Source organism: Quercus robur, chromosome 9 (assembly GCF_932294415.1).
Source record: "Quercus robur chromosome 9, dhQueRobu3.1, whole genome shotgun sequence".
Lineage (NCBI taxonomy): Eukaryota > Viridiplantae > Streptophyta > Magnoliopsida > Fagales > Fagaceae > Quercus > Quercus robur.
The window spans coordinates 34,399,456-34,470,968 of NC_065542.1; the positions used below are offsets into that span (position 1 = coordinate 34,399,456).

The window sequence follows — 71,513 nt, forward strand, 5'->3', positions numbered from 1 at the left end:
ACCGAAATGTAAAGGGGAGGGAATTCAGCGCCGAGGAGCTAGTACTAAGGAAGGTTGTGGGAAACATGCGAGATATAGCTGCAGGGAAGCTTGCTCAAACCTGGGAGGGACCATACAGAGTTACAGCCATTGCGGGTGCAGGGGCCTACTACTTGGAAGACCTCGAAGAGAGGCCGCTTCCCCGGCCATGGAACGCCAACAACTTAAAGAAATTCTACGCATAATTACCCGTGTAAGCCACAACTTGTATTTCGTTAAAATCAAGATTATGATGAACTTATTTGTATATGCCGTTTTCGCAACTATGTTCCAAGAGAATTGCAAATAATATCTCTAAGGACAGAAACCTGACCCTCGGCTCGATAAAATTCGCCGAGCAGGTGGAAACCTTACAAATAAGTCTCTAAGGACAGAAACCTGACCCTCGGCTTGATCATATTCGCCGAGCAGGTGGAAACCTTACAAATAAATCTCTAAGGACAGAAACCTGACCCTCGGCTCGATCATATTCGCCGAGCAGGTGAAAACCTTACAAATAAATCTCTAAGGACAGAAACCTGACCCTCGGCTCGATCATATTCGCCGAGCAGGTGAAAACCTTACAAATAAATCTCTAAGGACAGAAACCTGACCCTCGGCTCGATCATATTTGCCGAGCAGGTGGAAACCTTACAAATAAATCTCTAAGGACAGAAACTTGACCCTCGGCTCGATCATAGTCACCGAGCAGGTGGAAACCTTACAAATAAATCTCTAAGGTCAGAAGCCTGACACTAGACTCGGTCAAAGTCACCGAGCAGGTGGAAACCTTATAGCTAAAAATCTTTAAAGACAAAAACCTGGTACTTGGCTCGATTAGAACCAACGAACGGGTCTAGACCTTATAACTAAAAACACAAAGGACAAAAGCATGACTCCCGGTTAAGCTAAATGACCCAAAGCACTGGCATAATTCCCGCGAAACAAACCAATTGACAAAAATTCATGCAACTGATTAAAATAAAAGTCAAACGGAAAGCATGTTACTCGTCAAATAGATAAAAGTAACTGTTCATGCACCACATCCCGGTGCCTTAGGCAAATAAACCTTTGAAATTCGAAAATTGATAAAAACAAAGTAATAATACAAAAAGGCTATAAAGGAAATCAATTGGAAGGTCGGGCAGGATCAGTCACTTCTGCTTGGACGGTCAGGGGGAAAGGCGGGTCTTCACCAAGAAGCTCCTGCACAGTCGGGATGCTGGTGACTTCCACTTCCTCGGGCTCAGCGTGCGCATCAATTTGTTCAACCAGCTCCCTCATACTGGCCGTTTCCTCCTCGTCAATAGCGGTCGGGGCTTCCTGGACGGCAGGGACAGGGCTCGGAAACGGAATTTGGCCGGGGTCCCTCAGATGCGAATCTTCAGGAGCTCCCATTGCTTGGAGAGCGGCGAACCACCCGGCATCAAAACCCATATGCCGAGCCCGAGCCACTACTGGCTCTGCTGAATTTTCGGCATCAGCGAAGCCCTCGTTGTACCACTTTTGCTCCGCGGCCTCCAAGGCTGCCCTGAGGTCGGCTATCTCATCGGCGTTGGCGGTATTAAGGCTGATGGCTTCGGCTAACTTGACCTCCGTCTCGTTCTGCTTCGCCAGGATCTCCGCACACCTCTTCTTGGCCAATGCCCGATTCTTCTCTGCAGCAACAGCCTTCTTCTCGGCAGACTCGGCAGCTTTAAGCTTTTCCTTCGCCGTTTTGGCTGCCGACTCCCGCGCACTCTTCTCGCGCTCTACTTCCTCGGCCAGATCCCGTGTCCGACTGGCTACTATGTGAGCCAGTTGAGCAGCCTGGCAAACCCAAAAATTAATAAAGAGGCAGAAAAAGATGCATGGAAAGAAAATGAAGAAGCTAAGTAATTACCGCAATGGCGTGCCACTCTAACCGGCGCCCCACAGACTCCTCGGATCCCTCCTCAAAGGTATGCACGTCCTTGGGAAGAAGGAGACCTTCGGCCAAAGTTTGGGCAATACGGCCGCCCTCTCCCTTCTCCCACATCCGAACACAGGCGGTTGAGGGCAGTGGTTTGCCGTCCAACATAAACTTTGGCTTCCATGCTGGAGCCACCTGAGAGGAGGACGCAACCCCCGTGCCAGCTTGGGTCGGTGGCTCACGGATAACAATTCCTCCTGTTGGTTGGGGAGGAGTCTGGACTGCGGCATCCCCCGGGCCCGTGGAAGGTTGATCGGTCACTTTCTGCTTCTTACAGGCCCGTCCGGACTGCGAAGGGGGTGGAGGCTGAGACACTTGACCCCGACCCTGAGTAGGCGGGGGCTGATTGGGCTGCCGGGCACCGGGCACAAACCGGTCGATGGTCATAACTCTCCTAGACACCATCCTTGCACCGGGTTGGATAGCTTCAGCTAGCAAGGCAGCCGCTTCTATCACTTGCTGTTGAGGCTCGGCGGGTGGATTCTTGGGATTGGGCTGCTCTTGGGCTTGGTTTCCTTGCTGTATGGCTTCGTGGGCTATCTCTCTAAGGCGCTGAAATACCCGTTCCGCGGACTCGTCTCGCAAGGGAGCTAGCTCGTCTGAGGCAGTAAACCGCCGACCAAATTCTCTTGCCTCCCCGGTTGTAAGTTTCGGAGGCAAAAAGTTTACGTACCGGACGTCTATATATGATAGCAGGGGGCTGTCAACTAATAGTGCCTGCTTGAAGGTCTGCCAAGTAGAGTAAACTGGCTCTACTCCGAGGATCAAATGCGAGGCCCGGAGTTGTTCGTCCCAATGCACATATATCTCGGAACGGAGGACGAAGTTCAGATCCTTGACGTGGACGGGTCTGAGGTCTGGAACGAACACCTTGCCGTCTGCAAAAGAGCAAGTATCGCATTAGTATGTAACAATAAGAAGAAAAAGAGAAGCAGAGGAAAGCAATTATATCAAGGGAATAGTACGAACCCACTTCACACCGTGAAAGGGGGCAAGGGACGTCCCCGGCAAACCAATTGCCGCGCACCCTAACAAACTCCCTGGCGGAGTTCCTGTTCGAGTCAGGTAGGCATGATATCAGCCGTACCCGATTATCTCTTGTCTTTAAGTAATAGTTGGTGGATTTGTTCCCACAGAGGCTATACATATGGTTAATGTCATGGTGGTTTAACTGTAAGTTAAAGGTATGGTTCAACTTACTGACGCAGCTAACTACCCGGTAAAAGTTGGGGGGAAGCTGGTCAGGACACAGCCCGTAGTACGTGAGTGCGTTTATCAAGAGGGGATCCACGGGGAACCTAACCCCTCCTTCTAAAATTGACATCAAAGGGAAAAAGGCTGTGCCCCGCCCTCGGTGGAGTTCAATATCACTCTCATGGCAGTAGGCCACATCCACGTCATCGGGAACATTAAATTTACTCCTAAAGGTGGCTAAAGCAGCCGGGGATTCTAGAAGGTAAGAGTAACCCATCTATAGTGACTAAAACTACAAAAGGGGAACTTGAAGAAATAAAGCTGAAGGAACTGGAAGGGGAAGAAAAACTTACTTTGGGTTCTAAGGAGGAAAGGAGCACTGGGCAAGCGAGTAAGCGCACAGTGATTTGGTCGGCAGAGAGTAAGCGCAAGAAATCAGAGGTGAAGGAAAAATGAAATGATGTTCAGAGGGGGACTATTTATAGAGCTAAAAGGAAAGGCGGGAGAAGAAACGTTTAATCAAGCAATAAATGGGCACGATTTACGAGCGGCCCATCAAATGCCAAACGTAAGTGATTCGCGCGCCGCTTCGGTTCACGAACCGACAGGCAATAATTGCGTTTGCATCTGGCGCTGCGAAACGGCGCATCTTTTGAGATGAATATTAATGAGAAGCCGTAGTCACGAGTCCCAGGCTATAAGATTCCCGAGGTTAAAAGTCCCAGACGACTCCTTGATTCTTCTCGGTGACCGAGTACGAATCAAGGGGTGGCTAATGTACGGCACCGAGACCCCAAAGCCCATACCGGCATTAAGCCCAAGCCCATACAGGTCCTGGGCCCAGGCCCTTACAAGTTTTGGATGTAGGCCCAGCGGAAAGGTCCAGTTACCCTACGCCCTTCTTGACACTGCCTTAACGTGAAAACAAGTTTTGGGGTCTGAGTTCCAACAGACGATCGGTTTAACTTTCCCGGGCAAGCGAATTGGCCGTGTTCGGGAAAGTCATGATATGCATGGGAAACTGAGTTGCCGAACATAATCCATCAAGCAGGAACCAAGTTCCAAGGTCATAAATGCTGCACCGCCCTCTCACCTAAACATCCACTTTGACCAGATAATATTGGACCTTTAGTAGCACTAACGGTGGCTGTAATCATAATCTCCCCACTAACCTTGGCTATAAATAGAAGAAATTGGGGAGAAGAAGGGGTTCAGAAAAATTGAGAGAAAACCATCAAGTGAGAAAGAATAAACTGAGTGTTGCTTTGAGTCTCTCTGCCGAGAACGACCCAAAGTAGGAAATCCTCAAACCCACTACAAATAAATTGTGAGCCTAAGTAATTTAAGGCCCAGAAGTCCCGTACTTGGTTCTTACATCACTGATTTTGTGAACTTTGCAACTAAATTCAAGTCAGCGTTCAAGAAGACCCCAACATTTGTAACTGTTACATCTATTGGTTTTTTGTTTTTGGTGTGATGATCGAGAAGTAGTATTTTGGGTTCTTCAACACATCGAGAATGGTGCATGTAAGCAAGGTGTGGATCATTAATGATATTGCGCCATTATTGAGAGACGGACCTGAATTTGAGAAGTGACTTGATGGGTAGTCGTGAAAAGATTTCAAAGAGGACATCTGAGGGAAACTTCACCATGCTTTTTTACCATGCAGTTGGTGTAGAAGCCTAGAAATAACAACCCTAAAGTTCCTAAAAAGAAAAGAAAAGAAATAACAACCTTAACATCCATAACAGTCAAGAAAACAATTATGAAGACTACTTTGTGGTTTGGTGTGGCGACTGTGGTATATGAGGAGTGAGAGTGAGTCTATCGTGTGGTAGTATTCAATTTAATTCTTAATAAACCCTAATAGTGATGTAGTGACCAGAGAATTAGAGAAAGAGATAAGGAAGAGTCCAAAACAAAATAGAAAACGGTATGAGAAAGGAGGTGTTTGCGTTTGAATTCATCTTAAAAGTCCTAAACCAAATTAAAAAATATAAATAAAAAATGCTAATGTGGAAAATTGTGGGAGTTTCAAAAGTTTCGGTTTTATATATATACTAGTGAAAGTCCCATGCGTTGCACGGTTTTAGTCATGAATTTTGTATATTTGTCTGTATATATAATATATCTAATTACAAATTAGAATGATCAATAAAAACTTTTCAATTTTTTTAAAATAATTCCTTATTTATTTATGAAGAGAGGGATTATCCTAGATGAATTAATTTCAAATTTATGATTAAAAAATCAATTGTACTCGTACACCTAAAAGAAATTTAATTTTTATGTCTTATTTTGATATTTATATTATCTGTTTTAGTGTTGACTTTATTCAAATGGTTATAACTTACTAATAAATAAATATAACACTCTAACTTAAATTAATGTCTGTAATTGTATTGTGCTTTACCCTTTAAAAACAGATATATTAATATTACACAGGAAAAAGTTAATGAATTAATAATTAAAACATTTGAAAACAAAATTAAGCTAAAATCCCAATTTATTATTGAAAAACAATCCAATAAACTTTTTTATAAATAAAAAAAGAAGAAGAAAATGGAGTTAAGTAAATATAAACTTACATAGGAATTTGGACTGATAGATATAATAACAATTTTAAATCCTTCTTTTTCCCTTGTATCCAATTTCATGTTGACAGCAAATTTTGCTTTTAAAAAAGATAGATTACATGGATCAAAGTACCAAACAAAAACTACAACAAATTAAATCCAAAACAAATTAAACCCACAATCAAATATTGATGTCAACAACAATTAATAATCATGTGATGAGAAAATAAATGGTACAATATATTGCTTGCTATATTGACATCTAAAAAAAACACTAAAAGGTGCGATGACTATGAGATTAAGAAAGACAGAAGTTTATATTTTCAGCATAATCCGTAATAAAAACATAGAATTTCAGCATATCAATAAAACTTGTTGATAAAAATCATATAGTATATAATAAAAAGGCAACAAATACACAAAATATATTCAATTTTTTATAATAAAAAAATACCTGCAAGGTTGTAGGTATGGTAGAGAGAAGGGAAGAATATAGCAAATAATTGTAAGGTAGGTAGAAGAAAAAATAATACTCCAAAAAACTATGTGTATATATAGAGAGAATTTTAAGTTGTGAAGAAGATGATATGAACAAAAAGAATGAGTTTAGGTGAAAATCAAATACTTTTTTTTTTTTTAACTTTATTATTAGGATAAAGTTGACATAAGATGCAAATGCATCTAAAATAAATAAATAAATAAACATAGTTCAATTCTATCTTTAATTAATATATATATATATATATATATATTATTTTCTTTTACGTATTTTTTTCCTCTTTTTTTTTTAATTTAAATTCTATCCTATTGATTTCAGGATTTGTTGATAACATTTTAGATAGACACAAATGTAGTTGTAGTTGTAAATCAAATACTTTTTTTATTACTTGATTATTAGGAAAAAGATGACATAAGATGTATATTAAAAAAAAAAAAAAACAACAACAACAACAATAACGTACTAAAAAAATTAACAAAAATGTAGGTTGATGCACAATAGTATTCAATTCTATCTTCTTCTTTTTTCTTTTCTTTTTTTTTTAAAAAATTCTATCTCATTTGCTTTTACGTTTTTTTTTTTATTGAAATTCTATCATTTTTTTTATAGGTAATTCTATCCTTTTTATTGTTGAAATTCTATCTTTCTCTTTTTTTTTTTTTTTTTTTTTGCTTTTACGTTTTTTTTTTATAGGTAATTCTATCCAATTGATTTTAGGCTTTGTTGATAATATTTTAGATAGACACAATTGTAAGTTGTTGACTTGTAGTTGTATGTTACCAACTAACTAAGTTTAATCTCTTTTTGAAATTTTAGATAACACTTATTGTGGATTGCATATTTTAATAAAATACTTATTGTTATTTTATCTAAAAAATAATAAGAACAAATAAAATTTTATTTTAATCTAAAAATTACTATAATTTGGTGCAATCACTTGGCACAATCATAGCTTTTAAGCCTAACTTTTATTATATAGTACAAGATATGATATAAATGATTTTTCAGCAAACTCTTGATAATTTCTCAATCATATTTAAATATTATTTTTTATCACTATAATTTTTTTTTAGTGCATCTTTACAAATTTTCTAAGTCAACAAATTGTTTTGTTCATCTACAGTACTCTTCGCAAAAAGAGAGTGACTGTACATAAGCAAAAAACAAAAAGATTTGCTATTTTGCGGATACTGTTGTACAGTTGTACATGATTTTCAAGGCCTCATTTCCTATTTTGCCAATGATTTTGGTTATGGCTCTTCCATTGGAGATGCTCTAATAAAGATGCCATTTTGCAAGTTCGAACTACAAACTTCGAGACTCGTGGATCAGAAGATTCAGAACCCACACCTCTTACATTGAGACCCGTGCATCCACAGGGACGTGAGATGAGTAGCTCCGAACAAACTCTCCCGAATCCGATAACCCATCAAGAAGAAGATGAAGAAGAAGTGGGAAAATTGGCGGTCCGGTTAGCAAACGCGGTGATTCTTCCGATGGTTCTGAAGTCAGCCTTGGAGCTCAACATCATTGAAATAATCTCAGACGCGGGCGCCGGCGCGTTCCTCTCACCTTCGGAGGTTGCGGCTAAGCTGCCCACCAAGAACCAGGAAGCGCCGGTTCTGCTGGACCGGATGCTTCGGCTCTTGGCTAGCTATTCCATCCTCAAGTGCACGCTCCGAACCAGAGGAACAGACGGAGAGACTGAAAGATTGTATGGTGTGGGACCCATTTGCAAGTTCCTCCTTAAGAACACAGATGAAGGCTCTGTTGCTCCTCTCTTCTTGTTGCATCACGATAAGGTCTTCATGGAAAGCTGGTAATTATTGATTAATCCCATGTTTTCTCATCCTGGTTAGTAGTTTTTATCATATTTATAAACTCTGTCAATTATGCTTTTCAGGATTTTTTTTTTATTTTTTTATTTTTTTTATTTTAAAGTTGGTTCTTTAGTAGTTTAGTTCAAAATGTTATATTGCACATGTTAAAATAAACATGAAAAAAAAAAGTAAAAGTGATCATTTGGGCTATGTGGTATATATGGTTGATGCATAACTGAAATGACCTATACAAAGTGATCACTGTATATAGTGATTATAAATGAATTTATAACTCATACTATTGACGTCGATTTCTTTTTTTCTTTTCTTTTTTGGTGTGGTACTAATGGGTTCTTAAAATGTGTCAATTATGCTTTTCAGGGGTAGTTTCTTTAGTAGTTTCGTTGAAAATGTTATATTGCACATGTTAAAAAAATGTAAGTGATTTGAGCCATGTGGTATTAATTATACTTGGTTGATACTTGATACATAACTGAAATGACCTATACAAAGTGTTCGTTGTATATAGTGAGTGTAAATGAATTTATAACTAACACTATTATACTCAAATTCTATTGATATATATATATATATATATATATATATTTTTGGTCTACTCCTGTATACTCTGCAGGTGTACTCCTCGAAGAACTTTGAATTATTAAGAATTCGAATGTCTAATCTAATGTGTTTTAACTTATTAAATGTTATGGTAGGCTTATTGAAGAGTCATGAATTTACGCAGGTACCACTTGAATGATGCCATACTAGAAGGAGGGATTCCCTTTAACAGGGCCTATGGGATGACAGCATTTGAATACCCTGGAACGGATCAAAGGTTCAACAGGGTATTCAACCAGGCAATGTCGAACCACACTACCATGATGATGAAGAAGATACTTGATGTGTACAAAGGGTTTGAAGGCCTTAAAGTGTTGGTTGATGTCGGTGGTGGAATTGGAGTTACCCTTAACATCATCACTTCAAAATATCCTCAGATTAAGGGCATCAATTTTGATCTGCCGCATGTTGTATCTGATGCACCTTCTTATCCAGGTAGTGTATTGGTTCTTTCTTTGACTTGGGTGTTAATGATACTTTAAGGTGTAAACAAAAATAAATATTAGGTTCTGTCATTCTTTGTTCATGTGTTTGATGATTGTCCCCTGACTCGATATCTGTTGCTATTAATGTCGTCGTTAAGATAATAGTTATCCCATGACTCACTCAATGTATTTGGCTAAATATTCTCATGCTTATAAGTCAAATATGCCATTGATGGGGGTTTGCTGATTCAGTTTTGAAGTAGGGAGAAGCTTGAGTTCTGTTGCGAACTTGGTTTTCTGATTTAGTTCTAAGTGGTACTAGTCTGGCTTGTAAACTCAATGCTAGTTATGTTTGTGTTGTGGTTGTTTCTAAGCTTGTTTCCCTTTGCTTAGTTGAGGTACTCTCTGGGCTTGTCTTGGGGGTTGTAGCTTTTTTTTTTTTTTTTTTTTTTTTTTTTTTTTCTCTGATGTATTTCAGACCTTAGGTCTGGTGGGATGCTGTTGTTGTTGCTGGTTTCCAGCTTGTGCTTTAAAAATAATTTCTTTATTATCAACCGAAAAAAAATGCCATTGATGTCTTTATTTTAGAAATAAAGCTGTCCCATGACTCATATGCGTTGCCAAACAACCGTGATGGCCCTTTATTTTTCACTTCTTGACCAGTCATAAATGCGAACTTCTGGTTTGATCAAATGTTTGCTGCTCTAACTTTTTCAAAAGCATGTCATGGTGTAGGTGTGGAGCATGTTGGGGGAGATATGTTCGAAAGCATTCCAAAAGGAGATGCCATTTTCATGAAGGTAAGTCTTTATGATTCTGTCAATTCTTTTCACTGAGCTTTGTAGATTTAATTTGTTGTTCAAACCAAATAACCATCTCATTAATGTTATAAAAGCTAAAATAAAATTTAAAGACCAACATTACATTATGATTCTAGGATAAGGATTACTAACATAGTAGGTTGGCATGTGGAGTCATAAAAAGACTATTGTATGAAACCTATCAACCCCATACCATGCCATAACCATGGCCTTGATTGTGGGGAGTTTTCCTTGCTTGAGCATGAGAGAGAGACATTCCCCCATAGATGGTTCTCTCTCTCACTCTCATCATTTTGATGTTGTATTTTGAGAAAATATACAATTATATATGCAGTAATTTTGGCACCAATGCAACCATGCCTGCAAAAAAAAAAAAAAAAAAACTTTGTTCTCCAATATCTTAGAACTTGAAATTTGCAGTGGATACTCCATGACTGGAGTGATGAGCATTGCTTGAAACTTCTCAAAAATTGCTGGAAAGCTCTTCCAAACTCTGGGAAGGTGATCCTTGTGGAATACATTCTTCCTGTGGTTCCTGAGAATAATGTTTCATCCAATATTGTCTTCGAGATAGATTTGTTCATGTTAGCTCAAAACCCAGGAGGAAAAGAAAGGTCTCAAAAAGATTTTGAGGAACTAGCTGTAAAATCTGGATTTTCAGGCTGTGAGGTCATATGCTGTGCTTACAACGGTTGGGTTATGGAGTTCCACAAGACAGCAGATCTATAATTTGCTAGTGTAACTTTTTCTTTTGTTTTGCTATTGCTATTTGTAGCTTATTTTAATGTCCAGCACCTTTGGTCTCAATAAATTGACTGTTGCTCCCTTTTCAACTATGTTAAGCTTTTCAGTTGTAACTTGTAAGTGATACTTTTTTTTTTTTTTTTTTTTTTTTTTTTGGTAAAAAAAAAAAAAAAAAAAAAAAAAAAAAAAATATGGGGGCCTTTATGGCTATATTTTACCCCCGGACAGGGCGCCGATCTGACATAGGCTCAAGCCGTTCTAGCCAAATCGTGCAGGGGGTTAACCCCACTAAGGATGCCCACCAACAATTGGCTGTGGAGGTGACTCGAACCCAAGCCTGACAAGCAGGGCCACAAGCTCCTTACCACTGAACCAACCAACGTGTTGGCACTTGTAAGTGATACTTAGTTTGTCATTTGTTGCTGTTGTTTTTGTTGGTAGAATAATTGAAGTGACTTATAGTAGGTATAATAATCTCATGTAAAAGCACAAATGCACAATGTGGAGGGTTTTTCTTTTTTTGAAGATAAGAGAAATGATTCCCATTTGCTCTGTGTCAAGTCCGGTTTATCCTTGTTTTCGCAATATAATCTGCGCCCCCACCCCCCCCCCCCCCCCCCCCCCAAAAAAAAAAAAAAAGTGGCATCTAAAATTTAAAAAGATGCATAAATGTGCCTTTACATGGAGATACAACGTTATCATTCAAGGAAAATAAAGTAATCTTCTATAATCCTATGTTTTTGTTCCTTTTGCACTGCAAATGTTAATATTTCTGTAGCACATTTTAGCTGCAAAATTTGATTCTTTGTCTCAACAAAATTCTCCATGTGATATAATGTGAAACCAGTGAACTTTTAGAGTTAAGCAGTGATATGAAGGAATAAATTGCTAAACAATCAATAATATGACCTTGAATTAATCCTGATTTTTAAACATTATAATTAGTACTAGAATCTAGAGGCTAAAATGCTCGATTTTGGATTATAAATCGAGTCTTTGAGGGTCAGTTTTCATGTTCTGATTGGATCCGAGGTGGCAGTTTGTCCACTTGGAAATCGAGTCTTAGAAACTTGATTTATATATTGACGCTCAAAGACTCAATTTGTTTTTTAAATCATTTAGATTGAAAAGATGAAATTTCATAAAATTTCAACAAGTGTTGGAGTACAAAACACAAACACAGATCAGCCAGTACAAAACATCCAACCAAATCTACCCCCAACAACCACCTAAAATCCAGATTAAAATTTATAAAAAAAAAAAAAAAAAAAAAAAAAAAAAACCATCAGATTAGAGAGAGAAAGAACCCATCAAATCAGAGAGAGAAAGAACCCATTAGATCAAAGAGAGAAAGACCCAGATCGCGCAGCCTGGGTCGCACTGCCTGGGTCGCACGTTCTGGGTGGTGCGGCCTGGTTGTTGCGGCTTGGGTCTTGCGCTGCCTGGCTGGATCGGGTTTCGGGTTGCTTGGCGTGGAGTGGACCTACGAGTGCCGGTGATCTTCATCTTTGAAAGCTAGTAGATTTGCCCATTTAGAGAGAGAGAGAGAGAGAGAGAGAGAGAGAAGGTGTTTGAGTTTGCGTGTGTGAAAGTGAAAGTGAACTGAATGGGTTAGCTTATAAATCGAGTCTTAGAGACTCGATTTCCAGGTGGTCGCCACGTGGAAAAAATGCCACATCAGATGTGATCAGACCATGGAAATTGAGTCTATAGCCCCTAAATCGAGTCTCTTAGACTCGAAATGCTAGTAAAAAATATAGTTTAAAAATAGTGACTACTAATTATATTGTTTGGCAAATAGTGCTAATTTCCTATTTTGGCCCGACTTTGTGTTGGTTGTAGGCTTAGAGTGCCTCACCAAGAGGAAATTACCTAGGAAGCATGAGTGCGGATTCGAGTTCAGATATGGGTGCGGTGTAGTTACACATCAATTTTTGAAAAAATAGGACACGAGTGCAGCGAAATACATTAATTAATTAATTATTGAATATATTTTTATTTATATTTTCTATATATAATTAAGATTTTTTTTCATATAATGTTAAAAAATATATATCAATTTAAGAGCAATAATGGATAATAAAGTGAATATATAACTATTAAATGATAAATCTATAATAATTATAAATCTATATTTCCTCCAATATATCAAATTAAGTATTTCCTCTCTTATTTTTCTTTTTTTAATAAATATTTCCACCCATATCAGGTCCTATTTCGAACCATTTTGAACCGAATCAGACCGAATTAGGTAACATTGAAAAAAAAAAATTGTCGGTGGATGCGCATCCATGCAAATCTAACTTAGGTGCGCCAACCAAATCGACACACCTGGGCTTCCTTGGAAATTACCAAGTCGTGAGATGATTGTAACATGTGAAATCAGAAGCCTTAATGTTAAGATCAGCTTTGATCTACTTTAACTACATTGATCGTTGCTAAACATAGAATTTAAATAAAATATATTCAAGACTAAACAAAGAACAACTATGCGACTTTGATGCAATACTTAACTTCAAGGAAATAGATTCGATGCTAAGTTAAGCTAGTTTGTAAAAAATTATTAATTTATGGAGGGAAACTTCACCACCGTTCATGGATTTTTTTTTTTTTTTTTTTTTTTTTTTTTTTTTGTGAAGCTTGAAATTTTATCAAGCACTAGCAAAATGAATTACATTGTGTACAGGAGCTACCTCAATCATACATGGGTAGTCTTCTATCCAAGTTTCATAACTTAAAATGTCTTTAGCGTATTGAGCTAAGATATGTGCTGGTCTACTTCCTTGTCGCTTGATACGAGAAAATACACCGATCAGAAACAATGTAGTTGAACTGCAATACCGTAGATAACAAAGGAGATCGCTGAGCACTAGTTGTATCTGACAAGGAATTTTTGTATACTATCAACAAGTCACACTAAGATAATGTCCCTAATTCCCACATCCCAAGCAAAATGAACCCCTTCTTCCATAGTCTTCACCTTTAACTCTAGAGTGCCCATTGGTACAGAAATCTTTTTCTCAACGTTGCTATCACACAAATTTTATGATCCTAAATTACCACACTAGTTCCATTTTCCTTGAATTGTTCAAACACATCTGCATCAACATTAACCTTATACCATGGTGGTTTTGGAGGTTGCCAACAGACCTCCTCCTCCATTGTTACATCTTGCAACCGGAAGTTGGCCACTTGAAACTCTTCCAAGTAAGCCTTTGCATGACCTAAGCGTGATTAGCTACCTATCATTAATTGATGTTATTGCCAACTGAGGACTAAGAGAGCAGGTAGTTTCCGCTAATAAAAAAAATATCTGTGAACTGTTGACAAAGGTTCATAGATTTTTATATTTTGTGGGAAGGTACTACCGTGTTAGGCACCCTACAATATAACGGTTACCAGTTACCTCATTGCTACTTGGGTAGTATCAATATTTTTTATCATGTGTTGGTATTTTGGATTTGTTTGAGGCCAAGGTTTGTAATGGTTACCCAATTTTGCCACTTCATGTATTGTAAAAGAAAGTTTTAGAATTTGGTGTTTGTAAATTGTTGATATATATGAACCATGAAGTAAAGCACTGAAATGCAATAAAGAACAACACTCAATTTGCTTACAGCCTTACACATGGGGAGTGAAAGCTGACACTGGACAGGCGTAATTGCCCCCTTGGCCGGCCAACAAATTAATAGCCACTATTTGCCCTTGTCCCCTCCCCCAAAAACTGCTAATACTAAAAAAACTTACACAACTCGCCATGCATGGACGGATGTAATTGGCCCCTTGGCCGGCCAACAAATTAACAGCCACTATAATCAATACCTTTTGTATCTTTTTATATACACTATTATCTCCTTTTATATATCAAATTAATATAGATATAGATATTTCCTACTTTATTAATGTCTTGAAAGATTCAAAACTTACGTAAAGAAATAAAAATAGAGGAAAATATCAAAGTTAAGTTTTAAGTAACAAAAAAGCAATCGAATGTGGGAGAGTTTTTTTTTTTTTTTTTTAATGAGAAGAATGTGGGAGAGCAGGACCGGCTCAACCTAGGATGCAACTAAGGCTGTTGTCTAAGGCCCCAAGTGAGAGAAGGCTCCAACTATGAGTGAAAGAATGCCCACGTATTGCTTAAAAATCCAAAATACTAACCCAAAAAAAAAAAAAAAATATATATATATATATATATATATTAATATACGAATTCTTTCAAAAAAATCCCAAAAATAAAATTTAGAAGAAAAATTTACACTAATAATTATCTTCTTTACGTATTAAATTAAACACCAAAATTTAGCCAATGCATGAAAATCTCTCCCTCTTTTTCTCTCTGTGTGTAGCCATGCACTTTGTCTTTGTTTGACTCTTTCTTTCTGATGCTTGGAATTCCTTTCTATGCCTATGAATTTAGACTAGTCCCGCACACACTAAAAATTAAAAGATAGAACAATCTCATGACTCTCTCCAAAACTCCAAAATTAAAATTTATTACCTGAAATATTCTCTCTCAATCAACCAAAGTTGTTATTAGCTCTATCCTTTCATCTCTCCCTGAATCGGTTGGTAGTTAGAGCTATTCAGGTCCCCTCCCCTTCAAACTCGGCAGTCTCTTGAACATGTGAAATAAAAGTCTTTACTTTTTCAAAATTCTTCTATCTTTCTTGGGCAGCTTGGCCTTCTTTTTTTAAGTTTCTAATTTTCTCTATACTGGTGAGTTTAAGTACTTTTTTTTGCTAAACTGTGAGTTTAAGTACTTGGTAACTGGGTCTGGGCAGGGGCAGCCAGGAATACATACTTGAGGGGGCTGGGTTGTAACGCAAGGTAGACAATATAACGCATCCATTGAAGGTGAGAATTCCAACCAATCCTTATGTGAAACAAACCATGAAGGTTGAAATCGACGACGATGAGTATCATCATTGTATGGATAGACTATATTTTTAGGTTGTTATAGACCTTCTATGAGATAAGCTCGTCGGATTTCATCTTGTTTGTTGATAGGAAATTCACATATTTGTTTACGTGTTCCTGGATCACGATCTATCTCACATATTTGTTCATCAGGCATCGAAGTATTAACATTTGTTTCTACAACTACATGTGTCCTAATTTCTGAATTGCTAACATCTTTTTTCTTAAAGAATGCATCAATTGTTTTTCGTTTGCTCATAATTCTTTTAGCTTTAAGAATATGACTCAAAAATTAACCTGAAAAGAATTTTAAAAAATAAAATATTAATTAGAAATTTTTATTTAGTTATATGAATATTATTCATACTCAAGAAAAAAACAAAATTTCCACTATAATTTAAACAGTCAACCCATTTTTAATACAACTTTAATTAATAATAACCCCTCAAACAAAAACAAAAATAATTTAATTAATTTGTCTTTTATAATGTATTGGTTAATTTAATTATATAGCTTTAATTATTGTTGTTTAGCGTAACAATAAACTATATTACTTTAATTTATTTATCATTAATTATACTGTTTTAATTTGTTATATTGTTTAGCCCCTTGTACATATTACATTAAAAGAGCCAAACATTATACATTCCATGTGTAGCACAATAATTAAAGTAGTGTAATGTGTTGCACATTATATTGCTTTAATTATTGTTTACCCGGCCCCATGAGCCCATCTACCCCCCTCCCCACCCCACTCAACAGACAACAGACAAGCACAACATGCGCCCCCATCACAATAGCTAGCTGCAATCAGAAAATTTTGCAATGCCAATCACAAATCACAACACAATAAACACACGTTACACTAAAGACCAACACACTGACTTTTAGCAGGAAAAAAAAGACCAACACACTGACCAACAAAAAGGGAAAAGATAAAGCCAAATTAAAAAAAGACAAAAACAGGAAAAAAAAAAAAAAAGTAAAAGCTAGCCAATAAGAGGCCGTTCAAAAGAGAGAGAGAGACTTGCTGAGATGCGAGATCAGATAGCTATTAAAGTTAAAGAATAAAGAGAGAAACGTTCATAAATTACATTTGATTTTTTCATTCAATATTTCAGTGAGAGAGAGAGAGAGTTAGAGAGAAAAAACCTTGAGGGAGGGCCGGACTGCCGGAGGGAGCAACCGGCAACGAGCACCGCTGCACCGGAGCAGAGGCAGAGCCGATCTCCGATGACGATCTACGGTCTGCGGCCGTCTGCGAAAATTTCATATCATATTCTCATTTTTTCATTTCAGTGAGAGAAAAAGAGATAAATACCTTGAGGGAGGGCCGGAGGGAGAGCACCGAGCACCGAGCACCGGAGCAGAGGCAGAGGCGCAGAGCAATCTCCGATTTGCGATGAGGGGCGAGCGGCGATGAGCTGCGGCGTCGCGGTGACGTGACCGTGGGTTTCTAGGTTTGGTTTGCTGGGGTTTGGTTTGGTTTTGGTTTGTGTATTGGGGATTTTTTTTTTTTTTTTTAGATAAACACCTCTGTCACTCTGTGAGTTTGTGTTTGGTTTTGCTTTGCTGGAGTTTGATTTAGTTTTGCTGACTTGCTTTGTATAGGCAGTAATATTGGGGTTTGATTTCTCTGGCAGGGACGTGACCAGCGATGTGATGTGTATTTTCTGATTCTCTGTATTGATTTTTTTTTTTTTTTTGAGAATCCGTGGGCTTGCCATAAGCGAGCCACCTCTGTCATCTATTGGGCTCACCATGGGCTTTGCTTGTCGTGGGCTGGGCTCTGTCATTTTTTTTTTTTTTTTTTTTCAGATTTTAGTTCAAATTTTTTTTGGGCTTTTTTTTTTTTTTTTTGCTTGAAAGTAGAACAGATAATTTTTTTTTTTTTTTTTTTTTAAATTTGAGGTGTTCCTAATTTTTGGTTGAGGGCTGGGAGAATGGGTGAGAAATGGGTAGGGGGGCTGGCTGTCTAATGTTGGGGGGGCCGGCTATCTAATGTTGGGGGGCCCGATTTATTTTTTCTTCATAGGCTAATGGGAAATTTTTTTTTTTTTTTTTTTTTTTTTTTTTTTTTTGCAGGGGACACGGCCCCCCCAAGCCACTTCGCCCTTGGGTCTGGGTAGTTTGATATTTGATAAAGGAGATGAATGAAAAGGCTTTGCATTTTCTATGGTGTCGTACTGTACAACACATCCCAGATTTATCTTGTCTTCTTTTCTTTTCTTTTTTTTTTTTTTTTTTTTTTTTTTTAACCTGTGTACACTTATTATTTGCTTTTATTTAGATTTTTTTAATTGTATTTCACCGCAAACTTCTTTGCTTTAGTTTACCTTTTCTTAATTGTTTTTCATTTTACATTTTCTTAGAAGTGCTCTTTTTTTTTTTCTTTTCTTTTTTTGGTAAAATAGAAGTGCTCATTTTATTTGTTTGATTAGAACTAATTATCATTTTTTTTGCAGGTTGAGAGCATTAGATGATCTATTGATAAGTGTCGGGAGCGAAAAAGTTTCCTTTCCGACAAATAAGATTTATGTTGGGTTGGGGGGTCTAAACCGAAACTCGACGATGGGCTTAATGCACGATCCAAAGGCTATTAGTGAAAATCCAAGGAATCCACTATATTTTATGCCTTGGGCCTAGATTGGGACTAACAAGAGTAGCCCACAAGCAATCCCTATAGCGGACACGTCAGCACGGTTAAAAAACATACTGTAAGAAATAACCCAACAGTAAAGTGTTCCTGTAGAAAATGACCCAGTAGTAAAGTATTCTTGTAGAAAATGGCCCAGCAGTAAATGGTCCAGCGGTAAAAGAGATAAAACAGGATAAACCTCTAGTTGTTAGCTATTTCACAGATTAAGGGAAATATCTACACTTTCAGACTCATCATCCATTAGCTCTAGAGAAGAGTCTTCTAATACAACAATATGAGAGAAGAATTCTATAATAACAGTTACATCATAACCATTAATCGTAAATGAATAAGTAAATATCATGGGTTCCATTATGATAAATAATGAGGAAAATTTAGTGTGAGATGAAGGGAGAGAGAGAGATCCCAACTAGCACAGCAAGATTATTATGGTGTCAAGGCATACTCATGAATATATAGTGAGTAATGAGTAGAGAAAGTCATTTGTGTGTAGTATGAGTAATAAGTGAGAGTGTATAGTAAGGTTGCTGGAGCTTTCTGCTGGGGGTAGATGAGTGTATATGAATAGAGTTATGAGAAGTGTTTTTGAGGTAGGAACTGGGGATTTAGTTTCTAGGCTTGAAACTAAGAACTTAGTAACTTTTTTTAGAACTTAGAGGAGGCTCAAGCAGAGAGGTTAAAGAAAAGTCCTCCCTTGTGTATGTTTTAGTGTATCTTGGTCTCCTTAGTGTGTTGTTTTAGCATTAATGGAGAGTTCCATTTATATTTGGGTTTTTAGGGGATGATTTGATCTTTGCAAAATTTTTCCCAATCCTCAAAAAATTCTTAGAGAATCATTCCTGGGATTTTAGCTAATAGTGGTAAGCTCAGCTTTTAGAAGGTTGTTGCTGTTTTGGGTAATAACAGCTGGGATTTTGACTTAGTATTGAATGCTGATTGGCCTTGACTGATGGGATTAGAGCATGCTTAAGGCTAATGATCTTGGTTATGTTGCAACTAGAATCAGAGCTCCCTAGGGTAGATTAGATCACCCCAAACTAGGTGTCAACCTTGGAGCCCTTGTTAGGAACTCTGCTGGGATCCCCTTGGTGCCCTCCAAACCACATTTCCCTAAATTTCCCCATTTGGGGTTCATGTGCTTGGTTCATGAACCAGAGAATACACATTTTTAATATGAAAATGAGCTAATTTCATGTTGCTTTAGGAGCTTTAATGGCCTAATCATGGTTGCTCTTGATTTTTGACCAGCTAGGTTGGAGAAGAAAGAAGGGACAGCTAGTTGAAGCTTCCCAACTTTCTGTCACATCTATCTTAGCTTTATGTCATATGAGAAATGATGGGATTTCAGCTTGTGAAGAAATGATTCAACCCTTGAGGGACACGTGTCCTCTTCTGATCTGATTTAGACAAGTTGGGACTTGATAGGAAAAGACTCTAGTTGTTTAATTGTGTTGGATTTTGGCTGGTTAGTTCACGTGACCTTTTGCTGTTGGCATTTGTGTGTGAGCTGGGCTAGTCCAGCTAGGCTTTGTAGTTAAACCTCCCTAGGCTTGGTTGTCTCTATAAAATGAATAGTTTTGCCATGGGTGATATTCATGGGCTTTTATAAATCTTGTAAGAGAGGTATTTCTTGAGGGATGAATATTTATATTTCCCATGAGTGTGGGATTTTGTATGTGTAAAACAAGTGTCAAAATAATATTTATATTTTGTAAATATGTGCCAAAATAGTATTTGGGCTTTGAGTGTAAAGTAATTGTTTTTGCCAAAATAGTGTTTTGGGCTTTGTGAAATAGTTGCCAAAATAGACTTGGGCCTTTGTAGGCAAAATAGATTTGGGCTTTTGTAGGAATAGTTGCCAAATTATTATTTGGGCTTTATGAAAATAGTGCCAAATTATTATTTGGGCTTTTAGAGATAGTTGCCAAATTAGTATTTGGGTTTTGCAAGATAAGTGCCAAATTAATATTTGGGCTTTGTAAAATAAGTGCCAAATTAGCATTTGGGCTTCATGAGTAGTTGCCAAAAATAATATTTGGGCTTTTGTAAATAGGTGCCAAATTAGTATTTGGGTTTTTGTAAATAGTTTGAGATTTTGTAAAAATATTGCCATGTAACAACGAACTTAGAAAGGGTGCCATGTAGCAATGGGCTTTAGGGCGCTGTGTAGCAACGGGCTTTGTACGAGTGCCGTATAGCAACGGGTTTTGTAAGAGTGTTGTGTAGCAATGGGTTTTAGGGTGCCGTGTAGCAATGGGCTTTGTAATAGTGCCGCATAGAAACGGGTTTTAGGGTGCCGCGTAGCAACGGGTTTTAAGGTGCCGTGTAGCAACGAGCTTTGTAAGAGTGCAGTGTAGTAACGGGTTTTGTAAGATTGCCATGTAGCAACAGGCTTTAGGGTGCCATGTAGTAACAGACTTTTTTTGGATTTTCCCACAAGGTAAATGCTTTTGGGCTTTTTATAGAGATTGTGTAATTTTGTGGCCCAATATGGTGAGTATTTTTGTGAAAACCCAAGTTGGATAATATGTGGGTTATAATGGGTAATATTTGTGAGAGGGCCCAAGGTAATTTATGGGCTTTGTGTATGGATTATTTGTAAAGGCCCAATAACATGGAGAATACTTGGGCAATATATATGGGGAATATTTATGTGGGTTTTAAAATAATGTGTGGGCTTATGTGGGTACTTTGTGAGTGGGCTAATGAAATTAAGGTTCGAAAATTTGTACCTCAACAATAATTAAAGCTTCAATAGTGTCTTTTTATAAATTAGGTTTTACTGTTCTACTCTGTAAATATTATTTTATCCTTTTCTATCTTTTAATAAAAAAATATTTTTTTTTTATTTTATGTATTATTTTTAAATATTTATTTGTATTTGAAAATTTATAAAAATAAAACATAAAAAACTTAATTAAATGTCAAAAGGATCTCTAGATAAATTTGTTATTAGATAAACAATGCATGAAAATCTTACAAATGATTTAAAAAATTAATAGATAAGATCCCATTTAAAATTGTCGCTTTAGGCCCCAAAATTCATTGAGCCGGTCTTGTGGGAGAGTTCTTGAATTTTCTTTGGAAGTTGAATTGATATTGATAGTGCACAGAAAATCAGTAGATTGAATGCTCCGGGCTTCAATGGACTAGTGGTTGCTTAAAAAGCCTGAAAAGAAAAAAAAAATACAAGATCAAAGTGACCGGGGTGAACCGGCCAAGAACCCTCCGATGCTTAAGTTAGTTTTCTCTTTAGAACTCAAGAATCCCAACTTTTGGAGTGATGAAAACTTACCTTCATTTGATATAGATGAGTCCTTTTATAGTGAGCTTTGGAGTGGTTACTTGTTTAATAACTTCCTCAACGTGGATGGAAGTTAGAATGCTCAGACTTAACTTCTACTACTGCTATGGAAGTTGGAAGGTTCAAACTTATCTTTTACAACTGCTATTAGAAGTTAAGAACTTTGTGGGAAGTTAGAGCGATGAATAGGGATTTTGCTCATATTTCAGAATAGTGGAACGTGGTCCGAATTATAAGTTCTTAAACATAAATTTACTCTGATAATTTCTAAATGTTGGGAGGTCATCTAGGTGCTTCCATGTTGGATGACCTTCTTACACTGGGGCGACCTTCTCGTGTTGGGACAACATTTCTGGACTTGGACGACACTATAGACGAACTGGAGATGATCCAATTTTTGGTTCACCATTAGATATCATAATCAACTCTCTTAGAGATGAGAGTGCTTCTCTAGCCTTCTTTGGTCATTGGATACATGATGTGAAGTTGTTTGCAGGTGCCTTTGGAAAAATTAGCTATTTTCATGTTTATTAATAAAGTAACTATGTAGGTCATAACCTTGTTATATATGCAATCCATGTCACAAGTTTATCAATGTGAATGGAGGATGTCTTTCCACACCTTATAGTTGTAATTCAAGCCGACTTGACTCCTTTCTATTAATAAAATTTACAACTTCCTTCTCAAAAAAAAAAAAAAAAAAAGTCTCTAAAAAAGAGAATATTATTTTTATCTTCTAAAAGTGAAAAGAGGAAAAAAAAATCTCAAATTCTTTATGTAATAATTTATTCTCATTTATAAAACTTTGTGTACAAAAGAATAAAACTTGAGAATAATTACATGATAACATAAATTTAAGTAATATTTGGTGTCTATGTATCCATAAAAAATATTTTCATTCACAGGTAGAATTTTGACTTTGAAAAAAAAGTGATTAATTCATACAAAAAATATCTATAACAAATAAATCAAATATAATGAATATGCTATATTTTTGTGGAATGTACATGCATACATGTGTCAATAAATTTTGTATTTGAAGTTAAATCCAAGCTCTAGGGGTGTTCAACCAACCCGCCAACATTTCAGGGGATGATGGGTTGGCTCAAGTTGCCAATTTTTTTTTTTTTTTTTGCTTCGGGTTAGGTCTATTTTGAGTCAGTAAATTCATAAATCCACCTAATCCAATTTGACTTACCTATATTTAATATATATATATATATATATTTTGTTAATTAATACTTTGCCCCTCTTCCTGATATAAAACATAAACTCTAACCTGTTAAGTGATTTCCTCATTTCAGAAGATGGTAGGAGCCAACAAATAATTGTATTATTGCTGCTATTCTATTTTGTTGCTCAACTGAGTTGAAATAAAACTATTTTTGATATTTCATTATTAATTCTCATTTGTATTAATTATTTGTGTTGGTTTGATAATTTGTGTATGGTGCCATGCTTGGAATTTTTAGAAGATAGCTGGGCAGCAAACACTTGGAATGTTGTTGTTGTTCTAATGCTCATGTTATTTATTTTTTTTTTTTTGTATTTTTTACCATCCAACCCGTGAGTCCAATCCTATCCAACTTGACTCACGTGAGTTGATTTGGACCCTTGTGATGGGTTGAGTTGAATTTTTTCCAATCCAACCATGATAGATTAAATTGAAAACGTCCCTCAACCCTACTCATGCACACTCCTCCTTACCTTTGCCATTGGACTCTTTTAAGTTTTTTTTTTTTTGGAGAAATAAATACAATATGTTGCTAACCCCACAACTCGAATCCTTTTCCCCTAGACCCCAATCACTTTATCAATTTTTTGATCTCAAGTACGAGGTGTTGTTCACAAATATTATCAATTTTGTACATGAGCCTAGCTTTAATAAATAAATAAATTACTGTACCTTTTTAGTGCCGAATAAAAAAGTGTACTCTATTTTTATCCTTAAAAAAACAAAAAACAAAAATGAAAGGTTCAAATCAAAACGAAAAGTTTACTTAGTCAATTTTTTTTTTTAAATAACTATAAAATCCAAACTATTTTATTAGTTAGCCAAGGTTTGAAACTATTTTGGTATCTAACAAATCGAGTCCCTGGGACTCAATTTTGGTGTATAAATTGAGTATATTGCACTCGATTTCCCATTACACCAGTAGCTGAGCTGGACAAACTGTCCACGTAGGCAGAAATCGAGCCCAAAGAACTCACTTTTCCTTCATGGAAATCAAGCCCAAAGGACTTGGTTTAGTTTAATAAAAACCAAGCCCTCTGAACTCGATTTCAATTCAGCCTAAACCACTCAAAACATCACTCAAACTTGCACGGATTTTTTTCTTGTTCTTCCTTTCCTTTTTTCTCCAAATGCCGTCCCACGTCTCCACTTCCAAGCCCCAAAAACCCATGAACAAATCAAATCCAAAACAAATCAAACCCACTCTCCAACGTGTTCTTCTCCTCCACTGGAGCAGTGGTGAGAAACCACACGTTCGATTTGATTTCCATCGCCTGAAGCTTTCGCCGCTTGGGTTTGGTCAGAATCGGCGCTTAGGTTGCTGGGTTTTTGCATCGTTGCTTTTTTCTTCCACTAGAGTAGCGGCGAGAAACCACGTCCAATCCGATTTCCATCGCCTGAAGCTTTCGCCGCTTGGGTTTGGTCAGAATTGGCATCTATGTTGCTGGGTTTGCATCGTTGTTTTTTTCTTCTTCGTTGTTCATCTCTGTGTTTTGATCTCTGGCATCTCTCTGTCTCTGCATTACTAAATCAAGTCCATAGGGCATTACTAAATCAAGTCCATAGGGCTCGGTTTCCATGAATGAAACTGAGTCCAGTAGACTCGATTTCCAAAACTCGAGTCCATTGTACTCGATTTCTAGAACTTGAGTCCACTGTACTCGATTTCTAGAACTCGAGTCCACTGTACTCGATTTCAATGCCTCTTATGTAGACGTCCACCTCAGCTGTTGGCGCAACAAGAAACCGTACATAATAGCCCAAAATCGACACTAACATGCTTGAATTGTTAGATAGCAAAATTGTTTCAAAAGTTTGCTAACTAACAAAATAGTTTGCCTTTTTTAGTTATTTATGAAAAAATGCCTACTTAGTCGGACCAAACAAGCAAGACAAGCAAACCACATCTTGGCCGTCAAATTCATAATTTTACTGAGTCTGCTGACAATCATACGCATCTAAAAGCCTCAGAATGGGACCACCAGTGGACAGTTTCCTTCTTTGTAGTCGGTCTTCGGTAACTATAAACGGTATAATAGCGTAGCGTAGTTTCTCGTCCAATTTTCCTCTGTCACTTTCATCCCAATTTTCCCGAGAAAATATAGGGGCCTAAGCTTCCATTGTCTCAGAGGAAAAACCCATTTATCCATTCTCAATGGCTTCAGGTATTATAGTTCTTCACTAAAATTATTCTAATTTTCCATTCGATTAGACTGATTTTATTATCAAATTCCTGAAGCTTAGTCCTTGACAATTCACTGAAATTATGCGTGATTTTATAAAAAATTTGTAGTATATTCGTTATGCCCATTTGCTAAATTGTTATATTTTATTTGAATTTTGTGATTTTACGTTATGGGTATTTGTTGTATATTCGCATCACATGTACTACAATTGTTATCTGGTTGTTTCGAAGATATACTGATATGAAATTTATTGTAGCATGCGATTAGGTTCTGAGAAATACGAAAATAAATAAAATTTAGAATCTTTGTGTTTCATTTTGTCTCAATTTTAATTAGAATCACACACCTGTCTCTCCAACTCACCTCAATTGAGTCAAGTAGTTGCAGTAAAAGCACATTTTAGTTTGAATTTTTGTTTACTCAACTCCCATAGAATGGAAAATATAAAATAAAAAGTGCTCCGTCCACGACATTTACACAACAAATCCTAGGTGGTAAGTTATTATCGGTTCTAATTTAAACCCACCACTGAAATTACTGTTTGCCCACCGATAACAATCAGTAACAACCTACTACTTAAGATTTGTTGTGAAAATATTGTGAATATAACATTTCTCATTTAAATTCAAATATGTATTTTGGTTTGAATGAGAATTGAAGTCAAAAGGCCCGTCTTTCTTGGTTATATAAATCTATATTGGTTATAATGCATTGCAGATTTTGCGTTATCAGTTCCTCCTGAACTTGAAACAGCTTTGCGGTTGAAGACGGTTCAGTACTTTGTAACAAAAAGGCCTTGGCTTGGTAATCTCCAATCACTCTATTTGCTATTAACATATGCTATCACCGTGATCTAAATTCGCACTTTGGATTTTAGGTTTTATGAGTTCTTATTGTTTCAGGTTTTATGTTTCAGATCTCTATGGAATTAATGTTAGGCCTGTTGCACCATTCGGAAGTGTTAGTAGCAAACCATATGTTGAGTCAGCATTACTACATCGCTGTTTGCCCGATGAACTTCTCTTTGAGGTATTGTATGTTTGGTCAGGATGCTGTAAACCTTGGCCATGACCATATATTTTAAGAGAACCTAATTGCTATGATAAATATTTTCATTATTTGTTATCTATTCATTATCTTCTGATTGGTAGCTTAGTGATGGTGGGAAAAGAAAAGAACCCTAACCTTATTTTTGGACTTTGCATACAAATAGAGGCACCATAGAGGAGAAATTCAAAAGATAAAATTATTTTTACATTTTTTTTTTTTTAAATCTAATGGATTTTAAACATAGGTCTTCGCAAGAATGACTCCACATGACTTAGGAAGGGCATCTTGTGTTTGTCGGAAATGGAGGTACACAATTCGTAACCCTGTGTTTTGGCGCAATGCATGCTTGAAGGCTTGGCAGGTAAATTTGGTGTCTATTATGAAATATGAACCATTTCTCATTTCATTGTATGTAATAATTAAAGCTTAAAACTGGGACCTCTTTTGTGAAGCTCTCTGGAGTGGTGGAAAATTATAAAATTTTGCAGTCAAAATATGAGGGTTCATGGAGGAAAATGTGGCTTTTAAGACCAAGGGTCCGTACAGATGGTAAGATATGCTTACATAAATTTTCTTCATTTAATTATGAGCATTTTAAATTTCTGTACCTCATATTGTTTGATGCTGTTGATCTCCCAGCTTGATAATTAGTCCAGTCTGTCCAGAAAAGTTTATGATGTTAAAGATTTGCTCAACTCTGCCCTCTGGACATAAAGAGAATATACTCTATTCTTTTCTTATTGCCTTATATTTTTGCAATGCTCATAAACAAAACTTGGGTGCCATTCTTTTTATATTATTGTTCCATTTTTCTTTAACTCTTGGGCTTTCTGAAGAGCATTTGAAGTTAAAACTTGTTCATATTTCAGGTATTTATGTGAGTAGGAATACCTATATTCGTGCCGGAGTTGCAGAGTGGAAGGTCAACAATCCAGTCCATTTGGTATATTTCTGTTCTATTTACCTTATCCATGTTATATTCTTTTATAATTCATTAAAAGGTTTGTTCTTTTACAAGGTGCAAGTTGGTTCATGTATAATACGGACAAGATATCAAGAAAGCCGAAAACCCCCATTTGACATGCTTCTTCAAATTACTTCACTTTCCTTGAAACATTCTCTAGATTTAAGATATGATTGGTGCAATGGTGATTCCATTGTTTTAGAACTCTCATATATCAGTCCTTTTTTATAAATAAATCCTATACCCATCAATACTACATACCTTCTAGTTATGAGAGGATAACTGGATTGGAGAATGATAAGATTGGTAAAATCATGCTTTTTGGCAGTGTAGTGTGAAACTATGCCAACGATCTCTCTCTTTTCATTTGTAATTTCCATTATTTCTAATTCTTTAGGCTATATATGTGTACATCCTATGTACATGAGATAGTTCCTCTTATCAATAATTACTTTTCAATATATATTTGTGGGTCAGGATCTAATTACACTTGGTATAAATCTTTGTACATTTTACACCATTCAATGTTTAATATTTTAAAAATTCCACCATTGTATTACTCTACTTTGACATTCTCTTTGTCAAGGGACATATTTAGGCATTTTGCTTTGCCCAAATGTGAATAACAAGAGTACCTGGTGTAAAGTTTGGGGAGGATTTTTCATTCTCTTCAAATATAGAGTTATACACACTGGGCCCAAATGTGAATAACTAGAGTAAATGGAAAAGATTGGTGAGGATCTTACATTCTCTGAAATGGAGAGAGATCCATTATGGACTTCATCGGCTCCATTATTCAATGTATTGCACCCCATCATATACAAGTTAGAAATGATGAGATATGGAACATGCTAATTGTGGGAACCAAGTCACAACAATAATTGCCTAAAAGATTTTCACTTTTGGCTGATTATGGAAGAAGCAAGAATTGAATAGGAATATAAAAGCTGCTTCGAACTCTTTTTGTTATGCAATTGTATCACTTTCTTTTCTGCTAATCCTTCTATATATTTCTGCTTTGTAGGTATGCTATTTCCGTTACATGAGATTTTTTCCATCTGGCAGATTTCTCTACAAGGTTATAATCCTCCTAACTCACTTGATCCATTGAAATGGTGGAAAAGAAGTTTTGTTTTTTATAGCTAACTGCTACCATTTTCTTTAATCTGCAATGGTTAGAATTCTTCGCAAAAGGTCAAAGATGTGGCAAAATGCATGAACTTTCGAGCATCTTCAACTGACTGTGTTTATAAAGGCCATTACACATTGTCTGATAACCAGGTTAGGTTCAATTTTTTGCAAATTCCCAAGCATCTAAATTCATATCCTTTTGAATATTCTTGTTTTTCTATTAATTATGCTAATTGGTTGGAAGCCTGCTTTCCAACTACATTTTATTATCTTCTTCAAGTGCTTAATAGGCATGTTGGAGGTATTTATGGCTCCTCTTTCATTGCAGGTTGAAGCTGCTGTTTTGTATCCTGGCTTGCGTCCTACTGTGTTAAGAATCCGCTTAAGGTATAGCAATTATTGCCTACAATTTTGTTTAACATTTTTATTTCTACAGAAGAAGAAGAAGAATATTACTGTTTCTGGAACCTTTTTACAAATGAAAGAATGACTTAGAGAAATGAACAATTAGCAAACTTTTTATGGTGTTTCTTCTCAAAGCTTGTTGACAGCAATTAGACAACTCATTCTTGCCTGTTCTTCTTTTTCTTCTTCTAAATGAGTTGAAAACTGTGTCTCATAAAGAATGGACTTAAATGGAGATAATAAAAACTTCTACGCATATTTTTTTGTATTTAATATGTGCATATAGATTACGATATTATCATCATTTCTGATAGATGAAATGGTACATGCTACCTCCTAGCTGTACATATTGATCTTTGGTGGGCATTAGTACCAACCAGCATTATCCTAATATTATAATGTGAAAGTGTTTGTTACGCCATAATTGTGAATTGTCAAGGGAAGCCAGTCAGCTTGGGCAGCATCCACTCATTGTTACTAAGATGCACTGTTAAATGGAACTTTTGCCAATGAGCTCTTGCTCAACTGGCAGTACTAGGTCTGTGCAACCATCCACCCAAACCGCCCAACCTGCTTTGCTCCGCACCATCTCTCATGGATATAATATTTATTTCTGGGTTGGGCAGACTTAAAAGTGGCTGATTGGGTTGGGTGGCGGGTTGAGTTTTTTTAATCCGCCAAGACCCGACCCAACCTGTCTATTTATATATTAATCTTTTGTTAGTTTTTATCTCATATCAAATTTAAGTTTTTTCTTTTTATCAGTTACTCCACGATTTACACATGTTAATATGGAAAATGTGATATTTTTCTGACATATTCGTAAGCATACATAATGGCATGGATTTGCTTAATAGATTTTTATATTTTTATATTAGTAAGTGGACACTTCCTATGACTTCCTTTAATGGTTTATACTTTTGTTGCAAGTCCTTCAATGGTTTATAGGATTTAGAAGACATACTTTTTAAATTTATTCGTAAATGGTAAAATAAAACTTGAAGTTTAGTATACAACACAAAACTAAAAACTAACCCACCCAATCTGCCAAGTTGAAACCCAAATTTTCAACCAACCCACCATTTTTGTTGGTTGGTGGGTCAATGGTGGTTCGGAATTTTTTTAACCTGCCAATGACAGATTGGTTAAATTTTTTTCCTTCAATCCGTACTGTGCAGTCTCCTACCTACTTTGTTAAACGGAACCTTTACTTGCAAGTTTTTTATTTTTTTATTTTTATTTTGGTTATCTGCTTTCTTGTATAGGTTAAGAGGCACAACTGTTGGGGCTAACAATCGGATGGATCTACTCTCACTTGTTACTAGTGGTGTGAATGATAGTGAGATTAATGACCCTGATGAGGGCATCCTTGGGGTGGTTGAAGGGTGGCAGGATGATGAATCACACAACCCAGATGTGCCTGCAGTCTCACACCGGAGGGGCATGATGCCTTTTGTCTTTGTTCCATTTCATGAGGTACATGTTTCTTCCACTTTTCCCCTTGAATTCAGAAGCATTAAAAGCTCTCCAAACTCCTTCCCACAATGGATGCATCATACATGCACACTTTTATTGGTGATTTGTTTTAATTACCTTTTGCATCCAGCAGCTCAACAAAAACAATCAAGATGCTTGGCTGGAATTAATTTCTCCTAAATGAAGATCTATTGTATTTTTTTTTTTTTTTTTTTTTTTTTTTTTTTGGCCAAGTAAATGAAGATGTCTAGTTCATTCCTTAGTTGTCAGAGTTTATCTGCAGACCCCTAAGATGTGCAGCATTAAAGCTAAAGACCAAGAAAAAGAAGTTTTTGTCATAGTAGTGTTTTGTTCTATATTTTTTTAATGTTTGGCATTTGTTGTGTCCTTGGTATAGGTGGAAACTACAGTTCTGAATCTGCCTGTGGAGAAGATGGATTATTTTGTCCCTGGTTGATTCATCAAAAGACTGAGGATCTTCCTTCTGTAAATAAATAATTCAACCTAGGCATTTTAGATCACATGGTTTTCCTGTATTTTGTGTATAAATAGCAATGGAGTCAAGAAGCAACTTGATACATGTCATTTTACTGTTGTGTGCTGGCAATGGTGGACTTGTCTGGATTCTTTTCACTTAATATGGCATAGGTTTCAGTGTGTTCAACTTCAATCCTGTTTCCTCCGGTGTTTTTGTTGTGTGAGGGCATCATATGTATTAAATGACAACTTGAATATTGAACTCAGAAATACTGTAATCCGTTATGACTGTTTTTGGATTTACATGTTACGTAAGTGATTATTAATTTTAGTGCTTGCATATTTATTTTATTTATTTGAAAATGAAAACATAGCAAAATGGTAGCAGCTATTTGTAAAAAGAAAGGTGGGGGAAAAGGTAATCAGTGAATGTGAATAAAGTAGAACCTAGCCCTTGTCCTATATTTGAAAAAAAGTACTCAATGTTCAAAGTTCTCACTTCTGCAAGGTGTAGGAGACGTGATTGATAGGTAATCTTATTCCTAATTTTTTGTTTGATAGGTTGATTCCAGATTTTATTAAAAAGTAACCAAATCCCTTAAACTATTTTATTAGTAAGGCAACGTTTCAAACTATTTTCGTTTCTAACGATTCGAGTCCAGAGGACTCGATTTTGCCATTTGAAAATGCACTTGGAAATCGAATATGAGACACTCGATTTTCAAACTTGAGTTTCACACACTCGATTTCCAAGTGCATTCTCAAATGGCAAAATCAAGTCCTCTGGACTCGAATCGTTATAAACGAAAATAATTTGAAACGTTGCCTTACTAATAATATAGTTTCGGATTTATAGTTATTTTTTAAGAAAATCTGGTTGATTCCCGACTCACACTATGGTGAAAGTTTCCCCTAATTTGAACTTGTTTTTGGCACCGAAACTAAGGAACATCCACAGCATACTTTACTGTGTGATCCAAGAATCAGTCGCATTCCGGTTTCAGTTATTCATACATATACCACAGCCTCGACCCCGAGACCTCACATATGACGTCCTTTTCCTTTACATTTTCCGCTTTCATCTTCCATGTCATTCTGCACTGAGTTGCAGACATTGTGATAATAATTAGAACCGCGAACCATTCTATTTGGTATGGTCAGATGGTGTGGGAAGCTTTGGGCAATTAGTCTAATGTATTCCGACCAAGTAAGGCAGATAGCTTTACGAGGAATAAGATGTTATATTGACGAGGAGAAAACAATGAGGAGATGTTAATCAAGTGAAGGGAGATTCGATAACCTTTTAATAATTGTTGAATGCATCATTGCTTCCTTCTTAATAAACAGTGAATATTGAGCCAATTACAACCCCCCACCCCCTCTTTCTTTTTTTATTTTTTTTTTAAGATATCAGATATAACATGGTATTAGCTAAGTTCAAGTTTTAAAGATAAGTTGACTTGAACCATTAACATTTGCCATTAGTAAACCACCACCTTTTTTTAATTATTCGATAGATACAATAAGGGAAGAGGACTTAAACTCTGAAAATTTTCATTGGAAACACTAGGTAATGTCAATTGAGTTACAAGATTCTTGGCTACTTGTATGTAACTATTAAGAATGAAGAAATGTTATTATTCCACCAAAAAAGTTTTCTTTTAGTTCAAAATTATCTGTACAATAAAGTGTTAGGTAGTTGTAACCATAGTTTTGAAAATTGGACCAGACCGGTTAGTCCGATCAGTTCAACCAAGAACTGGGCACCAATTTGGTCTGATAAAAATCCCCAAAACCAATAAAAACCGGCCAAACCGGTAAAAAATCTAGTTAAACTGGGAACTAGAGGCAAATCTAGTTTTTGCCCCGGTCTGGTTTTTAAAACCATGGTTGTAAATATAAGGGTCCTTCAATACTGAAATTTCTTGTCAGGTAAGTATTGACCTACATGCAAGGAGGAACAATCTAGGCATTGTCTTAGATAGAGACTAAATGACAAAAACATTCAATATTTACCACCAAAAAAAATAAAATAAAATACTAGTTATTGGGTAAAAATCCATATACTTCTAATGATTATAGACTTAAAATTCAAATATAGCTAGATAAGTCATAAGAGTATGCATCATTGGATGTTGAAAACAGCCCTTTTCAGACATTTGTTCGACATTTGTTCAGAAATAAAATGTTCCAAATGTTACTGAAAGTTCTTGCCCCATTGGACTCTTTTTTCTTTTTTTTTTGTCTGGAGGGGGTGGGGGGGTGGGGTTACCTAGACAATTATAGCTCAACACAGTGGCACAATAGATGAAGCCTATCTACTTAACAGAACTGGGTTCTTCTTGAGGGACCTAAACAAGGGATTCCTTCCCTTCATGTAGAGCTAGTATATTTCTCATTCCAAAAAAAAAAAAAAAACGTTTCATCGCTCATCAAAGACATTACCTTGAGCAAGTAAAGATAAATACTTATTAGTCAAATTACAACCACAAGGCATAGATAGAGACGATTACACCATCTGCAGACACAGCTTAGAATATGACGTCTTCAGGCTGCAAATGAAAAAAGAAAAAAACCCATTTAAGATGAGAAGAGCGGAAGCAAAAGAACCTCCACTTAGGTTTTACAAATGTCTTCCTCCATTACAGTATTACTTGCTGATGAGCCTAACTTATTCATATATTGGACTTGAGATCCTCCGAATACAAAAGAGAATTCCAAGTTGGATTCTTTGGAAGAAAAGTGTCCTGCCAGAAAATAAAACATGTGTAAACTCATAGCACAGCCTAGAAAATACCATCCAAGTGAAGACTAGCCAGTAATTCTTGGTGCGAAGGAATTTTGAGAGTAACATAAGCAAATTACCGGGAATCATTTTTTATATATCATGATCAAGGGGTATTATCCAAAATGATCAAGCTTAAAATGAATCAGGAATACTATCAACAACCATGTAGCACAATCAAACAAGTAAATAAGATATCCAATGACAAGTTGACAACATATAAAGGAATATTTTCAATTATCCTGATAATCAAAGATTATGTGGTTTAAAATTGCGTTTGTCAATCCTAAGATTTCAAGTATAGCCACCACCCAAAGACAGCAGTTACAAACTAATCAGGTTCTTCTCTGCACATCTTCATTTGAACAAAATATGAAAAGGAACACATACAACCCCAACCATACAATCTTTAACAACCATAAAGTTTATTCTTCTACATTTTACAATTTCACAAATGAGCCCCACCGAACCACCTTAAAGCCATCTTCTCTTTGATTAAGCACCCATTAGCCTTTGTGCAATGCAATGCTACGAATGAATCATTTATAAATAAAAATTGGATGACACCAAATTGTAGTATGCCAAAAGGATGAACCTAAAATGATAAACAGCTTTTTTATTTCCTCAGTTCAGGGTTTTTGTGGTTTTGCATAGGTTTGTACCATGAATTATAACTGAAACATCAGTATCCCAATCACTATAGAACTAATAAGAGTTATCAGAATCCTTTGGATAAGCAGAATTATACCCAAAATCAAAAGAATACCCTTTTTTTTAATCTCATTATTTTCAATCCTAGAATTATCCAAAAAAAAAAAGAAAAAAAAAGAAGAGAAACCCAGTGAAACCCAACAAATCAATTGCAATTAAACCCAGTGAAACAATCAAATTGAAACCAAGTATTGAAAAAGAAAAACTCAATCACAGAGCAAAAGGGTATTGATAAGGGTCGGTGTGGGACTCACAGAGACGTAAGAACAGGTGGGTATGACTGATAAGGAATGAGATTTGGCGTGGTTGAAGGCAGCAACGCAGAGATGAGAAGCCAAGCCTAAGCCTCTCTTGGAAGATGGTACGAAGGTGTGGACTATGTCCATCACTTTCCCATTATCTCTCATCACGTACTCTATGTACGCTTTCTTGTCTTCAGTCTCGAACCTGTGCTGGGTTTCGTTCCACGCGATTTTTGGAACCTCTGCACCACCGCTTCCTGTTCCCGAAATGGTTGTGCTTGCCATCATCTCTGTTTCTGCGTGTGTTTGGAGTTTTTTTTACGGAACTGTTAATATCCAATACTTATATATGATCATTGCAAATTGCAATACATACTGACAGGATACTGCTCTATAATCTTTTTTTATTTTGAGAAAATGACACTTGTATGCAATGCATGTAACTCGCCTAATCTTTTTTATTTTAAGACAATGACTAATATCACAAAAATTAATTATATAATTGGTTGTAATCTAAAACTATAATTTTATTTAATAAAATAAACATCATTACATATTTTGAAAATCTAATCATTGAATTGCATGTTCTATACGCTCTTAATACAAATATCAAATTTTGTATCAATCAGATATTATTTACTATATAGTCTATAAATTTATATTTTATGCATAATTTTAAACTACAAAATTTTGCAATTTAAGTAACTTATTTATGATATAGCTATTGATCTTTAATTTTCTAGAAATTTTGCAAGTATGGAGGATATAAGAAGAAGATGTAATCTAATTGTGGATTTGTCAAAATTCATCTTCAATAAAAAGATATTGAATAAGGTTATAACCTAAGGTTACAACCTATTTTGTAGCTAAATTTTATCATTTTTTTATTGATAGTTTGAGCCAAGACTACAATTTTGTTTGGAGCCAAATTTTGTCTTTCTTTTTATTTTATTTTTAAGGGTAGTCACTGAAATGTAAGACTTTTGGCTATAATGTCTAATCAATCTTGATATCAGAGTATTAACATTAGCTGTTCTAAAAATGCTAATGTTATCGATTGTTCTAAAAAAATGTCACTTTAATACACCAAGAAGTTACTTTATTATTTTAACATACTATTTTACCATACACCTTATATCACATTTTTTATTTTACCATTACAACACATTGTTGATGCCCATTTTTGACAAAGGGCCCAACAATAGAGAAGATGAGAAAAGGAAAACGGTAAAGGAATAAGCAAACAAGCCCCGTAGGCTGAAATGGCAAGATTGATGGCCAGTAGGCCCACAAGAATAAAAAGAGGTAAAGAAAGAGTAAATGGGCCGAGGAAACCCAAGGAATGGAGTAGTAAGCCTATGGGAATAATAAGAGGTAAAGAGGAAGTAAATGGGCTAGAGAAACCAGGGAAATGAATTAGTAAACTCATTGGGTTGGCTTAAAGGCCAATAAGCCCGAAAAGTAATAAGAGGTAAAGATGTGGTAATTGGGTCGAGAAAGCCCAAAGAATCTAGCAAAAAGCCCATGAAAGTAAAAGAGGTGAAAAAGAAGAAGTAAATGAGCTAAGAAAGCTCGAGGAATGAAGTAGTGAAATGGGCCGGCACAGTAAGAATGTTGGCCAACAAAGCCTAAAAGAGGTAAAGATGTGGAAAATGGGCCAAGGAAGCTCTAAGCAAAAGATTGATGAAGAAATGGGCTGGTACGGCAAGAGCATTAGCCCACAAGCCCACGGGGTAATAAGAAATAAAAAGAGAGATAAAGCTATAGTAGGCATGATGAAGTGATATGGCAGGATTAGCTGTCAAAAGGCCCACGGTCATAGGAAAGGAAAGCATGGGCTCGGTAGGAAGATGAAGGCTTTTGTCCAAGCAACATCCAGTCCAAGAAGGAGTAAAAGGCAGAGAATACAAGCCCAAAAGCCCACGCATCCTTCACGCCACAAAAGATAAACACCAACTAGCACGTACAGTAGAATAAAACAAACACGGAGGCAGCAAAAATGATGTGAAGGTCAGAAAGAAACAAATTCAGACGGAGTGGAGCATGCACAAAGGGCCAAGGCACCACTTACTTGTACCCAACCAATACATGGGAGGTGGGCCACAGGTCAAGGCTTTCAAAGGGTGTGGTTTAGTGGTGAGGAGAAAAAGGGGGTCTATTTTGGGGTTCCCGCTCAAGCTTCTTTGGGAGAGATGTTCTGCTATGATGACATCTCACCCAAAAGAGGTAAGTATAGGTTGGAACCACTTGATACATGCCATAGAGGTAGGTAATGAAGAGGTTTAATCCTTATCCGGATGTGTGAAGTGAAAAACAGAGAGAAGTAAGAAACAAGACAAGTAATTTTGTCTGGGAATGGAGAGTGGTGTAGCCAACACACTCTGAACAATAGTAGTGGCTAAGCAGCCAGCAAGCCAATGGGCAATCTTGGAAGAACACCCATAAGGAGCCAAAAGCAGTTGATAGGCAAAAATGGTAAATCCCACCACGGTAGATAGTATAAAAAGGGGTAGTTGTGAACAGTGAAAGGGAGGAGGAATGGAAGGAAAAAGAAAAAAGAGAGAACGCACAAAAAAACCAGAGGAATACAAGCGGTAGGAATAGATGCATGCATCAATAGACCACATTTTTCTTTTCCTCTTGATAGATCCACTCTCTAAGAGATTGAGAATTGAAACTTAATCCATTTAGGTCCTTTTTTCTAAAGTGCATAACTTCTATGGCAGAAGCCTTCCTTGTGGTTACTCACGTTGGAGATTGATTCCCTTCTTCAATTCGCTTCTGTTGAAAAGCTAAGCCTACTTTTTCCTAGCAAACAAGTTTTCTTTTTGCTATTTATGCTTATTGGGTGATTAGTTTACTGTTTAGTTATTAAGTTGTTTGCTGTAGCGTTATTTCCTTTTGTTGTGTTATTCTACTATAACTTTATTAGTTACCTTCCTTATTGGTGTTAGTCTTATTCATTTTGTTTAGTATTTTAGTTATTCTGTTGTACTGTATTCTTGCTATAACATCTGTAACAGTTATTCCTGCCATGCCCATACCATTTGCCTAGCCCGTGGTGCTCCTGCCAAAATGAGTCTATATTAGGATGGCCTGACTTGCGCACAAGCTAGCCTAAAGTGTAGTCCCATTTAGGCCAGTCCCAGCTCTCTTACCTCAGATCTATGAAACGTAGTGCAGCAGGAGGGATCGAAGCCCAACAACATAAAAAGGCCCACCACACACACTAAAATATCCTTTTAAAAAAACCCACTATTATGTAAAAAAAAAAAACCAGCCACCACCCCACAACCTAACATAACCGCAAAAAATGCAAACCCATCGCCAAAATTAACCCATCCACCACTAGCCACCATAAAACTAACACAAAATCAACCAACCACCAAAAACCCAAAATTAGATCAACCCAAATAACCATTGCCAAACACTTGTACCCATAGCCAAACACCCACACCCACTAGCAAACAACCCATAACCACAAAAACACCAACCACCACCAAGACAAAGGAGTCAAGGGAGGCAGAGAGGTTTAGATCCAAGAAATTAGCAGTGGACTATTTGGTGTTTGGTGGATTAGGAGTGGTGGTGGTAGCAATGGAGCTAAGCAAACAAACAAAGACTAAATCAACACAAAACCTACTTTCAATTCCTTTAAGAAAAATTACTTTATTGTTTACTTTCTCATGATGGGTACATCATAGTCCAAAACCAGAGCTTTATATATATAATTCATTTATATCATTTGGATCTTAGAATTATGAGTGAAGCAAGTTATTGCTTGAGAGAGAGAGAGAGAGAGAGAGAGAGAGAGAGAGAGAGAGAGAGAGAGAGAGAGAGAGAGAGAGAGAGAGAGAGAGAAGTTTGAAAGTGGAAGAAAGTGAGGACAGAGAGAGAAGAGAGGCAAAAAATAAAATAAAAGATGATAATTTTTTTACAACATGCTACAGTGCCTTTAAAAAATTTTAGAATTTTGAAAGTGGAAGAAAGTGAGGACAGAGAGAGAAGAGAGGCAAAAAATAAAATAAAAGATGATAATTTTTTTACAACATGCTATAGTGCCCTTAAAAAATTTTAGAATTTGGCACATCTCATGAAGCATGGATTTTGATGTTTGGTCATTTAGCACTTTTGATGCTAGAACCGTTAGACACTAAAAAGTTACTTTATTATCTATTTTAACGCATTACTTAAAAATATGCCCTATATCTCATCTTCTGTTTTAACATTTAACACTTTAAAATAACTTTAAAAAGACCCTTACAATATATAAAAAAGAAAACGAAAAAAATTGGCACCCACCATCACCAACCACCAAAAAAAAGAAAAAAAAAAAAAAAAAAAAACCCAAAATCACCATATCAAACCCAAAATAAATAAATAAAAATATATACGTTAAGTTCTAAATATTTAGGATTAAATGTTTAGGTTCTAATTTTATGTATGTTGGCAAACCGAGTACAATAACATGTCTAGTATAAGATATTTATGTCTTAGAACAATTTTAGACATTGCTCAAGTTGATATAAGTTAAGATTCAAGAACATACAAACTGTAGAAAGAACAATTCAGAAACTGCTAAGCTCAAACGATTGAGAGACAGGTTCGATTGATCGAACTACGCTTTTTGCAGATTTTAAATCAAGCCCGAAAGCCTGCAAAATGTTTAGGGTTTGAGTCCAACACTGCTAGGTATAAAAGCAAAACCTTAATACACTTTTTCAAGACTTGTGAGTTATTCTTGTGAGATCTGAGAGGTTTTGCAACTTTCTAATTCAACAAGTGTCTATCAGAAAGAAGATCCAAAACACAAGTACGAATGGAGATAAGTTGCTGCAACAAGATCAACTATTGCTGATGATCTAAACTTTTGAATAGGATCTCAAAGTCACAAATAGGAGCATTTGTATGCAACAAATTCATAATAGAAGAGTCTATGGATTTGGAGCTGTGTGTGGTCACATAAATAAGTACTGCAAGAGGTAGCATTAAATTTAGAGTTAAGTCTACTGTAAACACTTTCATTCTATTTAGTGAATTTGTTGCCTTGTGGATTGTTTAGGTTAAATCCTCCCCTGATTTTTTACCTTGAAACTGGATAGTTTCATTGGTTTTCTTAGGCTATCATATCGCTTGTGTTCATTACTTTTTAGCTTTATGTGATATGATTGATATTTGTTTAACCTAGATCTGTTTATTTGAATTAAGTAATTACTTGGCTTTAAATTAGGTTTGTTGATGCTTGTTTTCGCAAATCCGTACCCAAAAGCTCATGAGAAAGAAAGCCCAATAAAAAGCAAGGCTCAAAAGCCCACGCAGAGGAACGCCTAACGAAAAGCAAGGCCCAAAGGCCCGCTGAGAAGACCAAAGAGCAAGAAAGGCCCAAAGAAAACATAAAAGAAATAAAAGCCTAGATGTACGCTTGGGCTAAGAAAGAAATGCAAGGGAAAATGATCTGCAACAAAATACAAATCTGCAACAGAATACAGATTTGCTGCAGAATATAGTTCTTTAACAAAATGGCTTTGGTAGAATAAGGCCAATTAGGTCTAATATCCTTTGATCCAATAAATACTATTTGGCCCACGAAGGCCCAAATCCTTTTGTATAAAAGTATAGGAGTGAAAACGAATATGAAGAAACACGATGAAAAGAAACAAGGAACAACAAAAAGTGTTAGCAGCAGGAATTGAGTGAAGGAAAGAAAAGCCAAACCAAATGAAATGACAAACATAGCAGGAAGCGCATGTAGAAATAAGACAAAGTTAGCAGCAGAAAATGCATGAATGAGAAAGAAAACAAAATCAAACAAAAGACAAAAGAAAACAGGGCAAGCCTAAGAGCCCATACCCTCTTCCACAAAGGATAAACATGGATAGAATAGACACGTAGCAGGACCAAACAAAACCAATCTGCTACAGTAGAAACTGCGTGGAAATGAAAGAAGACAAAAACAAAAGATAGTGGAGCAACCACACAAAGGCCAGAGCACCACCAACTTGTACCTAGCCAATACAAGGGAAGTGGGCCCATGATTAAAGGATTCAGAGGGAGTGGTTTGGTGGTGGGGGGAAAAAGGGTCTATATTTGGTTTCCAGCCTTGGCTTCTTTTGGGAATATATCCTACTGGGGTGGTATCTTACCCAAAAGAGGTAGTAGATGGTTGGGACCATTTGATACATGCCATAGAGGTAGGTGGTGAGATAGCTTGATCCTTATCCATTTAAACTTAGAGGTAGAGGTATACAGCAAAAAAAAAAAAAAAAAAAAAAAAAAAAAAACAAAGGGGGATTTTTTCATGGAATGGGTAGTGGAAGAAAGAGAATGCACTGGGTTCACCTAGTAGTGGTAGTGGTTAGGCAACCAATGGGTTGGTGGGCGATCCTGAAGGGATGCCCACAACCAACCAAAAACAGTTAGTGAAGCCTTAGGGGTATAAGGGAGAAATCCCATGGAATCAACCCACTATAAAGAGGGGGAGTAGACATAGATGAGAGTGGAGGCACCCAGAAAGAGGAAGGACCTAGGGGAAGAAGGTAGTGAAAACTGAGAGAAGAGAGACCCATGGCAAAAATAGTAGTAAAAAAGAAACTGATAAAGAAAGAACGGAGAAAATGAAAAAAGATAGAAAGTGGTAAAAAGAAGAGAGAAAAACACAGCAGAAATAGGGGCATGCATCAATAGACCATCTTTTCCTTCCCTTTCAACAAACCCACTTTTTGAAGTCCTCCAAAAGTAACAGCTAGTAGCCATTTTGGCCTATTTTCCAAAATACACAACTTTGATGGCAAAAGCCTATGACAGGTTTGTTCAAGTTGGAGTTTGGTTTCCTTTTTGGTTCACTTTTTCCATGGAAAGACTCCACACCTGATGTTGGTGGCAAATACATTTGATTTTTGCTCAATAGAACTTATATTTGTTGCATTAGCCATTCTACTGTGGCATCTTTTACTATATCCACTGTATTTATTATTCTGTCGTGGTATTTTCACTTGATGTACTAATTATTTTGCTGTAGCACCTTTTTTATCATATTTATCGTGTTAGTTGTTATACTAGCTAAACTTCTTTTGCTGAAGCTTTTTTAGTTTTCTGTTATGTGTTTTTCTTTTAACACGAACTAATCATTATTCTGCCATATATAGATATGTTATATACTTTATGTTTGTATATATATATATTTGAGAATATAATAACTCATGTAAACTAACATTTGCTTGATGGGTATTTTCTTTGGGGTTTAGAGTTGCTTATGTGCAGGAAGTAGAGAAGTATTTCTGTAGTAGAAAATGAAGAGTAGTTTTTCACGTTACAGAAAAGTGCAGAACACTTTACTGCACAACATAAAGTTTTACTTCACAGCAGAAGGCTTTACTGCACAGCAGAAAGTTAAGGAAAGTTAGTTCCATAGCAGAAGTTGGAAAGATGTTACTTATGCAATAGAGATGGAGAAAAGTCACTCACGCTGCAGAAAAGTACAGAAAACTTTACTACACAGCAGAAAGTTAAGAAAAGTCAGTAGTAAAATAAACCCAGTTTGTAGTGTCATCCTCTAGACTTTGGACTCAATGTTTACACACAAACTGGCAGCGGCAGAATGGGACCTTAAAGCCCATTTTGCAGAAGCATCAACCCCAACTTCCTTCTTAGAAAAAGCCTAGACTAAAAGTTGTCTAATAACATCAAGACACGTGTCTAAGGTACGAGAAACGTAAAAAGAACCCTTAACATTTTGGTGACTTCACTGGAGAGTTCAGATCAAGATGGGGATAATGAGATATTTGTCCCCTGCAAGCATGTTTCCAGATCCTTACCAAAGCAAGACATGTAGATGTTCTTAACCTTCCAAGCTATACACTCAGGGAAGTTTCTAGCCTTCTAACCTTTTAAAGATTCATGATATCATGATTTACTAAAATTTCTATGCTTCAAGAAATATTACCTATAGTAATTTGGTGTGCTAAAACCAAATCTAGTGGAGAACATTTGTTTGGTAAGAACAACTCCAAATTTAATATGACCTTTTTATGGAGTGCCCACCCTTGGTTGAATAAAGGAAAGCCTAAACAATAGTTATTTTGTATCAATAATGATTTAGAAAATCTCTCAAGTTATTAGAGTTTAGCTTGCTACTTACACATACTGAGTTTAATGTAGGAAAAAAAAATTGTTGAAAAAGAAATGTTATCGTATATCAAGACTAGATGAACATTCTATCAGTACCTTGCATGATTTCTATATATTGTCTTCCAATAAGAAAATATAAATCTTGGAATTGCTAGTGAATACTAGCACTTGAAATATGCTCCCACTGTGAAAGGCAATGGTCGTATAGATTGGCTTCAATTTGAGCATGTATTCATACTTATTTAATTCCCAGTTGTTAATTTGGAACATTTGATTTGTATTTTATGAAAAGTTGAATAACAACCTGGAACTTAGTATTGTGGAGATGAATTTTAATATTTGGTGACATGTTGGCTCCTTTCATAAAGAAGAGCAACTATTCATTTGGAATTCCCCAAAAAAAAAATTAATTAAATTATTTGGTTTAATTGGTGATACAAAACAGTAAGGTATTCAAAAGAATCAGAACGTCACAGAAGTATCATGGCAGAATTTTATGGCACGCAACATTACAGCAAAACAGTACCATAGCAGAATTCTATGGCAAAATATCACAACAACGTTACAACAAGACAGTACCGCAACAGAATTCTGTGGTAGAATGTAGCTACATTGAAACAGAACAGTATCATGAGCAAAACGCTACGGTAGAATATTACATCAATACAGTAGCAGAATGTTGTGGTAGAATACCGCAATACCATAGTAGAGTTTAATGGCATTACATCAAAATGCGGTGGCAAAATATCACTACAACACCATAGAGTTCTACAACATAAATATCCTGAGAACTCTACAATAGAAGGCCCTTACAATAGTTGTAATATTTCCCATACACAAAGACTAATAAGGTTAAGACACTTGGGGGTATTCATCAACTTTTCCCTTATTATTCTCTACATTGATAAACTAATCTAGTAATTCTTTCACCAAAAAAAAAAAAAAAAAAGAGTTTAGAGCTGATATACAATTGCAATAAAATGAAATAATTAGGTAGTAAATTTTGTGAGGAAATAGTGCAAACCTTAATTTTTAGCCCAATTTCAAATCCTATTAACACTTACAAATCATTAAACATTAATAATATAAGCAATTTGGTTGAAATTTCCTAGTTCTTATGATTGCAAGAGACTAAGTACCAAAAAAAAAAAATCCTATAGACATATGAGGAATACATTTTAATCATGCACTAAGAAAGCAAAACAACTAATAAAAAGACTACAATATTTCAGTAGAAACCAACAATTGTAAAGATAAATTATTTTAACTCTGAAAGCCACAGTCTTCTCTATTGCCAAATATTTGATGACAGCGATATCAATTAGCAACAATCCAAGTTCACAATATATGACACAAATTATGAAATATAATGTCAATTCCATGTAATTCCCAAAAAGTCCAACTAATCTAGGAGAAGAGAAAGCAGAACCTGTATTGTTTTCCCTCTACAACCATATTCAGGTCACACATAGACATAGTTATATTCTTGCCCCAATCCAACAAGAGGCATTGCTAGATTGGCCCGTGAATTCATTATTGAGGTTGCAAAAATGCAGAATGACCAAAAATTTAAATAACCCAACAAGAAAAAGGAAAAAGAATCGCAATAGAAGTTGAAAACCCTCACTCAATAAGACTAGAATTATAATCCTCCTATGAAAGCTAGTCACAAACCCAAGTATTAGAAAGAATTAAAACAATAAAAAAAAACTATAACACAGTGGCAAACCCATGGATCGGAATTCGTGGTGGAGCTTTATTACTCCGCCGTCACCTGAGCCACAAACATTGACTCTCAAACCCAAAATCGTCTTATTCCTCTCATTCAATGTGATCAAACCCATAACCTCAAACTCTCACTCATCAGAGGCCGAGAGAGGGTTTATAGGGTGGATTGAAAAAAAACACTGCATCCATCGGATGTCCAACAAAGGACCCAGCACCAACCATGACCATCTTCCTCATCATTTTAGTTTTAACTTATGTATTTTCTCATTTGGGTTCTGTCTAGTTTTTTTTTTTTTAATATAAGATAGAATTCTACTCTAACTTAATCTAAGTGTATATGTAAGTAAAGCTCCCTCCTGGAGACTTGAACTTTAGTCCTTGCCCCCCACACTCTACAAGTACTTATACTTGTGGAGTGACCATCGCACTGAGGGTGTGCAGTGATAGTTTTGTCTAGTTTTTGAAACAAGCTAATGGGTTTTTGTTCGGTTATTGATATTTGTGTTTCTATAGATTTTGGGTTTGGTTACTTCTTTGAGAAGAGCATTAGAAATGAAATGGGTCTTAATTTTTGTTTGATATTATAAGCTGTTGTTGTGTGCGGGTGCTTAATATTCATATTTTGGTAAGGTGCTGACATGGCACTATTTCATTGGAGGGCATAAATACTTGGGCTGACACCAAGTCCTAACTGAATTTAAACTCTCTTTGACGTTTAGGTACTGGAGTGGCACCTCAAAGTAAAAAATATACGGATAAAGAAGCGCACACCTCTCCCTACCTTTACCAAATTCCCTTCTCTCTCTTCCTCAAACCAATTTCCAATTCGATTCCTGCTCTTTCGTTGAGATCCTCGCAATTCATAGCCTTTCTACTTTCTAGTTTCAATTCAGTCTGGGCCTCACCGAAGCTCGACATTTGTTACAGGACTTTGGACTCCGTGAAAAAAAGGTAAGATCAATTTCGCACACACTAACTCATCTCTTATTATAATTCCCATTTTATCACATCTTTGATCTTTCTCAAATCTCAATCTTCTTCTCATAGATTCCGATGAAACAATGATGTCTTCTTCCTAAGTTTCAAAGGTGCACGCACTCGCTATGGTTTTACAGGCCATGTATATGAGGTTCTATGTAACCTCTATGGAGAATGTTCACAAGGATGGGTATATATATCTAATGACTACTCTTATTGTATGCTTATTTATTTATTTATTTAGAAAAATGTTACTAAAACTAATTTCCTAGCAAAAAGAGGGGGGGGGGGGGGATGTGCTAAAGTTAATGATAATTCTCAGATATTTGAGTTTAATTAACATTAAAGTCAGTTGTATTGTACAGAACTGACCATCTTGAATTTAAGCCATCTTCATATTTATATTTCTAGTGTCCAAATTATAATATGTTTCTTATGTTTTGTGATTGGCAGTGCACTGAATCTTGAATTTATCCAAAGAATTTTTAAAGAGATATCAAGTATTAAATTGAATTGCACGAAGTTATTTGTTGCTAAATATCTAGTGGGAATTGATTCTCGAGTGGAGGCCATAGATATGAAGTCAAATGATGTTTGCATGGTAGGAATTCATGGCATGGGGGGAGTAGGTAAGAATACAATCACAAAAGCTGTTTATAATAGAATTGCTGATCATTTTGAAGGAAGTTGCTTTCTTGAAAATATAAGAGAAAAGTCAAGAACAAATGATGGCCTACTCCAACTACAAGAAGCACTTCTTTTTGAGATCTTTGGGGATAGATATTTCAAGGTAAACAGCGTACCTGAAGGAATCAATAGAATGATAGAAAGACTTTTCCATACAAGGGTTCTTTTAATTCTTGATGATGTTGATGAATCGAGAAATAGAAAATTTGTTTGGAGAATGTGATTGGTTTACTTCAGGAAGTAGAATCATTATAACAACAAGAGACAAACAAGCACTCTTGGAAAAGATCATCCAATTTATGAGGATAAGGAATTGAATCAATGTGAAGCTTGTGAACTCTTTGAACTACATGTCTTCCAGATAGACAAATGAACTTAAGGAAGAGTATTCAAAACTTTCAAAGCAGATTATATATTACGCCAGTGGTCTTCCACTAGATGTGAATGGGAAAGTGCATTAGAAAAGTATAAACATATTCCTCATGAAAAAATCCAAGAAGAACTCAAAATAAGTTTTGATAGAGAAATATATTTTTCTTGATATTGCATGTTTCTTCAAGGGATTCTACAAGGATTATGTTGTAAATATATTATAAATGCTTGCAATTTATGTCTGGATTATGGTACTAGAAGACGTATGGATAAGTGTCTCATAACTTTTGCGGTCAATTATCAATGCATGACTTGCTACCCAACAAATGGGTAGGGAAATTTTTCAATAAGAATCAAAAGAGCTTGGAAATCATAGCAAAGGATATGGTGTTATAAAGGTGCTCATGAAGTACTAACTAGAAAAATGGTACTTTGGTTTCACTTTTCCACCCCCATTTTTAATGATGGAGAAAAATAAGTTTATCTGTATACTATTTTATTCTCAAATTTCAAATCTGCTATGTTGTGCGGTTTCCTCAATGGTTTGTGCAATTAAGGATCATGTAAAATTCTAGGCATAGTGTAGCGCTTGGCTAAACCAATAATGGTGAACTTGCATGCTAATGCTTTCGAAAGGTTGGAAAATCTCAAATTGCCCATGGTTCGTAATGTCATCATTTGTGGAGAACTTAAATATATCCCAACGGGTTAGGGTGGTTTGATTGGCCCGATTATTATTTTTCCTGGCCATCCGCTTTTTGTCTACAGCAACTTGTCATAACATGCCATGTAGTCACATTCGAGTGGAGTTGCTATTCAAACAGGTAAACTTATTTTACTAAACTACATTTTTTGGAATTTTAATTGCAATAAATTGAGAGAAATTTTGGGGCTTTTACCAGATGGAGTATGTGAATGTGCAAGAAGTGACATACTAATGGATCCACAATCATCAACCTTATTATCGCATCAGGTTATTCTCTCTCCCTCACTCTTTGAGACTTCAAATCTAAAATTAAGGGATCTGCATCTGAAGGTGAGGACAATAATTGTGAAATTAGACTACTAAGAAATGAGTCCAAAATGGTTCAACCGTCAAAGTGTTGGAAATTTCATTTCATTTTGGGTTGGTCCAAAATTTCTAAATTTTTTTATATGCATTGCTTTAAAACCAAAGGCATGTATAGGTGGATTTGGTTGTGAGGTTTACCTTTCCATCAATGGTTGTGAAAAAATTTGCATTAATGCAATTTCTATGCATGAAAATTTTGATCATCTGTGGTTATCTTCTAGTTCTCATTGGCCATTGCAGAACAAATTCAATGAGTCAAATCCATTTGAACAAAATCACGTTGAAGTTTTATGTAAAATCGAGGATAGGAGTAATACCTCTTCTTCTCCTCCCATAAATGTTAGTGCTATCATAAAAGGATTTGTGGTCCATGTAGAGTGCATACGTTGTCCTCACAAGTCTGGTACTCCTTAATTACCCTTTTCGAGAGCTAGTCATGGTGGTGGTCTTCCTTGGTCCCTCATAACAGTGAGCCCCCACCTTTACTACTTCTTTTTCCCACTTCTTGACCCTCATTGATGGGTCACAGGGTTTTCAAAAATGGAGTTCTGGGGCTTTCAATGGAAACAACTGGTAATGGGTTTGAGCTTGCATAGTGATGAGTATGATCTGAGTTTGTCATCAAATGCTTATCCCTTTAGAAGCCTTGGATACAAGACTTGAATGCAGAATGATGTCAGCCTCCTTGGGTCTCTCACAACTCTTTGCCATCTGAATTAAGGATTCCATGGGATACAACAAATGAATTTAAATTATTTGTAAACAACCATTCCAACTTCAATCTGTATCCACTATTGAAGAAAATGGGAACATCTTGATTGAACTTGAAAGAAATATGCCTCCATCTGAAAACAACCTTGAAACTGTTTTCTTCTCCATTGTTTCCATTCAATTCCTTTGCATTTGATGCGAAAGTATATCTCCTCCTTTAGTTGCATTCTTTCATTTGCATCTTTGGGTGCCCGCCACTTTCTTCACTCACTCTCTCTCTCTCTCTCTCATTTAAGAGGCTCTACTCATAGGATTGGTTACAAACCCAACTTGGAAGGACATTAATTTTTTTATTATTATTCAATTCTTACACCAAGTGGGGGAGGAAAATTTGAACCTTGGTTCTACTCATAAAGAAGACCAAGCAATGCCACTGAGCTAGAAGGCTCTTGGCAGCTTGGAAGGACATTAATGTACTAAAAAAAAAAAAATTAATGAAAAGAAATTAGTCATTTGATTTGCTTGCTAAGTTCTCTTTCTTTTGATGGTGGTTCTCCGTTGAGTGTTAAGTTACAAGTCAATGGACAAGTAAAATATTGGCAAATAATAATTTACTTCTCTTGGCTCACTGGATGTGTTACACATAATGTGAAGTCTTTTTTCCCCCTCAAAATGGCATATGCTATTATAGATTGATGAAGGTTAACATGATGGATGATTTCAGCCTACGTTGTGTGGTCATTGTGAGATAAGTTGCTCACAATTCTTGGACTTAAATTCATGTTCTTATCCATTACTCAGTGATGGAAGTATCATTTGATTTTGGTCTAGCAGTCTATTAGCAGTTAGCACCAATTTTGTAAATCCATTGCATGCTAAGGTCCAAAGATACTCATTTCACATGTCTACACCTTTTTTGGCCACAAGATATATTGCTGCTCCTTTTAAAGGTACTCATGTTTGAATAGAGTTAAATGACTCTTAAGTTCACACTATTTGGATGCCTATTAGAATTAGCTATTTCAAGTTTTGATGTATGCTACTCTAGGAATATGGATACAAAATCATCATCACACTTGGCTATAGGAATTGTTATTAGACTAAACTTCAAGATGAATTTCTCACGGACTTCAATTATATTTCTTGTGCAGAAGCCTGCAATTAAAATAAAGTTCTGAAAAATGAAAGGAAAAATTGATGTGGAAATCTTAGGTGTTATTGTGAAATTTCAATGCTTTAACCTAATATTTAGTCTATAAGAGTTGTAAATTTTTGCTAATTGGTAGGAATCTCTCACATGCACATACTTAGTGAAAGGAAATTCAGACTCCAGCAGGTCCACCCTTACGCCATCCCTACTTTCAAAAGGTGGAGGTTTGAAAGGATTGGGCTTTGCCAATAGTCATAGGTTCAAGGTCCTTTGAGCACCATTCCATATTAAATGCTTTCTGGTCTAAACCGTTGTTGGTAGTATTGACATTCTTGAGTTTCATGATTTGGTAAAAATGTTGGGAATGATTCTGGTTATTACTTATTAGTTTGTTCCCTAGACATGTAGGAGCTTATTATTATTGATGGTTCTCTCTCTGCTATAGTTGGAATTGAAGGATGATATATGTTAATTAAAAGAGTTCAAGGAAAAAAGGATGATGTTACCTTCCTGGTTGATCCATCTATGGTTTTGCACTTCAAGTATGAATTAGTGAGGTCTCTAATCTAGTGGCAACAACAATTTATTTAATTATACTTCTTTGTTATAATGCTCTAGTTGAACCTTTTTTTTCCTTGTGCATGCTATTTAATAGCTTTTAGTCTTTTACCCTGAATGATTTTTGTCTTTATTATTGATGGTTGGATTGGAGTAGTTCGAATAATTTAATGAGCTGAACTAGGCTGAGTTGCTGTTTGAAATCCTTTAACCAACAAGGGCTTATCGTATTACTTTGAGCAAGACTTTGGTCTCTGTAATAGTGGAATATTTTGCTGCTTTCAGAAGTATACCTAATTCTTTCCATAGACTAATGCAACTCTCATTTTGTTTCAAAATTGAATTGGATTATGCTTCGTGTCTTTGGAAGTAGATTTGATTTTTTTTTTTTTTTTTTTTAAATTGTAAATATGATAAATTGCTAAGAAAGGAAATGGCTCAGTTGATAAAGTATTGAAACTTAAAAGAGGGCGTTGGAGCCTATGACTTTAATTGTTTTCTGACTAGTGGCTTTTTTTTATATAAATGTTTTGTGCTCCAGTTATAACTTACTACCTCAGTGATTGTGAATAAAATTTTGAAAAAAGAAAATTATGCCTATTATACTGCTCAAATAAAAGATGACAATGCCGCTGCTATCTCTCCATTGTCCAATAGACTATGCCACATCTTTGAGTAATGTATCTCAAATTTTCTTAGTTTTTTCTTCCCAATCACGAACAAAATGAGATTGATAGGCACCTCTCAACCATCGTTGCCCATTATTGTCTCTAATTGAAGTAGGTCCAGGTTCTTAATCACTATTTTTCCTCGTTCTCCAATCTCCAAAGATGTAGCTCTTTTGTATAATTTCTCTCTTAGCTTTATAATTCAAATGTTCACCTTGTTTCCTTTTCAAAAAGAACCTCTAAGAAATCTTTTGGTGTTTATGTTAACAATTACTTTGATGTATTAGTGCTTTGCTTCTTCTCTTTGTGTTTTAAATATCATTTCTGTCTTGGGTTTCTTGAATGTCTAGGAGCTTTGTTTATGTGTCCTCTGTTTCTGTGATGGGGTTTCTTGCAACATTTTAGGAACTCGTGGGTAGAACTCACTCTTGAAAACCGGCTTGCAAGGTGAGGGTGCCTAAGAGCTTATAAACACATGGTTAAGTTTATACTTAATCCATGTGGGATAGTAGGATCATAACACAACATTTTACAATCATTTTTTGTGAAAGTCTAGGAAACTTAACAGTTTTTTTTTTTTTTTTTTTTTTTTTTTTTTTCAGGTAAAATTGCCCAATCTGATGACCTGTCCATGACTCGGTGGCCAACTCAAATGTGATTTTGCCTGATCCCTCAGTTGGCAGCGGGTAGAGAAGACTGAGCCCAACGGACCCTCGATCACCCAATGCATGAGAAGACCAGGACTGAGATAGCTTATCCGGTGGAAATCATTCTCTTTAGTCTTTACCTTGACTGTTGCTAACCCTACTCTTCTTTGAACAAGATGGAGTTATTGGAATAAATACCATGAATGATGATCTTTTAATTTCACAACAGAATCAAAAACAGTTTTTGCCTATCATACTTGAGTCATTTTACATGTACTGCACGCAATTAATTTAGGTGCAATTTGGATCCGCGTTTCCTGCTGCGTTTTGCGTTTTCAGTTTTTTTTTGGCTTTAGCCATATCTTTTGACTAAGTTAGCAGTGAACAGTGCATCTGTACACTGTTCATGGGTCTCACAAATTACATTTTTTAACCATTTTTTCATTAAAAATGGGTTCCACAACACTATTTACATATTTAAAAATTATTTTGCTACAGTGTTTTCAGTTTTCAGTTTCAGTAAAATAAGTTCTATCCAAACAGACCTTTAGATTGAATCTTTTTGTGTTAAAGAGAAATTTCAATTGCAATTACAAAATACACTTTCTTGTGCAACATAATGAATTGGAGGTCATCCCCTTTTGACCTACTTTGCCCCTGATAACTTGTTTGGAAGGGAGAAATAATTTAATGAATGTTTAAATAACCTCCCTCTCAAACAACTGTAAAGGTCAAAGTAGTCATTTTGAAATTGGCTTGGCATTATTAGACAGATGGTCATAAAAAGTAAAAACCAAAAGCATGGCCATTTTTTTAAGAATACCGATTTGGGTTATTCTCCTACCCGTATCGAATAGAACATGTAAAGCCAAATCTTCTTTAGTAAACTGCATAAAAGCTTGGGTACAGAACAGAGAAAATTACAGGGAAGTTGAGAGTGTGATTCTGATTCAATAGCAACTCACTTGTGAACCCAGGGAATCCAACAAATGTGAACTTGGTACCGTCAAAGACTAAGTGGCCATTTTAATTCATGGCAGGGGCCGGTGTAAGACAGGATTTTGATTTTGATTCTGACTTTTTTTTTCTTTAAATTTCCCTTCATTTGCTACTTTCAAGGATTATAAGTTACCGTGCTTTGCTCATTAATATATCGCTAAAATTTGTTACACTACTAAGAAGAATAGGGTTTTTAAGTAAAATGAATTTGGATTTGGAATTTAGGATAATACAATGAATCTTGACTAATATTATAATATGCTTGTGGATTCTAAATAGTTCAATTGGTAAAATCTTTTGTCAACCAATAAGAGATATGGAGTTTAAACCCTCCTATACTAGACACTAATTGGTGTCTTAGCTTAATAATAAAAAACAATTATCATGGAACGAAAGTTATATTTTGAATTATAATTTGTCTTTAAATAATAAAAAAACTTAGGATTTTGATATTTTTAACATCAATAAGTTTGAGGCTTGACAAAAAGCTTCAATAATAATAATAATAAATAATAGTAAAAATAGGAATATTTTTTTAAATTGCTTAAATAATCAAAATAACACTTATAAGAATTTTTTTTTTCTTTTATAAAAACACTTAAAGGATCAACGAATAGGATATAAGGTCTTTTATTAGTAACTATAGTAGAAATTTTTTTTTTTTTTTAAAGGCAGTATAGCTAAATCATATAAAACCGGATGTGAAAGCTCTTAAGTCTAATCCACTGAAAATAACCTTAATTAGGAAAGTTAATTTTTAGTTAGAATTGAATTAGACTAATTATAAATTATATAGATAGATGGTTAATTGAAAGGGTTCATATTGAAAACAGGAAAAAAACAAAATAGTCATTAAAAAAAATTAAAAAAATCTGCCAAAAGAAAAAGAGGGAGTGAACAGTGCAGTAACAGAAAAGAAAACGCAAAAAAAAATCCAAAAAATAAAAATAAAAATAAAAATAAAGCTTCTAGCCTATCACGAAGTGCTGCGTCAGATACGTGGTATAATGTTTTGCTAAGAATCGAAAAGAAAAGATCTCATCGATAGTCATTTTCGTAAAAAAAAAGCACACCCCGTGAACCTGAACTTCTTCCCGTCCCCGATCCAAAGCCAAGAACAGATCTCCATCCAATTTTCCCGCAACCAAACATGTCATCTTCTTCATCCGAATTCAGCGGCGACGAAACCGCACCCTTCTTCGGGTTCCTGGGAGCGGCGGCGGCTCTGGTGTTCTCGTGCATGGGGGCGGCGTACGGGACGGCGAAGAGCGGAGTTGGGGTGGCGTCGATGGGAGTGATGCGTCCGGAGCTGGTTATGAAGTCGATAGTCCCGGTTGTTATGGCTGGTGTGTTGGGTATCTATGGCCTTATCATAGCTGTCATTATTAGTACTGGGATTAACCCCAAGGCTAAGTCTTACTATCTCTTTGATGGCTATGCTCACTTGTCTTCTGGTCTCTCTTGTGGACTCGCTGGTCTCTCTGCTGGTATGGCCATTGGGATTGTCGGTGATGCCGGTGTCAGGTACTACTTCTGCTTTTATTTTAGTGCAAAACAAAAACTTGATGATTTATAGTTGAGAAAGTAAGTCTACTGGGGAAAAGTCACAACATGGGTTTTATTTTTTTTTTATTTTATATATGGATGAATCAGGATATATATATATATATATATATATATATATAGCACAACTAAATGTGTTTGTGATTCGTGCATAATAAGTTGAGTGTTTGTGAGGTGTGAATTTGGGCGTGTCTGTAGGATTGCTATTGTTTTTTTTTTTTTTTTTTTTTTTTTTTTTTTTTTACTGTTGGGGCCCATTGAAATGAAGGTGTGATTTTTTTGGCAGTAGCAGGGCTCTTTAAAGTTTGATTCATAAGAATTGAGTGTATATGAACAATTAGAAGTTTACCCTTTTTTTTATTTATTTCATTATTGCTAGGACTAAATTTTAAGCTATATTTCATTATATCTTATTGCTAGGATTCATAAGGATTGTTATTATCTTATTGCTACCTGCGTACAACCCCACCTCCGTTATCTAGTCCACTAGATTTGATTTACACCTATGGTTGAGCAATGGAATGGTTTCTTGTTCGCGCAAGCTTGCATCGGATGAAAATATTTTTCGACAGAAAACGTTTCATAATGAAACAAATGGAGTCTTGGTTTGAAAAGTTTTATGGTGATGTCTTTTGACAACATGGAAGGTAAGAGATGCCTTGCTTATCAAGGGATCTATTTCCCTTCAGGCATTGAGTGTAAGCTTTGATTTACCATAAGCAAGAAATCTCTTACTCTTCAGGTATTGGGAGTAAGCTTTGATTTACCAAAATCGGGGGCTCACATTTCTTTTTATGGGAAAATGAGAGGAGCTTGGTAATTTGCCTTCTTTTGCTCTTGCTGAAAGGACAAGTGTTACTTTCACACTTGACATTTAAATGTGTGCTAAGCTTTGGAATTGTGTGTATGGGAAGGGGTATGCATGCTCTGATGACCAGGGTTTGACTGTCACTGTCTTTGGATTAAATTACAGACTTATATGCTTTCTTGCCCTTCTTGGCAGCATATTTTTAAGTTTTATTCTTGTAAATTAGTGATAAGAGTTGGATTGGAGTTATAAATTTATAATAGTCATTAACTTAAAAAAAAAAAAAAAATTCAAAAGGGGGTTACGGTAATTATTATTACTCCACACTTCTAAAATGTGAGATATGCTCTACCTCATTTTAGGAAAAATTGTTTGCCGTGCAATAATCGGGAACTGTAGTATAATTTCAGCGATCTTTTAGTGGTTTTTTTGTCTTTGGTGGTATAACTAGAATTGAGCTTTTTGAAAATTGAATTCCCCCCCCCCCCCGCCCCCACCTTTGTTTCTCTCTCTCTCTCTCTCTTTCTTTCTCTCTCTTGCATGAATTGCAAATTTAGACATGATGAACTGAAGTAGGTCAAGAAGTTTCAGTTTGAAGTTCTCACATATTCTAATGGCTTGCCTAGAAGTCTCTTTTCATATAAAGAGAAATAGACTTGTTGGACACAATGCTTTTCTTAGCAGAGGGTTCACTAACATAATAGTCTTGTGGGACTTTAGTGGCTGTGCATCAAGCTGAAGGTTGAATTGCAATTTCAGATACTGTTTAACTGAAGTTGGTTGAGGGGTCTCAGCTTGGGGCGTGCACATTTCTTTGCATTTCATGGATATGGATTTGTCAAAGTCAACACTTTGTGTGGCATAAGGTTGACTGTCATAAAGATCTTGTGGGACTTATGATTCCTTTTTCCCTATTAGACTTAGGTTTTTAGCTATTTGATTGCCTTCTTAATGGACGAAGTGTCTTTGTGTTTGAGTTGCATGTTTAGTTTTTGTTTTTTATTTGAACCATTATATTCTGATAAGATTGTGTAATATGTATTTTGTTGGTATTATATTATTATTACGAAGTATAGAGTCAAATGGCATGTCACATGTGATGAATTTTTGCACTAAATTTGGTTTTGGGGATTATTTTCAGGGCTAATGCACAGCAGCCAAAGCTGTTCGTGGGTATGATTCTAATCCTTATCTTTGCTGAAGCACTTGCTCTCTATGGTCTCATTGTGGGGATCATCCTTTCATCCCGAGCAGGCCAATCTCGTGCAGATTAAAGGAGGCCTAGTTTCAGAAAATTTTTGCTTCTGTATTATTTGCAGATTGGCAGTTGGATGCCTTAACAACGATGTCATTGTTAAGCTTACGATAATGTTAAACTGGATCATACTTGTCCAAATTGTACTCTATGAAGGCAGTTGCCATGACAACTTTTCAAATAAGCATTTATTAGTTATAAGAAATGTTTATCCTTGTGTTTAGTCAAGAGGTTTTGCGTTTCTGATGTTAGTTGTGATAATTAGCGGATTGATACTTCGGGAAAAAAAAAAAAAAAAAAAAGCCTTTGTACACAGTTAATTTTGGCAATATGCCCTCCAACAATTATTTAGTCTCTCTCACTCTCTATTCTATTTAAATATTCTCCGTTATTCTTTTTGTCATTTAATAAGTCTAAAGACAACAATTTTTCATAACATTTTATACAGTTGTTGATAGACATGTTGTAATTGGTGTATAATAAAATTGATAAATTTTTTGTCTATAATATTGTTGTTTCTCATTTCTCCCTCCCACACCCTTTTCCATCTTTATTAGTCTCTCACCCTCTCACGCCTCTATGGCTCTATCTTATCTAACTTTCTTGAGTTGTGCCACCATAAAATGATGGCAGCATGGCATAAGTGAAAAGCCGCCATTGGCGATGGCGATGAATAAGCATGGGTTCCATCGTTCTTGATCAGATGAATGAAGGTTTTTAAAGTCATGTCATAGAGACCTAGACGACAGGGCGCGGGCGGAGGGCATGACTGTGGGTGCCATTGCAATAATCACCCCCTACTGCCCCTAGAGGATCATGGTCGTGCAAAATATTGGCAGGGGTCTTTCTTCTTCTTCTTCTTCTTCTTCTTCTTTAATTTTTAAATTTTTTTTATAGTGATTTCTTTTATATATATATATATATATATTTGGTTTACTAAAGGGCTTTGATAATAGTTGCTGAGGCATGGGTTTCTAATTTTGGAGGTGGTGGGTGCTTAGGCCACCGTGGGGAGTGAGAAGGTTTGAGAGGGATTGGGTCAATGAATGAGGGAGAGTAATGTGTTTTGGTCAATTGGAGGAGAGGTGATGAGTCACGGGTCTACAAATTTGCTTTGATTTTGAGTTAAGTAATCAATCTCTTCCATCCTAAAAGAAGCAAACAAAGTAAATCAAAGCAAGCAAACAGAATTAAGTAATCAAACTCTTCCACTTTTAATTCTGTTTGAAGATATAGAAAATCAAAATTAGAGAACGACAGTGACCTTTTTTTTAAAAAAAATAAAATAAAATACAAACTTAAAAGTACAAGTACAATTAAATTCAATGAAAATACATGTTTGAATTTAATTAAAAAACTTAATGTAATGTAAGATACTTTAAGTAAGTTTTACCCATATTCTACTAAATACTTTTATCATTTTAAAATTTATAATTAAAATTTTTTATTTATTTATAGAAATTGATTGTTCAATCACCAGTTTGGCCTTGGTTAGATTAAGGCTATGTTTGGTTAGAGGGAAAAGAAAGGAAATGAAGGGAAGAGTAGAGAAAACTCAGAAAAGCAAAGGGGAAGAGAAATGAAAAATAAAGGAAAAATAAAATATGTGTTCGGACGTAGAAAAGAGAAATGAAATGTAGTTTACACTTATATCTTTTTAATTTATAGAGAAATAACTCAAATAAAGATGTAAATGTAGTTTTACCTAAAGATTCAAAACTTTTTAAGGATATAAGAGTAATTTTTTGGATTTAAATGGAAAGTTAAAATAAAAAATTGGTGGGATGTAGAAATCTCTTCTCCCGCATTTCATTTCTATTCCGTTTTCTCCCCTTCCCTCAAACCAAACATATAGTCTAAAGAACTGGAAACCACTTTTCTTTTATTATTCATGTGTGGTCAAGAGATACCATAAAATGGTGGAAAACTAATTAAAAAGCAAAAAGCAGATGCCATAAAAATAAAATGGTGGAAAGATTATCAAAAAGCAACCAAACTTGCGTTTTAGATGGACTTCTGATGTGGAAAAGACAACCAGGCTTGCGTTTTAGAAGAAAGTTGTCTTGCTTTCTTTTTTCTTTTTCGAGTATTAAACAATAAACACTAGAACAAAATTGACAACAGTGAAAAAAAATTTGAAATGGGATTTTAACAAAAAATAAAAGCATTACCTTAGCACCAGATATATAATTTCAGATTATTGCAGGTTTATTGATATGAATGATTCAGCAAAAAAAAAAAAGGTTACCTTAATGTAAATATGATATAATGATGACTAAAACATTCAAAAAAAAAAAAAAAAAAACCAAAATAATCCGTCTAATATAATAAAGGATTGTTTAATTGAGTTGAATTGAAATATCTGATAAGTTTTTTTAGGAGGAAAATATATGATAAGTTGGTGGGGGTCACATCATATTAATATTGTTTAGTGGGTGTCGGTTGTACTTTTGTGTTGTGGCAAACGCTGAGTTAAAGTTTGATCCACGATTTAAAACTTAAGAGAGATTTTAGGTTCAGTGGAAACCTAAACAGAACTTGTATAAGTGGATATTATCACACTTTCTTCTTTTTCTTGCCCAATATCTCAGCGCATGTTTGGTAATATTATTCTAGCAATATTATTTAATTATAAAAATATGTGTGAATAAAAAAATATTATAAAAATATATTGTGGGGCCCAATAATTTATGGGTCAGGTCCACTTGCTCGTGGGAAGTCCAAAGGCCCAAGCCAAAGAAGGCTACGGCTCAAGCTCAATAACATAAAGCCCAAATGGCCCGGAGATGTTGCTGAGGACGGTTCAGTCCTCGGCAGACCCAAAATTCACCGAGAAGAGGGGCAAAAACGGTATAGGACCAGACTGGAAAGGAGACCTAAAATATCTCGGGAAAGCTGCCCTCATTACCCTTCCCAGATAAGACTCTGCATCCAGCAGAGCCGGATTCTTCGGCTTTATCAACCACCCCCAGTGATTCTGGGATTAGACTGACGGGACAAATATCAGTCTTGGAAAGGTTGACCCTACACGTGGATGAAGGACAGCGAGCGTCAGCGAGTATAAAAGAGAAAGTAAGTAATCTGGATAGGGAAAAAGAGGGACAAAAAAAAAAACCATGGGGCTCCTATTCTACCTCCAGGAGAAAAACTCCATGGGTGAAAACCCCTTAAACAATGTATGCACACCACATAAGAAAGAGAAACCCACCGCCGGATAACCGGAGAAAGACCTTAATCGTCCTCGGACTAAGTCCGAGGAGTCCAACCCCTCAGGATGTGACGCTATAGGGCTTAAATGTTCAAATCCAACTCCTTTTTCTACATAAATTCCTCTAAAAACAGGACCGGACCATAGCCCCGTGATCAAAGACAAGCCTTTCAAGCCCACTCTCTACAAATCATATTGTTAGGGATCTTTCATGTACGAGCCCAACATCATTATTGGGCCGTTAAATAATCGTGTCCCTACATATATGTTAGGTTGTTTAAATAGCAAAAATTGTTGTTTAAATAGCAAAAATTGTTGTTTAAATAACACAACCAAACAAATCCAGTTTTCATGATACTCTTGCACAGTTGGTCATGTTAACGTATAGTTGCAATGACCCAAGCTTATTCTTTTATTTATTGCTAATATAGTATATATCTAGATTATGTTGCAGGAGGTTGTACATTGCAAGACTTCTTAAATGGTTTTTTAGGAAAAAGGAAAAAGAAAAAAAAAGTGTACAGCTAAAATATATATAGTGTCATCAATTTATCATTAACCATATTGTATTGTTTAAGTTCGGTAAAAAAAAAAAAAAAAAAGAAGATGGAGGAGGGGAAACGACAATTAGGCTTATCTATATATTTATATATCTATCTATATATAATAATAGGAGAAACTGAGAAAAATACAAATTAAAATTTTAAATTAAAGTTTCAATTTTGTGCCATGTGTCTTAAATTATTTATTCTTAAAGAATTTTATTTCTTAATTTTAGAATCAAATTTAAGACAACATCATAAATATCCATCCAAGTGAGTTATTAAGTACAAAAACCAAAGAGTCTAGAATAAATGAATTGTAAAAAAAAAAAAGAAAGTGTTTCACAATAATTTAAAAAAAAAAAAAAACATGGACAATTTACATTTTATACCTAATAATATCCTTACAAATTTTTTTAAAAAGTTAACAAAATATAAAAATGACTATCAATAGTATTTAAATTATATATATATATATAGGAATTATATTATGCATCTTATTGTATATTTTTAAGTGTATTCATATATATGCATTGGGCTACAAGCTAGTAAAGTTATAATGAGAGGAACTAATACCATGTTAATGGTATTATTATTAAGGGGTTACACAATAGGTTTCAAGCAAATTAATGGGTTTTATTATTAAGGGGTCACAACCACTAATCTTTTGGAGAAGTAAATGGAAAAAGAAACAGTAATTAAGGAATTAAGGAATTCAATAACAATAAAAATAAAGAGAATATATAATTAATTAATTAATTTAGGATTAAACGTACTGACACATGTTGAATGTGTTATAGATGGACAAATTGCTATTTGTCATGTGTCATTATTTGTTCACATCATTCTAAATAAATAGAAAATTGTACCACTTGTCATCATTGTGTGAATCCACAGGTTTGTTTTCTGAAAATAACTATAAAAGCCAAATTATTTTGTTAGTTAGCACAGTTTTGAAACTATTTAAGTATCTAACAACTCATTCAGACTCAATTTCACTATAGCAAATCGAGTTTTAAAGACTCGATTTCTATAAGGTGTGTAGCTGAGGTGGACCAAAAAATCCACGTGGAATTCCAATCTTTAAAACTCGAGTTCCCTCCTCTGAAAACATCGGTGCCAAAATCTTGGATTTAGGAGAGCCAAAAATACGAACCCAAATTTGAGAGCAGAAACAAGAAAGCAAAAACAAGAAAAAATGGGAAGCTTAGATGCAGTTTTGAAACACCCAAATGATTTGTTCCCATTGTTGAAGCTGAAGAGGGCAATGAAGCACGTGGAGAAGCAGATCCCTCCAGAACCACACTTGGGTTTCTGCTATTCCATGCTTCATAAGGTATCTCAAAGCTTTGCACTCGTTATTCAACAGCTCGATACCAATCTTCATAACGTTGTAAGACCTGTAAATTTTTTATCTTTTCTATGTTTGCTTTGGTGGGTGTGTTTTGTTTTTTGTTTTTTTTTTATAGATTTTTGGTTTGGGATTTTGAGAAATGGGTTTGGGCTTGGATTTTGAGAAATGGATTTAAATGAAGAAGGAAGAACTGTCTTGGGTTTTTGGGGCTTGGAAGAAGGGAGTGGGACTACAGATTGAGAAAGAAAAGGATGACAAATGGAGAAAGAAAAGAAAAAGAATGATGGAGAAAGAAAAGAAAAGGACGACAGATGGAGAAAGAAAAGAGAAAGAACAAAGGAGGAAGATGACGGAAATCGAGTCTTTATACTTGATTTCCACGTGGATTTTTTGATCCATGTCAGCTACACACCTCATGGAAGTCGAATTTTCAAATCTCGATTTGCTATAGTGAAGTCGAGTCTAACAAACTCGAGTTGTTAGATACCTAAATAGTTTCAAAACTCTATTAACTAACAAAATAGTTTGGCTTTTATAGTTATTTAAAAAAAAAAAAAATCCACAAGATGTGGGATCCAACTTTTATAATGTAAATATTATAAATAGATGCTATAGACACAATAATATTTACAACAATTAAGTTTGACAAATCTTTTTACTAAAAAAAAAGTTTGACAAATTTTTATTAGTTCTTATTTAGGCCGTCACTAACATTATTTTTTAATTATTTACCATTAACAACTTGACACCTTGTAAAATATTTTGTGAAATTTGTTTTACCAAAAAAAAAAAAAAAAAAAAAATCCATCTACAGTAACATGAACCCTTTTTTTTTTTTTTTTTTACAAACACAATTAATAATTCGAAAATTGACAAACACAATTGCACTGTATATGTTTTTAATATGGAAAATATTAAAACTTCAAAAAATTTTACTAGATAAAATTTACAAGCTGGTGTGATAATAAATGTGATTAGCTGATTTGAAATCCCTATATATATAATAGCCTCTGAGCATGTGCTCACGCGCGTGTTTAGAGTTTTTTCTATTTTTTGGGTAAAGTGTTAATAATTTGCATCTATTATTAGAAATATATATATTTATTTTTCAAACAAATAAAAATGATAAACTTTAGAGATAAGTAGTTGTGGGGCCCAATAATTTATGGGTCAGGTCCATTTGCTCGTGGGAAGTCCAAAGGCCCAAGCCAAAGAAAGCTACGGCCCAAGCTCAATAACATAAAGCCCAAATGGCCCGAAGATGTTGCCGAGGACAGTTCAGTCCTCGGCAGACCCAAAATTCCACCGAAGAAGAGGGGCAAAAACGGTATAGGACCAGACTGGAAAGGAGATCCTAAATATCTCGGGAAAGCTGCCCTCATTACCCTTCCAGATAAGACTCTGCATCCAGCAGAGCCGGATTCTCCGGCTTTATCAACCATCCCCAACAATTCTGGGATTAGACTGACGGGACAAATATCAGTCTTGTAAAAGTTGACCCTACACGTGGACGAAGGACAGCAAACGCAGGCTAGTATAAAAGAGAAAGTAAGTAATCTGGAGGGGGGGGAACAATGGACAAAAAACCAGGGATTCCCATCCTACCTCGAGGAGAAAGACTCCATGGGTGAAAACCACTTAAAGATGTATGCATACCACAAAAAATCACCGCCGGATAACCGGAGGAAGACCTTAATGATCCTCGGACTTCCGAGGAGTCCAACCCCTCCGGATGTAATGCTATAGAGCTTAAATGTTCAAATCCAACTCTTATTTTCCACATGAATTCCTCTAAAAACAGGACCGAACCATCGCCCCGTGATTAAAGGCAAGCCCTTCAAGCCCACTCTCTACAAATCATATTGTGAGGGATCTTTCATGTATGAGCCCAACATCATTATTGGGCCGTTAAAGAAATCGTGTCCTTACAATAGTAATTGTAATTTCTTTTTTGAACGTAAAGGGAAAAAAAATCCTAAATTTTAGGAATTCTCTTTTTGAATTCAAAATGAAATTTGTTATTTGATATGTATGATCCTATTTCTAAATAAAGTTACCCTTTATTAATGATGGTATTTTTGAGTCACATAAAAGTCCAATTGAAAGAGGAGATCCTCTTTTATATATATATATATATATATATAGGTAAAATTTAGAGAAAGTTCAATTATAATTTGAAATTAGAATCTAATTTCACACCATATGTCTAAATTTATGTGGGGACCACACTATAATTATCCACTTAAGTTTGTGTTGAAGTTTTTTAATTTTTGTGCCAAGTGAATAAATGTGTGCAAAATACTAAGAATCTAATACTAATGAACTATAAATTTTTTTTTTAAAAAAACCAATCACATATATTCAATAAAAATCACCACATAACAAAGATCACAATACATTCTATCTTATTAAAAATTAGAAAGAAAAAAAATGATCATAAATAGTATTAAATTTGAGTAAAAATTTTAATATGTGACTAATTACGTTTACTTTAAAAAAAATATAACTAATCATTTCTATTTTTATGATAAAAATTGTGTTTAATTTTAAATGTATCTATACATATACATGTATTACATGATTTTTTTTTTTTTTAATAATTTGACTAATTATCTATATTATTTTTATAATAAAAATTGTATTTAATTTTAAATGCATTTATGCATTTGCAGGGCAGCATGGATTACATGCTAATTCCTAATAAAATTTGATACTTTATATGGAAATGACGCATAGGCTTCCTACTCGAAGTTATATCTTTGAACATGGCATCTCAACTATATATGTTCGAAGTGCCATAAACCAGAAACACATTGCATATTCTTAGGGATTGCATGCAGATGGGCTTGTTTCTTCTGGATTTTACTTCTAGTCCCTCTCCCTTCAAAATCCTCTTCAAATATGACTCCAGCATAATATGTACCAAAAGGTCTCGTGTAATTATGCTTTTGGCAATTTGGCAACTATGGCTTTGCAGAAACAACTATATTTTTAGACAATCCATAATGTCTCTCTATGCACTATCTCACACCACCAAACTATCCACTTAGCTATAAATTACACTTTTTTTGGCCGCAGCTAATCATATAGAACTCATCTGTAATCAAATGTTTGTTTGTTGGCAACAACCGCTGGCCCCTTTTTCCACGACGGGTTCCAAATTGCCTAGAATTTAGGGTATAAGCATTTAATTTTGGAATTAGATTCTTAATACGTAAATCTCCTGGCTAACTTCCAGTGGCATTTGGGACCCGACTTTGTCTAACCTTGGTTTTGGATTGCTAAAGACCTCCTCTCATCCAAATTACACGGTGCATTCATGTCAATTTTTCCAGAGTAATGTTAGGGATATACTCCTTTCTACGCCAAATCACATCTTATTTGCGAGTTAACTCTTAATTAAATTTTAGAATTTATTTTTAAATACATACAGTGAACTTACTTGAAAGTGCTAAAATCCAATTAAGAATCAACACACAATTGGCATTACTCACTTATGTTTTGGCAGAGTACAGAGAACAAAATATCATAACGAAGGAATACTCTCAAATAATATATCCTTGATTTTCCAAAAATAATAATTGTGGGGGATAAAATCTGTCAGCGGATGTTGGGCCGTAGTTCATGTATCAAGCCCAACCACGATAAGAAGAAAAGGCAGGGGGTGCAGGATATCCCATCCTAACTATGATGGGCCGGGCCTGCTTAGGGGCGTCCGAGGAGGAGTACCTCCTCGGACTCGCCAAGTGAGTATCAAAATCGCACCTCCTACCTGGCGAAAGGTCACTCAATACGAAGGAATGGTGCATGGCGTCCAGGAAGGGGGGCAACCACAACTGCCGCATTAAATGCCAAGGAACTACTTTTCCAGCCGCATTAATGTGGAAGGGACAGAAAGGCAGAATCATCTTGGCCAGTGCAACTCACAGAAAAGAAAAAGGATGACCTATGGGACAGGCACTCAAGTGGAAGGTCAGATGGCTGACAAGTGTAGAGTCATGATCTTAAGAAGGATGCTATATAAGAGAAGAAGATCCCCATGGAAAAGGGATCGCAAGCTGAACAAAGAAAAAGATAGAGAAAGAGAAAAGAGACAGAAGAATATGAAATAGCCCCAGGGACCATCACTCCAAAGGTTTGAAGGGATATCCTTACGTCCAACTGGTTGCATGGCACGGTCGTAACTGCGTTTCTTCTGTCGAAGATCTAGTTCTGTAACCTACTCTCTACAAATTCATTGTTAAGGGACTGTTGGACCAGAATCACCTGTCTTTTGGGCCAGAGCCCCAAAATCGTGCCCTTACAATAATAATAAAAGAAAAGAACTGAAAATAGGAAAAAAAGAAAAGAAAAAGAAAGTTAAGCCGTTAAAAAAATGTATTTTTTCATTACGAATAATTGCATAAAAAACAAAAAGTTGTGGACTGAGTCTCCGCCTATGAAGTCAGGAAAATTTTTTTATACGGAAAAAACAGAGAAGTCATTACCTTTCTCTCTCTCTCTCTCTCTCTCCCACTTTCTTTCTAAATAAAACGTAGTGCGTGAGACTTGTAAAAGCAGTCACAGAGAGCTCAGAGAGGAGGAAAAAGATGGTTGATTCAAAGGTGGAGACGATCTCAAGACTAGCTCAATGGAAAATCGAGAACTTCGGGTCTTGTTCTTACAAAAAGTCTGACCCTTTCAAGGTCGGAATCTGGAACTGGTAACACACTCTCTCTCTCCCTTCACACACAATTTGTACTGTCTCTGTATGCAATAATGAACAATGGGTTGGTGTTTGATTCACTGATTTTGACATGGGCTTGCAGGCATTTGTCGATAGAGAAGAATCGGTACCTCTACATTCGTCTATTTCCAGAGCCTTCACGATTCTCCAAGGAACAGCCTCCACTTGCTCGCTTTGTCCTCCGAGTCTCTAACACTGGCCTTAATCGCAAGCCTTACATATCCCCAAGTATGATGCACCCAGTTTCTGTTTTCTGATTATGTGTTTATATATGCATCCTTGTTTTGTGTCTGTCTGTGTTGTGTGTTTCTGATTTTTGAGTCTTATGTGGCTGAGATGTTTATTTTTGTGCCAAAAAAAGAAAAAAGAAAAAACCTATAAGCAAATTACTATGAGAAGAAAAGCAAGGTGAACATTTATGCAAGCTGATGCTGTAGATGTTTTGTTCTTGATAATATTTAGTAGTTTGTATTACAATATGATGGGGGATAAGGGATAACTACTACTCAGTGTTGGTAAAAGTGTCAAGCGCACTTAAGCTCCCAAAGCGTCTTTGGAGCCTAGGCGCAAAGCGCAGAGCATAACTGTGGATGTGATTTAACTTGGATAAAAACTTGTATGGGGATGGGATTTAGGATTTGATCGCAAATAAGTTTTTATCATTTTGATCAATGCATGATTGTTATTAAGAAATACTTACCATAACATCTGTATTTGAGCTTGGCCAATTCAGGGAAAACTCTTTTTGATACTTTTCCAAATGGGAAGCAAAAGGCACAAGGAGTATATCTTATGAAAAGTGGGTAAAGTAGTGTCTTTTTGATTTCTATGACATAGATTTTTAAGCTTATTCCATCTGCTTAAACTCAACTCTGCTCTCAGTCTGGCTAGAATATACTGCAACAGTACATTCTTGCACACAAAATCATGAAACTATGAGGATTTTTTGTGTGGTAAAAGCATCTTCTGTATGTGCCTTGATATCCAAACTAAGTAGATGTATTCATCCAGAGAACAAGAAAGAAGTAACAACAAACTTAGAGAAGGTGGCTTTTTTGTGGCCCAATGGACCCGGTTTCTTGTTGAAAGGAGTGTACTAGATATGGATATGATTTCAGATATAAACATATGTCAACACGACTATTTTGTTCTTTAAAAGTGGGTTGAACGCCTTGTAATCAGAAATCATGTTCTCCTTTCTCCTAAGTAATTCCTTGATGAGGATTGCACTTGCTCCCTTCATCTATTATGCAAGAGGTTTGGATAGATAGTGAGGGTATTGTGGGTTCAATTGGAAGTGATCTATTTCTTGGGGATACTTTTGGCTTAGTGTTGCTGAACCTAGTGTGTATGACTTGAGTTACAAACTTACAATAAGCATTAATCAGGCGTCACGCAGTTTTCTGTTCGAGCTTTAGTACATTTAGTCATCTTCCATTCTCCTCTACTCCCCTCATCTCCCTCCATCCAAACATGGGGTTATATTTCTGAATATCAATTTACTCATTTAGTCCATATTATGGGTCTGCAAAATTTCTGTTATGTTCTTTCATGAGTCTTCTTCTGTGTATGTTGTAAATAATGTAATTCTTGTCTCTTCATCTGGTTTTGAGTTTCCAGCATGTAGTGTGTGTATATATTTCAATTGAAAAAAAGAAGAAGAATAAAAAGTCCAACTGTGGTTGTAATATTATCCAATTTATGAATACATATTATAGAACTTAGACTCTTAAAGGGAGATGAGGTCAGACTGCAATTCTTTATGCCTTGCCCATATTACAGTGGGAAAAATATAAAAACTTTTGACCTATTTGGCACAAAGAATTAACTTCAGTTCTAACAGAAGTTCCCCCATTCCAATAGAGATTATTGAAATTCATGAATGTCATTTTAAGCTCCAATACGGTGATATGTTTTTGTGTATAAATAATGCTATCTTGCATCATGGTGTAGTTCATGAGAGACTGCTTCGGAATTGCGAAGACTTTGTTTGGCCAGTTGATTCCACCTTTCATGGTCGCTTCATCATTGATGTTGAGTTTCTGGACCTGAAGATCTGCCCTGTGAATGTGAGTAACTTTCTGAATTCCTAATTTGAGGTGCTATGATGTTGGTTTGTGTGAAAGTGTTTTATATGCTGGTTGCTCTCTATCTCTCTCGTGGAGCTCCATTTTAATATATATGCATTATAATGTGTCATAAAATTTTTCTAGTAGTAGAAAGTTGAATTTGGGAACCTGTAAAGGATACTCATTTCCAGTCTGGTTCCTTTGAGTCTATGACCTAGTGACTTTAGGCAAGAAACATGTTTTACATGATTTTTTTTTTTTTAAATTAAAAAAAAAAAAAAAAAAAAAAAAAAAAAAAAACAACAACAACAACAACAACAACAACTTAGGAAATCATGCATCAAAACAAAATGCAAGTGTCTACAACAACAACCAAGCCTAATTTCCAAAACTATTGGAAAGCCTACGTCTCTGAATTTCTTTAAAGCTTGCTGTACCTTTTCTTCATTAAGTATTGATCTTTGCATGCTGAAACTCAGGGTGGAGAAGCCAGTTCTATATGGCCAAGTGATGGGCTTATGAAGTCTGTGGCAGCCGAAAGCACACTTCGGTGTCTCTCTCGTATGCTTGAGGAGGCTATCCATTCTGATGTGACAATTAACACTGCCGATGGCACTTTAAGAGCTCACAAGGCAATTTTATCAGCAAGTTCCCCTGTGTTTCAAAGCATGTTTCGTCATAACCTAAAGGAAAAGGAATCATCTTTGATCTACATAGAAGACATGTCACTGGAATCCTGCACAACACTTCTCACTTACTTGTATGGAACCATAAAACAAGAAGATTTCTGGAAGCACCGGCTGGCACTACTGGGGGCAGCCAACAAATATGACATTGCTGACCTTAAAGATGCTTGCGAGGAAAGCCTCCTAGAAGACATTAACTCAGCGAATGTGCTTGAGAGGCTGCAAGAGGCTTGGCTTTATCAGTTGGACAGGTTGAAGAAAGGGTGTTTGACATACTTGTTCGACTTTGGCAAGATATATGATGTTAGAGATGAGGTTAATAACTTTTTCAGGCAAGCAGACAGGGAACTAATGCTGGAGATGTTCCAAGAGGTGCTTACAGTTTGGAAGCCTATATAAACTAACATGGGAATTTGTATTTAGTCATTAGATGCTTGTATATATATTCATGCATGTATGTGCATGTTAAGGTTTTTACATCAGAAACTTAGTTTCTGTTGTTAAGAATACTTTTATTTGTGATCAATGTGGAAGTCTCATCTGGGTGTAAGAATTCTATAAGTTTGAAGCAAATGAGGTTGTACTTTTATCAATGTACTTCCTCGGAATGTTATCATATATGCAGTCGTTAGGCGGGGATATGAATGGCCTCTCCTGCGTTGAGTTTCTAGATCACATCCATTGGCAAGTCCAAAATCCAAATTAAGATATTAAAATACCATTAGCTCCTCTGTTTCATTTTACGAGTTCTGAGATTACCTTTTCGCCAGGAATTGCTTCATATCACATTTATCATAACGTTTACGTGTTAAATTTTTTATTTGTCTTTATCTTTCATTCCTTACAGGAATAATGAAATCACTAATTTTAACGTTCCATACTATATTACTTTCTTCTCTTCCTATCAACACATTCATTCATAATAGGGAAGTTCCATTCATTAAACAGTCTGGCGTAGTTCAATTATTTTATATTCAAATAAAGCAAGGGTAGGTTGTGAAATTATTTAGTAATAGGTGCTAAGAGTCTTCTAGTTTAGTGGTATTGCTCTCTCATAATTGATCTCCATTCCCGTTATTGTAACTTTGTAACTATCCCAATTATAAAAAAACTTGCATCCCACCATATACTAATATTTATAAATATACTAATCAATATTTATATTTCTTTAATTACTATTCTATTCTCATCCCGCCAAATACTGGTACTCTCTCTCTCTCTAATAATCCACTTTCACTTACATCTCTACCTTAAATATGTTGAAGCCATTTCATTAGAGATAACAAAATATCTTCTACCTGCCCTACCCTAGACCTACCTCGTTGTCATCTTGCGCAAGATTTTCCTATCTTGAAGAAGGGATAGGGTAGGGATGATGCACCCATAGTTTGACCCTGCTCAATCCCGTTGCCATTCCTATTTCAAATTAATGGTTTCCAATACAAATTTTAGAAAATAACTATATAAATTTCTTTTGCATAAATAATTAATGCACTGCTTATCGATAATTAATATATGAAAATAAATATATTTTTCCCATTAATGCATAACAATGAATTAATACTTTGACAAAAATACAAAATTTTGCTACATTTGGAAGCTAAATGAAGAGTATTTCATTTTATTTCTAAAGGAGAGTTACACATGACACAAATTTAGGGTATTAAGAACCTACTTTTATATGCAAATTAAAAAAGTAGGAAAAAATGTAAATTTTTTTTGTTTTGTTTTGTTTTGTTTTTTTTTTTTTTTTTTTTTTGTTTTATAATAGGAAATGTAAATTGTTAAGATTAATGTAATTAAGAATATGAATGTAGGCTTGAGTAAATTGACAAATATTTAATTATTTCAATTAACTTGTGGGCACAATTATTTTTTATTAATTGAGTTATCAAATTAGTGTTTGCCTTTTGCCTTTTTGTTTTTGTTTTTGGATTCAATTAGTGGAAATAACTAAAATTGAGTAAGAATGTCATATTCCATTAAAATAGAAATATAAATTCTTTTTTACATAAATAAATAAAGAGAAATGCTACATCTACAGTATTTTCACAACAAATCATAGATAATAAATTGTTGTTAGTTATAATTTGAACCCACCATTGAAATTATTTTTTTACCAACTAATAACAACCAATAACAACCTACCACTTAAAATTTGTTGTGAAAATGTTGTGGACATAACATTTCTCATAAATAAATAGTACATCATCTATAGATAGTTAATTCATGAAAGTAAATGCATTTTCCCCGTAATAATGAATTAATAGTTTAACACAAATGCAAAGTTTTATTTGAAAAACTAATTAAGTGAGTATTTCATTTCCTATCTCAGAAGGGAACATTATAGAAAACTCTAGGAATACAATAAATGTGTATTGCTTCCTCTTACATGAATGTGGAACACAAAAAATAAGACAAAGGATTTGTCGGGGCGAAAAAGTTTTTCCTTCTGACAAATAAGATTTTTGTTAGGTTGGGGGCCTAAACCAAAACTCAACGATGGGCTTGAGGCATGGCCGAAAAGCTATTGGCGAAGATCCGAAGAACTCACTTTATTTTATGTCTTGGGCTTAGGTTGAGACTGACAAGAATGACCTATAAACAACTCCTATAGCAAACACGTCAGCATGATTAAAAGGCATACTGTAAGAAATAGCCCAACAGTGAAATGTTTCTGCAGAAAATAGCCAAGCGGTAAAATGAGACAAAACAAAATAAACCTCTGTGGTGGCCCTTTTTTGGTTAAAGCGGGCTGGGCTGCTTCCTGTGGTATTGGGCCCAAGTATTTTAAGTATGGGAGTTGAGACCGGTCCAACTACAACTCAATTTGGTTCGGCTTGTGCGCAAACTATGCCTTGTCTGCCAAGAGCACACTTACGGCGGGCAGAACTGTTTCAGATGGGTTGCGGCAAGCAGAAATGATAATAACAAGATAAAATAAAGTTCTTTGAGATCTTTATTAAGGTAAATAGATAATCCCTACTTAAGAAAAGATAATCACAGTTTAATAACAATTATTTTATAAGAAAAGTAAGGGAAACAAGTGGGTAGATTATGAGTTGATTAAGAGAGGAAATAGATCAGATTAAATCTGATCCGCAGGACTAAAACTAGAGAGGGAAGAACGCCTCTTCTCAAAGTGAATAATCTCTTAGGGAGATTCTGCCGTAGAAATTAATCACTTTGAGGGAAGCGGACCTGAATGGTTGGTACACAAGAACACCATTTTTTTCCGACAGAGAGCAAGATTTTAAGAGGGAGAGAAGGAATCAACCTAATGGTGCATGCCTGCCATTCTAACTCTCTATCTTTTTCTTTCATTCTTTTCTAATATTCCCATTTCTCATCTTTTTTCTTTCTACTTCTTTTTCTTAACACTTGTTTTCTATTT

At 35.5% G+C, this 71,513-nt stretch overlaps 5 protein-coding genes and 1 long non-coding RNA gene across 6 annotated transcripts; 5 read left to right on the forward strand and 1 right to left on the reverse strand.

Moving 5' to 3' along the window:
- The first annotated feature begins 7,383 nt into the window (after positions 1–7,383).
- LOC126698188 (caffeic acid 3-O-methyltransferase-like) lies at positions 7,384–10,762 on the forward strand. The gene is made up of 4 exons (XM_050395234.1): positions 7,384–8,058; positions 8,805–9,115; positions 9,841–9,905; positions 10,347–10,762. The coding sequence occupies exons 1-4, from the start codon at positions 7,628–7,630 to the stop codon at positions 10,653–10,655; spliced, it is 1,116 nt and encodes a 371-aa protein (XP_050251191.1). The 5' UTR covers positions 7,384–7,627; the 3' UTR covers positions 10,656–10,762.
- Positions 10,763–24,714: 13,952 nt separating this feature from the next.
- LOC126698190 (F-box protein 7) lies at positions 24,715–30,804 on the forward strand. Its single transcript, XM_050395237.1, has 11 exons — positions 24,715–24,949; positions 25,688–25,774; positions 25,887–25,999; positions 26,265–26,381; positions 26,473–26,569; positions 26,890–26,963; positions 28,009–28,062; positions 28,164–28,265; positions 28,444–28,502; positions 29,786–29,996; positions 30,394–30,804. Exons 1-11 carry the CDS (start codon positions 24,940–24,942, stop codon positions 30,451–30,453), a joined length of 984 nt encoding a protein of 327 aa, XP_050251194.1. The 5' UTR covers positions 24,715–24,939; the 3' UTR covers positions 30,454–30,804.
- A 2,115-nt stretch (positions 30,805–32,919) lies between these two features.
- Positions 32,920–34,564, reverse strand: LOC126698191 (acetyltransferase At1g77540). The gene is made up of 2 exons (XM_050395238.1): positions 34,224–34,564; positions 32,920–33,220 (listed from the first exon to the last, which is right to left on the reverse strand). The coding sequence occupies exons 1-2, from the start codon at positions 34,497–34,499 to the stop codon at positions 33,149–33,151; spliced, it is 348 nt and encodes a 115-aa protein (XP_050251195.1). The 5' UTR covers positions 34,500–34,564; the 3' UTR covers positions 32,920–33,148.
- A 10,237-nt stretch (positions 34,565–44,801) lies between these two features.
- LOC126698193 (uncharacterized) lies at positions 44,802–51,529 on the forward strand. Its single transcript, XR_007646406.1, has 6 exons — positions 44,802–45,017; positions 45,114–45,234; positions 45,498–46,927; positions 47,006–47,076; positions 50,865–51,204; positions 51,461–51,529. It is a non-coding gene; the product is annotated as an uncharacterized LOC126698193 (long non-coding RNA).
- Positions 51,530–52,884: 1,355 nt separating this feature from the next.
- Positions 52,885–55,762, forward strand: LOC126698192 (V-type proton ATPase 16 kDa proteolipid subunit-like). Its single transcript, XM_050395239.1, has 2 exons — positions 52,885–53,432; positions 55,421–55,762. The coding sequence occupies exons 1-2, from the start codon at positions 53,059–53,061 to the stop codon at positions 55,551–55,553; spliced, it is 507 nt and encodes a 168-aa protein (XP_050251196.1). The 5' UTR covers positions 52,885–53,058; the 3' UTR covers positions 55,554–55,762.
- Positions 55,763–65,113: 9,351 nt separating this feature from the next.
- On the forward strand, positions 65,114–68,794 carry LOC126698194 (BTB/POZ domain-containing protein At1g21780). The gene is made up of 4 exons (XM_050395240.1): positions 65,114–65,340; positions 65,447–65,592; positions 67,318–67,433; positions 67,913–68,794. Exons 1-4 carry the CDS (start codon positions 65,228–65,230, stop codon positions 68,516–68,518), a joined length of 981 nt encoding a protein of 326 aa, XP_050251197.1. The 5' UTR covers positions 65,114–65,227; the 3' UTR covers positions 68,519–68,794.
- Positions 68,795–71,513: the final 2,719 nt, after the last annotated feature.

Bases quoted from the DNA above. Each gene is read 5' to 3' on its own strand.
- LOC126698190 (XM_050395237.1), top strand. The intron at 25,775-25,886 runs GTAATCTCCAAT...TTTATGTTTCAG, and splicing joins AACAAAAAGGCCTTGGCTTG to ATCTCTATGGAATTAATGTT. The intron at 28,503-29,785 runs GTATAGCAATTA...TTTCTTGTATAG, and splicing joins GTGTTAAGAATCCGCTTAAG to GTTAAGAGGCACAACTGTTG.
- LOC126698188 (XM_050395234.1), top strand. From the start codon at position 7,628: ATGAGTAGCTCCGAACAAACTCTCCCGAATCCGATAACCCATCAAGAA. The intron at 8,059-8,804 runs GTAATTATTGAT...GAATTTACGCAG, and splicing joins AAGGTCTTCATGGAAAGCTG to GTACCACTTGAATGATGCCA. The intron at 9,116-9,840 runs GTAGTGTATTGG...GTCATGGTGTAG, and splicing joins TGATGCACCTTCTTATCCAG to GTGTGGAGCATGTTGGGGGA.
- LOC126698192 (XM_050395239.1), top strand. From the start codon at position 53,059: ATGTCATCTTCTTCATCCGAATTCAGCGGCGACGAAACCGCACCCTTC. The intron at 53,433-55,420 runs GTACTACTTCTG...GATTATTTTCAG, and splicing joins GTCGGTGATGCCGGTGTCAG to GGCTAATGCACAGCAGCCAA.
- LOC126698191 (XM_050395238.1), bottom strand. From the start codon at position 34,499: ATGATGGCAAGCACAACCATTTCGGGAACAGGAAGCGGTGGTGCAGAG. The intron at 33,221-34,223 runs GTGAGTCCCACA...ATTTTCTGGCAG, and splicing joins CCACCTGTTCTTACGTCTCT to GACACTTTTCTTCCAAAGAA.
- LOC126698194 (XM_050395240.1), top strand. From the start codon at position 65,228: ATGGTTGATTCAAAGGTGGAGACGATCTCAAGACTAGCTCAATGGAAA. The intron at 65,341-65,446 runs GTAACACACTCT...ATGGGCTTGCAG, and splicing joins AAGGTCGGAATCTGGAACTG to GCATTTGTCGATAGAGAAGA. The intron at 65,593-67,317 runs GTATGATGCACC...ATCATGGTGTAG, and splicing joins CAAGCCTTACATATCCCCAA to TTCATGAGAGACTGCTTCGG.